Source organism: Triturus cristatus, chromosome 12 (genome assembly GCF_964204655.1).
Source record: "Triturus cristatus chromosome 12, aTriCri1.1, whole genome shotgun sequence".
Lineage (NCBI taxonomy): Eukaryota > Metazoa > Chordata > Amphibia > Caudata > Salamandridae > Triturus > Triturus cristatus.
The window spans coordinates 679,170,653-679,242,741 of record NC_140595.1 but is presented as its reverse complement, the minus strand read 5'-3'; the positions used below and the strand labels follow the sequence as shown (position 1 = coordinate 679,242,741).

Sequence of the window (72,089 nt, the reverse complement as noted above, 5' to 3'; positions counted from 1 at the left end):
CTACTTTTCCTGCCGCTATGCTTCATAGCGTGGGGCTTGATGATAGGAAAATGTCACTTAGCAACATTTCTCCTGTCATGTCAGGTCAGGAACGCCCACTTTGCATCTCATTAGAGATGCAAAGCTGGGCGTTAAGATTTCGTACGCTAAAGCAAGGTTTCACGCGTTAGCGTGACCTTGCTAATTAGGTGATAAAAGTATCGCCGCTTTTCGGCCGAAAACGGCCGCAAAAGCGGCAATAATTTTCTATCGACTCGTTTTTGATATGCCCCAAACTGTGTTCATGGAGCCCCAAGTTTGCCATGTCAAATTGAATCCTGGTAAGCTCTAACCCGAGAAACATAGGGAACACCAAATATTACAGCCCTTATAAAGCATTATATTTAACATCCCCAGAAGGACCCTGATGTGAAAGCGTGTGGAATGAAATCACAAATATGAAAAGATACAGCAATCTGGTATAAAAAAAGGCAACTTGAGTTGAAAAGTAGGGGAAATCAGATTTTACAGAAATGCATGAGCTGTAATATGTGGTATCACTTTAGGAAAAGATGTTTGAAAACTCAAGCAAGGATTCTATCTGGTAGAAAAAGTAATGTGTTCATACAGCCAACATAAGGCCATGTCAAATTGTATCCTGGCAAGTTCAATCTTCAGAAAAATGGGGGCTACCAAATATTATAGGCTGTACAGGCCATTATATTTGGTATACTCCGAAGGAAGCAGATGTGAAAGCTGTGAAATTAAATGCAAAACAAGACTGTATGCGTCTACAAAATAAAAGGCCATTTAAACTGGTCAGTGGCTCAAAGGAAACTTTGAAAAGTGGGGACAAAGATATATTAATGCATGAGCAATTTTGTTTGCTACCCCCATACAAAAAGATTTTGGAAAACAGAAAGATTGGTACACATTGTTAGAAAACAATATTGTGTTCACTTAACCATTATGGAAATGTCTTGTTACTTACCCATTTCAAATGTTTTCTAAATGTGAAATACAAAATGCTATTGAGCAAAGGAAGAATGTGCTGTAACCAGTAGCACCCAAGATTGGCTGCTAGTCACTAACCAGACCAAGTAGAGGGAGTATCCACCACCTAAAACCAAATAACATATTGAGACTAAGGATATTTTTTAGCTTTCAATTTTTTTTTTAATTTGCAATGTTTCCCCTTGAATTTGGCATGCCCTTCACTTTGCACCTGAAGCAACCGCCTAGTACACCTTATAAACTCTGACCGTAACTTTTATTTGTTAAAGTGAAGCTTGCGCTGCAGGTATTTGAATGTCTGGATCCTCCTTGGGTTGTTGACCATTACACTGTTCATTTTCACACAGCACTTTTAGTGTTCCCAAGCCAGTAAGTCTCCTCCATACTGGCAATCTTAAAAGAGTAACTAAAAGTCCCAGAATGCTCAATGTAGACTAAAAAGTGAAGATTTACATCTCTCATAATAAAGAGAGACCTGACACTGGGGCTGCACCAGAAACAAATATCATTTGGTTATGTTTACTATTCTGAAACAGCCAAGTGTTGGCACATGAAAAGGTTTTTGTGTAAAATGCCCTATATTCATTTGTAACAATTATGCTTCCTTTTAATAATCATTGTAGGAAATGACCATATTTTGTGTGGCGTCCCTCCAGATTTTTCCCATATCTGCTTTGCTGGCTTTAACAACTCTGTGCAATTTACCCCTGCTAGTAGGGTGCCTGTGTGCCCTCTTAGATATGGTTAATTTGGCTTATTTCTCATTGGAATATTTAACTTGCTTGGATGTCCTTACTATATGATGAAGAAAGTGAACACAGGGTCCGGAAATGTAATGGCAATAGAGGACTGCAGTGCCTATAGTGCCATCAATTACAGCAGCAGGGCAAACATGGCTTCAGGCCTACCCTGTGTATTCCTGACTGCAGCACTGTAAACATTTACTGTGCATTCATTCAACAAAAAGTTTTTGTTAGGTAAAATTATTTCTTTTGAATATCAAAAAGTCACTCCTGTTTAGGCTGCATAGCCCACAAGGCAGTGTGCAGGGCTTATGAAAGTAGAACAGTAGTAATATACAGTTAACAGTAGAAATATACAGTTAACATGCCCTTATAGTGACTTGCACCCAAAACCTATTTGTACTGTGAGAAGGCTCTTGCTATCCCAAAGGGAAACACTGGGAAGCGATTGTAAAAATAAATGTTGGTCTCTCCAGTTAGGGTCCAGCTACAAAAATTATGAAAAGACTATTTTCTATTAGTTATTAAAATCCCAATTCAATGGTGTGAAGTCGCATTTTTAATGAATATTAGGGAACGGTATATTTTAGAAAGTAAACTTTTCCCTGCTTGAAGCTGCTAAGGCTAATTTGCATTCTCTCATAAGCAGTGGCACAGCCAGGAATAAGCCATGATGAATGGTATGAAAAATTATCATAGGGCAGGTACAATGGCTTGGGAATCAGGAGTTGTTTTTCCCTTCTCCTGGCAGAAAGACCAGTGGGGTTGGCCCAGGAACTTAATTTACTTCGAAGGGGTGTCCCCTGTAACATGCAAATGTTTGGTAACATCTGGAGAGGTCCGGGCTTATGTCCTTCTTATTAGGCTGGCCCCAAATGCTACCTCCAGAACTGGTGTAGGGTGACCTCAGAGAAGGAGAGTGCTGATTTCTCTGGTCATACATCTGGGAAGGCAGTGCACACAGACTCTGCATAAAGAGAAAAGGATTTCTCCATCTTGGAATTTGAGAGTGAGGGGGCACTGTGGGATTGTTTACAGAAGGGCAAACAGGAACAGTTTCAAAAGCGGGTAGAGTTAACCCTAGGAACTTTTACCCATTCGCTTTGAGCGCCATTAGGAGCAATACACTCGTTGGTACCAAGCGTGAATATGGAACCTCAAGACACACTTTTTAATCACACTTTATGGACCTGTGGAATAAGAGAAGAGGACCAGACCTGATTTCTGTAACTAGAGCAGAGCCTTGAAGGATTGGGCTTGCTTTCCCTTGTAACCGGGACAAAAAAGTAGACGCCTATTGACCTGTATAGCTATAGGGCCACAACAAGATGCAAGAGGACTTTTCCATGAAGTGCCCAGCTGACCAATAACAACTGGACCTGACTTGATACCTGCTGATGGCCTCTCCTGGAGTGAGTCTTGACTTCCAACTGTTGTTTCTCAGGTCCTGGAAACCTGAGCTGTGTCTAACTGCACTTGTCATATCACCTCTGAAAAGTTGGTACCTACAAGGTTTTAGATTTCCAGTTCTCAAGAGGACCGGAACACACAAACCCATTTTATCCACCCACGGCATAGCCACGCTGGTTTGAAGAAAGTGGTTTCTCCCACTTGGAGCTTCGCCGCAGCAGCAAATCAGTGTGCCCTGATCGATAAGGTACCAGGCCTCATGGAGCTGACCGTCGGATACAGCCTGGGGGCTTGACCCACTGAAGGATTTTGACTTCAATTTCAGAGACTGAGTCCCAAGGAAAAACTCTACTGTGGCCATTGACTATCAATGGTGTGTATTCCTTTTCAGTGCTATTATCACTTTAATCTTTAAAATTCAGATCTGATGTATCCCTTAATGGATTAGTCTTGTTTTGGTGTCCTTTGGCTTATTACATTTTACTCTATTTTTATAATTCGGTTTGGTATTTTTATTGCTTGGTGTTTTTTACTTTATTACTGTTCTGACAGTGGATAAATAAGTCACACGTTGCCCTAAATTAAGCCTGTCTTATCTACACCATTCCTATCAGTGGGTGGAGCTTAGGTTAATTAGTGACTATGAAGGTCCACGCTGTCTCGAGTTGTGAATATTTCTTGAGATGCATAGTTGACCACCCCAAATATGAATCCAATTTCTTGCAATCATAGAAGAAATGCATATTTTTAAAGGACTGCTTTGTGTGCTTCTTGTTGTAGGTGTAAATGTCAAAAGGAAAAAAAATACATAGTTGTATTGCTTTTTAGGTTGAGCCTAGGGAACACACATGTGCTGTCTGGAAGACCTGTTATATTGATAAAGGAGTCTGCTGCTTAACATTGGTTCAGTCCAGTGTCGCTCTTCTTTGTTGCCTCCTAAGTGGTTCATGCAGTGATACCTCACTTCAGTTTTTCACAGAGGAGCATCGCCTAAATACAGTTTCTTTCCGCTTGCATCCTTCATCTGTTGTTGGGTAGAACTATTTTTTCTTATTGTGGCAGCGCGGCATGCCATGCTTTATCACTGTGCAACAAATGTAAAGCCCAGTTCATATGTACAGCCGCCCACCCCTGCATTTCTCTCATTACCGGCCCACAACCCCCCATTTCTCTCATCAGTCAGTGGTGAGAATAAAATAGTGGTGGCTCGCCTGGATGCTGTGAACTTAAATGCATGAAGTCTGCCCTCCGTGTGACAGTGCCTCTGCTAAGAGCCGTCTCGCTTCTTTCGCTAGTACTTGTTTTGTGTTGCTGCCGCTGAATTAGGTTCACGAGCCCTCAACCATGATTACACAGTTTGCGAACCCTTAACCAAGATGGCGCATCCTAAACAGATTATCTTCAGCGTTGAAAGTACCGTAACTAATATGGCGCCCTTAGGGTGACAAAGTAAGGGTGCTGCGCTGGTCAAAATAATCCAGTTTTTGCCTTCCTTCTGCCTCCGGTGCTGGCTGAACTGCTGGAGGCCCTGGAAGACAGCAACGAGACCATGGGGTCCACGCTGCTGCAGCAGAAGCAGGTGAAACTGGGCCTGGCAAAGCTGGAGCAGGCAACGCGCATGGCCTTGGAGCTCCATTTGTTCAGGTAGGGCAGGGGTGGTGGGCTGTCCGGGCAGGTACAGCATCACAAGTTCGGCAGGAGTGCTGTTTAATATAATACATGCTGAACACCTGAAACTGTTATCTGCAACTTTGCAAGGCATACAAAATGTTTCTGGAGCGTGCTTTGGGTATAGTTATACTTCTGATTTGTGAGGCTAGACTATTGTTTTTTCAGAGCGCAGTGCAGCCTTATTTCTTCTTCGTAGTGCTTCAATGAATGTATGGGTCAGGTGTTTGGTGAGAGAATAAGGACTTTCACCTAGACCCATCAACTAAAGCAGTATCTTAAACATTCTGGGGCCGTACTGCAGACGAGTGCGCCAGCGCTAATTGTCGCTGTGCACCAGAGTATGTCTGTGATTATGTGCATTTGCGTCTGTGCGCTAATACAATATGCACACAGACGCAAACGCTTATAAGCACAAAGTTCAAAGTCTTCACCAACATCACGGTGCATTACAGACTGATCCTCTGTAATGCCGTTTGGCGCACAGTGACAATTAGCGCTGGCGCAGTCATCTGTAATACGGCCTCAGAATATGATATCATCTGTTTGTTCTTCCAATCAAGTAAGCAACAGAGATACTGGGAAGCTGCTGCTGTGAAGGCTCACTGGGAAATGTTGCAGTCCTCAGAACAAAGACGGTAATGCTGCCCCTGCTGTGCCAGTCATGTCATCCCTTCCTTGCCCTCACACGGTTACAAGTTGCAAGTCTCCAGAAACATGTAGCATGCCCTTTGTGTGCATGTCATGCACCAGAGAGTTTACAAATAGACCTATATTTGGCAGTCTCAATGCCACAGAGTGGCATAATTGTGTTCTTCAACAGGGCATTGTCAACGTGTCCTTGCAACGTGCAGAACACCACATGCAAGTGCTATAAATGGGACCAGTCATCAGGCTTTTCCTTCATCAGTCATAATTAGTAACTGTCTCTTGTAAGGTTTGATGGAACACAGCATTTAAGATTTGAATGGGTTAAACCAGCGTCCAAGTGTAATATTGTGTTGGAAAACTGCAGATTAGGCAGGCATCCAAGCAGCTGACAATGAAGCTTAGTTTCAGGGTAAGGGCACACAACCACCACCAACTTCTGAATTGTAAATGGGATTTTATGGTTATTGAGATCTGGGCCACCATGTAGCCTGATATATCATCCAGTCTCGACCAAAGGTCCAATAAAGTACAACACTTTCCTTTTTATAAATATTTTCCCTATGTGTCCATCTTTTTCTTTCCCATACCAACCATCTGTAACTTTCCTACCCATGCATCACCTATCATCTTTTCATTCAACTGATCACCCAGACATCAATGCATGTACAGCCATCCATCCATTCAAGCATTCATACAAATAGCTATCATTCCACCAACCCATCCATCCTAACTGCACCTCTGCTTCTTAAATGCTCACATTATCTGGATGGTAGCCACATAATTCCACTACACACCACATACACCGACTCTACTCTATAACACATAAATATTTACATTTACGATGCCAATAGCTTTAACTCTCTTTTTCTAACTGATCACTCCACTGCAAACAAAAACAAGCATTAGCAATGCAATAGGTCTCGCATTTGCTAGAGTTTAAGCTATCGGCATTGTAAATGACAATGCCTTTTATTTATCTGTTTTGTAATTAACACATAAATAAAAAACATTGTCATTTACAATGCTAATATCTCAAAGTCTTGTAAATACGAGACCTATTTCCTTGCAAAGAAGCAGCTGCCATTGTCCCGGGCTGCTTGGAAATTGAAAGCACGAATGGAGCGCTGAATGTTGCAGGAAGCGATACCAAAGGGGATGATGGATGGAGCGTTTGAGCAAATCAAACACTCACCCCCAGTCAACTGATCTGGGTTTAATCCATCATCATTCTTTAGCTCACTCCACCACCCCAGTTCAGACATGGCCATATGCAAATCAGTCTGACCCTGTGCCTCATGGGAACAGTCCTATATAAGCCCTACCTACCCTCTAATCCTTTGGGCTAAACCCCTCCTTTTTTGACAATCATGGGAACAGTCCAGCACAAACTGCCAAGCCATGTCTTCCCTGGACCGGAAACAAGCATCCTGGGACTGGTTTCGGGTTCATAACCCTCATCAGCCAGCTATCTTGAATCCAGTGGCAAAGTGAGCAAGGGACCCACGTCTGGGCATACCCTGCCAACTTAGGACGAACAAAGCGATACCAAAGGGGATGATGGACGGAGCGTTTGAGCAAATCAAACACTCACCCCCAGTCAACTGATCTGGGTTTAATCCATCATCATTCTTTAGTTCACACCACCGCCCCAGTTCAGAATGTTGCTGGAAAGCCTGTCTGCCTGCAGTAGGAGAAACTCATTTGAAAACCTTTTTTTTTTAAGTTTATTTTATTGATTTTAAAACAAGCTGGACAATCAAAGTACACGCCATAGTAAACAATAGAATCTTTGCAAACCCACAGCTCCCCCCACCCCCTGCCACACCCACACCCAGGCAGAACAATAGCAGAATTACAGTACATTTCGGACAACAAGACATCCATTTATGCAAAATTATACCAAGAACAAATCCAAAGAAAGCTCTTCCCCCTATTCAACCCAGAGCCTAGTACTAAGACCAACTCCAGGACCAACCTCAATCGACAATCACCCATTGAGCAGGCCAGCCCCTCCCTATAGCCTAAACACTAAGGAGAACCGGAGCCTAAAGAAGTCACACCGCATAACGCTCACAGTAGGTCCGGGTGGGACCCCAGATACTCCGTCAAGGGGGCCCAAAAATCTTTAGGTCGAGATGATTCCGGCAGTTCCTCCTCATATATCTGAAGCTGGTTCTTACAGTACACCAAATCATGGAGCCACTTTTTTATAGTAGGCGACGTTTTTGCTCCCCAGCACTGCGCCACTGCCCTTTTTGCGAGAAGAGTGGAGACTGCAACAATGTGCCTATTGCAGGGCTTAAGGCGCTTAACATACCCCAGCATAACTCAGGGGTACAGCACACAGGTTCCAGCACCACTTCTGATAGAATAGTCACCACCGCAGTCCAAAAAGCATACACCCTCGCACATAGCCAGGCAACATGGAAAAAATCTGCGTCTGCCGCCCCACTCCTCACACAGTCTGCGGTATCTCTGAGACCATATCTATATAACTGTAGGGGGGAGTAATATACCTGATGCAGGAACTTAAAATGGATAATTCGAAGATTGCAATTGGCAGTGAGGCGGCGCGTAAGCTGGCAGCACGCTTTCCAGACCTCAGGTGAAATAGGAGTGCCCAGTACCAGCCGCCAACGCACGCAAGAGGGACGTTCCTCCAGATCGCGTTCACGCAAGGAGGCATTATAGAGTCTTGTGATTAGCTTTTTTCAACTCTCTCCTGTCAGCAGCACCTGCAGTGCTAGTAGAATGGTGGGCTCAGCAGGATAAGCCGGATACGCCGCACGGACAGCTTGACAAACCCGGACGTATGTGAAGTTGAACATAAAACCACGCTCTGCACCATTCTATGCCTCTTGTAGCGTTTGCAAGCATCCCCCCGCGTATAAGTCACCCAGCCGAGAGATGCCAGCTGCAGCCAACTCCCATAGGTCAGGCCCCGCCCTTGCCGCAGAGATTTCTGGGTGTGATGCTAGAGGCAGCAGCGGCGCATACAGGTAGCGTAATGCGCCCTCATAGCCAGCATGCGACAGGCCCACGCCGTGCACTGTGTGGGGTTGATCTCAGACCGTGGACCACCCGACCCCCCCCGAGGGAGTCACTGCCAGCAATGGAACAGGAAGTACAGCATCTGCCTCAATAGCCACATGGGGCTGAAACCGCAGTGGGAAATTCCAATAGTGCGCAAATTGCGCTTGAGCGCACAGATAATAGAGGCGAAGGTCAGGAGCCTCGAAACCTCCCCGATCAAAAGGCTGCACTAACAGATCCCATCTACACCTGGGCTTCTTACCTCCGCACACATTCAATTTTATAGGGATATTGACAAATAAATACAACAATTTAGGCAAGAACACCATCTTTACAACCGCAATCCTATCCGCCAGGGAGAGGGGCATGTGCACCCATCTCATAGCCTGTTCAGAAATACGGGTAACCGTGCGGCCGTAATTCTCAGTGACAACCATATCCGGGTCCCTGTGGACCCAGACCCCCAGATATTTCACAGGGTCAGATGTCCATGACAAGGGAAAGTCCAGCTCCACTTCTTTAGCACCTGCAGTTAGCGGAAACACCACAGATTTGGACCAGTGGATCCCTAGGCCAGAGAAGCGCTCAAACTGTACGTACTCCCTGAGGAGTGCACATAGGTGGACAGCAGGTTTGCGAACATAAAGCAGCATGTCATCCGCATAAAGGGAGACTATCAATGGTCGTTGCCGGAACTGTAGTGCAGCTGCAGCGTGTTTTTGATGCAGCTTGCAGGCAAGGGGTTTCACTGCTAAGGCAAATAGCATAGGCGACAATGGGCACCCCTGCCTTGTGCCTCTCCTGATGGGAAACAATGATGACACCCACCCGTTAACCCGCACTCGGGCAACCGGGTCACTGTACAGAACCCTTAGCCACTGCAAGAAGAAAGGGGGAAAGCCCATTCTAATCAATACTGTGAACATAAAAGGCCACAGTAGAGAGTCAAAGGCCTTAGCTGCGTCTAGCAGCACAGCCACCACTTGGAAGTCTGACTCAAAGTAATGCAGAGTAGAAAAAAGCGTGCGCTAATTATGCATGGTGGAGCGCTCCATGACAAACCCAGACTGATCTGGCAATACCAATTGTGGAACCAGTGGTTGTATTCTAAAAGCTATGGGCCCGATTCACAGAACTAACTTAAGACAAAATCCTAAACTTACTACCATTTTGGTATTCACAGAAAGCACTTACTCATTTTGGTATTCACAGAAGGCACTTACTCATTTCGGTATTCACAGAAGTTAGGAGTCCTAACTTTAGGACTCCTAAATGCCTTCTGTGAATACCGAAAGTCTTAAAATTAGGATTTTTCGCAGTTTAGTAGTAGTATAGTTAGGACTCCTAACTTTAGGACTCCTAAATGCCTTCTGTGAATTCCGAAATTCTTAAAATTAGGATTTTTCTCAATTTAGTAGTCCTAAGTTTAGGACTCCTAACTTTAGGACTCCTAAATGCCTACTGTGAATACCGAAAGTCTTAAAATTAGGATTTTTCGAAGTTTAGTAGTAGTATAGTTAGGACTCCTAACTTTAGGACTCCTAAATGTGAATACCGAAATTCTTAAAATTAGGATTTTTCTCAATTTTGTAGTCCTAAGTTTAGATTTAGAACTACTAAATTGAGAAAAATCCTAATTTTAAGACTTTCGGTATTCACAGAAGGCATTTAGGAGTCCTAAAGTTAGGAGTCCTAACTATACTACTACTAAACTGAGAAAAATCATAATTTTAAGACTTTCGGTATTCACAAAAGGCATTTAGGAGTCCTAAAGTTAGGACTCCTAACTTCTGTGAATACCGAAATGAGTAAGTGCCTTCTGTGAATACCAAAATGAGTAAGTGCCTTCTGTGAATACCAAAATGGTAGTAAGTTTAGGATTTTGTCTTAAGTTAGTTCTGTGAATCGGGCCCTATCATTTTTGCCAAAATCTTTGCATCTATATTGATAATAGAAAGTGGTCGATACGATCCGCATTGATTTGCCGGTTTATCCGGTTTCAGTAGCGTGACCAGTAGGGCCTCCCGGAGCGAAGTCACAGAGATCAGTGGTCGAGTGCCGGGCCTCCCCCGCCTCATTCAGGAGCTCAGTTATGGTTTCCTGGCTACTCGGTTCAGACACCTTCTGCGCCAGCGAATGGCCAGGGCGGCCACCCTCACCATAGTAACGCGCTGTGCGGCGCCGGGAACAATGTAACAGCTCTTGGTCAACAGTCTAATTATGGTCTGTAACCAGTTCCCGTATGGGGGCCAGTTTGGCAGTGGTTGGGTCAGAGTCATAGTCCCGCTCCAACTTGGAGATGTCAGATTCTAGCTTCTTTATCCGATGCCGAATATCCCACAATACCCCGGACTGGACACTTATGCAAGCCCCCCGTACAGTAACTTTAAAGGCTTCCCAAAGCGTTCCCACACTTTCTACAGTCCCCTCATTTTCTCTAAAATAATGTTTGATGGCGTCTGCTATAATGTGCTTGAATACTGGGTCCTTGAGCTCCGAAGGCTGCAGCCACCAAGCAAAAGGTGGCGTCTGATACATAGGAATCTGTAACGCTAGAAATACCGGGGAGTGGTCCGATAAAGTGCGAGCCCCATGTGATACCTCTGTCGTCCAGGTGCAAACCGTCTCCGATACCAACCAAAAATCAATGCGGGACCATGACCCATGCACTGAGGAAGCGAACGTGCTCTCCCAACTTGAAGGATGACATCTACGCCAGACGTCATGTAAGTGACCAGTATCTAGAAGCCCCAGCAAAACATCTGCCGCACATTTGGGTCGGGCCACACTACTGTCAGTTCGGTCCAAGGTAGCATCTAAACACAGATTAAAATCCCCTCCCATATGACCAATGCCGGGGGGAACGACGATATCTGACGCCACACATCAGAGTAAAACGAAGGGTCATCCACGTTCGGTCAGTAAACATTCACAATCAACACACTCTCTCCAGACAAACGGCCATGCACAATCGCAACCCGACCACAAGCATCAGTTTCAGATCTAATCACAGTGAAGGATATACCTTTCTTCACCAGGGTCAGCACGCCCCTAGAATAGGATGAAAAAAAGGAGAAGAGCCGAACCCCCGCCCAACGAGAGCCCACTTTGATAGCTGATTCCCCAGTCAGGTGAGTTTCTTGTAGGAGGGCAACCTGCACTCCCATACGATCTAAGTATGCAAACTCCGCCCTGATTTTTTTAGGCGTATTTAGGCCACGAACATTCCAAGTAAGGAACTGGATCCCACTAGTCATCATGAAGGACCTGACATATATGGACCCATATATATATATATATATATATATATATATATATATATATATATATATATATATATATATATATATATATATATATATATATATATATATATATATATATATATATATATATATATATATATATATATATATATATATATATATATATATATCTAATAGATGGCATCCAAGCTTCATGTGCAACCACTTATGAAGTTTAAAAATGCTAACTACATTCTGCCTTCCCAAAAAAGAACCACCCCCACGCCCCACCCACTTCAGCTGCCCCAACATGCCAAAGCCATCCCAATACCCTACCCCATTCCTCCCCCCACAACCCAACAACTAAAGAGTACATTTGGGGTACACCCATCATCAGGGGGCACAGAGTGCTGCTAGCCTCCCATAGGTGGGAGGTGGCCAAGCTTGTACAATACATTGAACTGCATGCATAGAACAAGTGTGGCAAACAGTCTTAAACAGAATTCCAAGGCATCTGGATGGTAGTGATTCTAAAGATGAGCCTGCCACCATGCCCATGACTAAATGCCGATGGCCATGAACCCTTATGGGACCCACGCTCCAACCACACATAAGGTAGCCACAGGACAAGGAAAAGGGCCAACTGGCAATAAGAGTCTGTGAACAGCCACGTGGAAGTTACAAAGGCGCATCAGTGCTTGCACAGAAGAATATGTTACATAAAAATGATCAACATTAGAAATTAGAGCAAAAGGAAAGCGACAGCAGACATAAAAGGGAGTCGCAGAAAAACAAGAAGCCCCAAGCTTGTCGATACATCCCACCCCTACTCCTCTGCCGCAGGAGCAGTAGTAGAGTCCCATCTCCTGCGCTTCAGCTGCTTGGCGTGGTCCATCGCGGCCCTTGGGGATGAGAATATCTTGCTGTCGCCATCCACCCCGATGCGGAGTCGGGCCGGGTACAACATCGCATAAGAGACCCCCTCAGCCTGCAAAACATTTTTCACACCACCAAATTCTCGGCGGGCCGCCTGGACAGCCACCGTGAAATCAGGAAAAATGGCCAATGTGTTACCCTGATGGACGATAGCGCCTTTCTCTCTGGCCATTTGGAGGATAGTGTCACGATCCATGTAATTCAACATTCTAGCGATAAGGGGGCGAGGAGGCGCACCTGGGACCGTGTGAGCAGCTAAGGAACAATGGGCACGCTCCACTATAAACATGCTGGATAATTGATCCGAACCAAAGATATCTACGATGAGGCGTTCAATATAAGTCTCCATTTTACCCACATTTGTGTACTCTGGCAGCCCAGTAATACGGATATTGTTGCACCGGGACCGCGCTTCTAAGTCCTCGTTCTTTGCCTGAATGAGGGAGGAACTTTCTCCATGCTGGAGGTTTTGCCTGCTACAGAACTAAGGTCGTCCTCCGTCGCTGACACCCTCTGTTCCACCTCATTCACCTGGGCATTCTGTTTTTCAAGTTGGAAGGAGACGTGATCAAGACGGGTATTTACCGCAGCCGTCATGCATTCAATAGACTGCAGTGAGCGCTGCATATCCATCAACGTGGATTCCAGCGTGGGTGGGCCCTTCGCTAAGGAGTCAGCCTCAGAGTCCGACGCAGCCTTCTGCATGGTCTTGGTAGTCTTCCACGATTCGAGTCAGGCGTGGCTGCGACTTGTCAGTTCTCCCCATGGCCCCAGACCTAGCTCGCCCGGTCGTATACACCTGAGCCAAGGATAGAAGCACAGGTGGTCGTGCAATGGTTCACGAGGGCCGAGAAATAACTTAACTGGGGGGGATAGTCGTAAACTCCAAACAATGCAGAATCAGCCCCCGCCAGGGACACTCCCCCCCACAGCAGGTCCGCAAGTGGTAGCAGTGGAAGCCCTTACCAGCAGGTAAGTGCCATACACAGTCAAGAGAGATAGGAGGCCAGAAGGAGTACCTTTGCGGGCCCACAGAAGCAGTGATCAGCAGGAGGCCTCCAATCCAGGCCACTGTTAACCCCCAAGATCTAGGTCGACAGCGCTGCGCTCCGCAGTCACCTCAGCACACCAGCCAAGGTCCCAGAGCTGAGAAGTTATGCCCCCAGGCCCCCGTCCTTCAATGGTGGTATCTGAGAAGCTGTCATGTGACTAGGGCTGAAGCGTCGGTGCAGCACTGTCCACAGGCTCGGGGGCCGCTCAAGAGTCCCAAGGGAAGCGGCACCTGAAAGGCCGAGGGGATCTCCAAATAAGCCGAAGGCGACACGCGGGAGCCTAACCGCAACATCGCGCCCCGTGCCAGCTGCAGCAATCAGGGCAAGGTCCTGGATTAAGGCCCGATCCCGCTGCCGCAGCCCATGCCTCTACCCGACCCCAGCCCCACTCACCGCTGCCGGCGCCGACGGGCGTCCGGAATTTAGAGTCACCGCACACCAGCAGAAGACGTGGGGAGGATGATGACTGCAGCCCCGGGTGCCTGCTCCTCACGATCCGAGCAGCCCCCGGCACCCGCACCAGCAAACGGGCAATGGCTCACTTCTCCGGCACCCGGCCCTCAGGATCGGAGCAAGGCAGGCAGCGTCAGCAGGTAGTCGTTCTGCCTCAACAGAGCAGGAGACACCGCACATAGATCCAGGTCAAGCACCAGACTCCGCCTCTAAGTACGGCCTAAAGCAGCATGGCGGCCGCCATTTGCAGAGTCACGGTAGCGAGACAGCACAGGTACGTCGAGCCGCAAGCAGTGAATCGTCAGAGGCAAATCCACCACCGAGGGACACCGCAGAATACCAGGAATTCGCACAGGTAATTGTCAGCTATCAAACGTACGAGATGCAGCAGATAATTGGGGGTTTGTGGCTCGGCCGTGCAGAGCCTCACAGCAGTGTGGCCATTTTGCCAGACGCCCTCTAACGCCCCCATTTGAAAACCTTTAGATTAGATTGTGCTGTGCAGCATGAGGCATAAGCGTGCACCAGGTTCTGTGAGTGAAAACCAGCCATGTGGGAAACCGGCATTAAAGTGTGCTGTGCAGTGTGAGACACAAGTGTGCACAAGGACCTGTGCCTTAAAAACAGTATTATGGAAAACCAGCATTAGAGTGTGCTGTGCCACATGAGACACGAGCGTGCACCAGGGTCCATATATGAAAACTATCATTAGTGTGTGCTTTACAGCGTGAGGCATGAGAGTGCACCAGGATCCGTGTGCGAAAACCAGCTGTGTGGGAAACCTGCATTAGAGTGTGCTGTGCAGCGTGAGGCATGAGTTTGCACCAGGGTCCATGCACGAAAACCATCTGTTTGGGAAACCAGCATTAGAGTTTGCTGTGCAGCGTGAGGCATGAGCGTGCACCAGTATCGGTGTGCGAAAAACAGCCATGTGGGAAACTAGCATTAGAGTTAGCTGTGCAGCACGAGACATGCGCATTCAGCAGGACCTGTGCATTAAAACCAGCCCTGTGAAAAACCAGCATTAGTGTGTGCTGTGCAAAGTGAGACAAGAGCGTGCACCAGGATCTGTGCGCGAAAGCCAGCCATGTGGGAAACCAGCATTAGAATGTGCTGTGATGCGTGAGACACAAGGATGCACCAGGATCCATGTGTGAGAACCAGCATCAAAATGTGTGCAGTGCTATGTGAGACACGAGCGTGCACCAGGATAAGTGCATGAAAAATACCCCTGTTGAAAACCAGCATTAGTGTGTACTGTGCAGCATGAGACATGAGCGTGCACCAGAATCTGTGCATAAAAAACAGACATGTGGAAAAGTAGCATTAGAGTGTGCTGTGCAGCATGCGACACAAGCACGCACCAGCATTTATGAGGAAAACCTGCCCTGCTATGTGGAAAACCAGCATTAGGGTGTGTTGTGCAGTGAGTGACATGAGCGTGAACCAGAATTCCTGTACAAAAACCTACCACGTAAGAAGCTGGCACCAGAATGTATGCCGTGAGCCCCCAGCATGCACCAGGATCTGTGTACGAACAAAGGCAGTAAGGGAACTAGTTCCAGAATGTGTGCTGTGTAGCCTGAGACACGAGCGTGCACCAGTATCTGCGTACGAAAACCAGCAATGTGAGAAACAAACAACAGAATGTGTCCCACCAGTGTGCACCAGGAGCCATGTATTACAAGCATTTGCAATGCAATAGGTGTCGCATTTGCCAGAGTTTAAGCTATTGGGATTGTAAATGACAATGACTTTTATTTATCTGTTTTGCTAATCAACACATAAATAAAAGGCATTGTCATTTACAATGCCAATAGTTCAAACTCTTGTAAATGCGAGACCTATTCAAAGAAGCGGCCGCCGTTATCCCAGGCTGCTCGGAAAGTGAAAGCACGCATGGCGCACTGAATGTTGCAGGAAAGCATGTTGTGCCTGCAGTAGAAGAAACTCAATAAAGAAAATAGTGCTTACAGACTAAAAAAGACGTACCGTGTAACAACTGAAGTAAAAGAGCCAGTCCTCATGGGAGGTTACAAATGAAGACAAGGCGGTACTAAGGAAGAACTTACAAGCCTATTAACGAATCAGAAGCCAGCATTTACGAAGGACAATGACACAAGCCAATGGCAAATATGAGAGGAGAGTGTACAGGGCTTCTATTCCATGCTTCAATACATCATGCCACAGAGTAGCGCCTGCGCTGCCCAGGCACGACCTAGAAAATAAGTAAAAAACATTGTCATTTACATCGCCAATATGCTCTAACTTTCACAAAAGTAGGAGACAGATTGCGTTGCCAATGCTTGTTTAATTAGCATGGGCACAAAAAGATAGGGCAGCTGGTAAAATGACAAGTATGTTATATGAGTCAAACTAAACATGCACTGTTATTCAACTTATTGTGCAAGTTATGTTTGTCATTAACAACTTGTAACATATTCATTATATGAAAATCAAAACTCTTTCCCCATTTTAATACTTTGCCTTTTTCATTGCCTTTTTTTTTACCTTTACCCTTTAATCTTTCGCTCGTTTTGATATTTTTTTGCTCTTATTTGAACCCCCTGTTGTTTATATTCTCTTCCCCTCATTTTATTTCGTTACGATTCGATATGCTTCAGCAATAGTTTCTTTGCTTTCACAATGTTTATTCACTTAATTGCTATTTCTATTACGATTCATTTTCTCCATTTATTTCTGTCTGTCTCTCTTCGTGCAAAAGTTTCAGGTGATTTATCGTCCTGAGCCGAGTTTGGCATCCTGTTGAATCGTGTATACCCTAACTCAGCCCGAGCAGTGATCAGCTGCTTCTGTCTGATCCTGCCCGGGCTGAGTTTCGTTTCCGAAAAGTCCCGAAGTGCAGGGGATACACGATACCGTGGGGATACCAGATATTACACAACACCGGCACTGTTAGAGGCAGAGACGCGACAGGCGTGCACGTGGACACAGCAGCCCCCTTCGAGGATCGTTTTAAAGTAAGTTCCTTCATTTCCACCCATTCTTTAAAGGCTAACATTTCGGCTGGAAATCTGGTGATATTTGCAGAGGTAAGGAAAAATTGCCAGTTTTGTGGTTGCAAGGAGAGATAAGGCGTGGCAGCCTCCTATCTCCGGTGTGTATACCTCAAGGAGGGAAGCAGGATTCCTGAAAAGCAGAAATACCAGGGGGTTCCACGTCACCGGGAAGTACCTGCTTCGCTATTGGGTTTAATACAGACAACCATTCTAATTGGGTGCTTTAGTATAAACTCCTTAATTTGAAGTCAAAACAAACAACAATTCCAAAATCTAAAATGAGAGCTAGTAGTGTAACAAGGCATCCTCGGGTGACGTGTCACCATCTGGTGACCCTAGTCACTGAAGAGCCTCGCGATTGTCACTTTAAGCACCGCGCTTCTTCGGTGTGGCCTCACCTGGATACGCCTTCGGTGTGTTAGGGGCTGCCATCTATTCGAGGTCAAATTAAACTCACTTCAGCGTTTCCTATCCAATAGTGCTTTTCTACTCTGCCAGATTGTGTATAAATCATAATCTTCACGGGTGTGAATTTATAGCTGGACAGGGCTGATTAAGACTTTCATCTTTAAGATGTTAAATCCTGTGAATTAGGGCAATATCGACCATGACTTAAAGCGCCAAAGGTCAGTCTAGTTTGGGGCGTGTGTTACATAAAACGGAAAAACATTATATTATGAACCGTCTGTGTGCATTAAAAGGTGAATGAAACACCAAACATTGTAATCAAAATGAAAATAGCTTAACATTTCGTAAGAATGGAATGCCGCAGGACCAGCAATACCTGCCTGTCAGCTCTGCCTTTTGTCCATGTGGTGTGGTGGGGCCGAGTCTTTCCCCTGAAAAGTGTTATTTGGAAACTGACCCAGGTCGTGGCGAAGCCACAGAGCCTGGAGGACTACAGAGACGAGGGACGCACAGTGCTGTAGATTTTGATTCTCACATTAAAGAACGATATCTACTGTTAAAGTACATCTTAATTCAATATTTACTTCGAATTTGCAGTTTAACTTCATGTATTCTTGTACAGAGGTAGAAACACGCTGAGATAATTTATGAGCACCATCAGCCAAATTAGTCCTTTGGATAGAAGTATACAATAATTGTCCTGTTCCCATTAGGCCAATGCGTGGTTAACCTGATGATTTATTATGTACTTGGAAGGAGGCATTTTGTAAATAAAAACATTTTTCCGCAGTAAAATGTAATGCATAGGACCAGGGGTTGTAAATATGACTCACGTAAAATGGGGAAAATACAGTATGCATACAAAATTTTGTGTGTGTGTGTATATATATATATATATATATATATATATATATATACACATCTACTGGCGGTCGCCAGTAGATAGTTATAGTTACAACCTAGTTTCCATAGGCAAACTCAAAATTCTATTTTGAATAACATTGGCACCGGTTGACAAATCCTCGCGAAATTTTCAAAACTAATGGGGCGCTCCGTGCAGCTCCTATCCTGAAAGTCTCGGGGTGATTCGTCAAGCGGGGGCCGAGAAAAGGGGGGTCCCAAAACGCGTTTTCCCCATGCATTTTTCCATAGGACCTTTAGTCGAAGGTACAGCCCGAACGGCTGAACAGAATTACGTGAAATTTGGCAAGGAGGTAGCCATAAGGTCAAGGAAGTGTTTCCTGAGAAAATAGCATTTAAAACCATATCAATATCTATACGCGCGCACCGTGCGCGAGCGCAATTCTGATTGGTTGTTAGATGTCGGTAAACATTCGAATCGGTCGAAACCAGGAAGTGTCGGCCGTCATTTTGTCTCTCGCAGTCTGAGGGGGTGAAAAACAAAGGTGGAGAACGTGAAAAAGGGGCAGGGTGGAGAGTTCCTGACCCCCTAGCCTTTGTCAGGGGGTCCCAGAAGAACCCCCAAGGGCCAAAAAAAGATATATTTTTTTTTCGAAAAATCGCGGAGTGCGCACGCTGAAAAACACACGCAAAAAAATGTTTAAAAATTTTTAACGGAAAAACCCGCGAGGTTCGCGCTCCATGCGCACACGCAAAAAAACCCATAAAAAATAAATAAAAAATACATACATAAATTAGCATTTAAAAAACCTTTGAAATTCACTGAAAAAACCATAGGTTTCACAAACGTATTAGTTACGAATTAGCATTTTAAAAACCTTGCAAATTCACTTTAAAAACCATAGGTTTCACACATGTTATAGTTAGCTGGACATTTCACTCGTAAAAAACCAATGAAATTCCCCCGTTATAGTTAGTGCAGGCAACTATAACTCACGCGACCGCAATCCTCTGCTGATGACGTCAGATATTACATCACTGATGACATATGTGTCTTTCTGAAAAATAAATATTTGTAATATATGTATAGCTAAAGATTAATGGAAGAAGACTTGGGTAAATAGGTGTCTAAATACAGTGATGTAATATCTGACGTCATCAGCAGAGGATTGCGGTCGCGTGAGTTATAGTTGTATATGTTATATATATATATATATATATATATATATATATATATATTCACAAAAGCCACTTGATTCCTGTTGAACACTTTGCAGGACGGGTGCCTCCTTCGTGATAAGTGGCCATCACGTAAAATTATTTTTCAACAAACCTCCACCAGGGACATAGGAGCACTCCGCGGGTTCCAAATTTCTTTATTATAACAAAGTAGACATGTTTCAGCGAAATTGCCTTTCTCAATACTGGTTAACAAGATTGGTATCAGTTGCAAACCTTTTTAATTGAATCTGTTCTCATTCCCATTGGTTGATGTCTCCTAGCAAGAGAAAGTGGAGTAACGTTATTCAAGTTGGTAACATTAACATCCGCCATCACAGTGTGTTGAATTTTATATTTGTTCATTTTATTAATGGCATTACACGCGCCCCTTTGAATTATCTAGTGATGTTTTAACCATAATGGATCTCATATATGGGACATCTCTTTGACACACTGTCATTTTGAGTCATTACAGTTCTCCTTTAGCCACTTCAACATTCACAGGCTCAAGCAATATCGATTTGCATCCCTCGTCCAGCTGCTTTTCTAACACAATAGGGCACGTACCTGTAAGAGCCAGTTTTAGTAACCGACACTAAACATTTAGTAATGTTCCAGCCTTGTGTCTGCAGGTATACCTTTCATTTAGTTGGCAGCGGTTCTAACAGTCTTTAAAGTAATTGTTCCACAATAGCCACTTGATTCCAGTTGAACACTTTGCAGGATGGGTGCCTCTTTCGTGATAAGTGGCCATCACTTAAAAAAAAAATCAACAAACATCCACCAGTAGACGCGTTTCGGCGACATTGCCTTTCTCAATACTGGTTAACAAGATTGGTATCAGTTGCGTGCCTTTTTAATTGAATCTGTTCTCATCCCCATTGCTTGATGTCTCCTAGATAGAGAAAGTGGAGTGACGTCATTCAAGTTGGTAACATTCACATCTGCCATCACTGTGTGTTGAAATTTCTATTTGTTCATTTTATTAATGGCATTAGGCCTGCCCCTTTGCATTTTTTAGTGATGTTTAAACCATAAAATATATATGTGTGTGTATATATATATATATATATATATATATATATATATTCACTGAAAAAACCATAGGTTTCACACACGTTATAGTTAGGAATTAGCATTTAAAAAACCTTGCAAATTCGCTTAAAAAACCATAGGTTTCACACATGTTATAGTTAGCTGGACATTTCACTCGTACAAGACCAATGAAATTCCCCCGTTATAGTTAGTAAAGGGAACTATAACTCACGCGACCGCGATTCCAGTGCTGATGACATCAGATATTACATCACTGTATTTAGACACTTATTTACCCATTTTTCCTTCCTTTAACCTTTAGCTATACATATTTAATAAATATTTATTTTACAGAAAGACACATATGTCATCAGTGATGTAATATCTGATGTCATCAGCACTGGATTGCGGTCGCGTGAGTTATAGTTCCCTTTACTAACTATATCGGGGGAATTTCATTGGTTTTGTACGAGTGAAATGTCCAGCTAACTATAACATGTGTGAAACCTATGGTTTTTTAAGTGAATTTGTATGGTTTTTTAAATGCTAGGTTATGTATTTATAATTTTAAATTTTTTTTTTAAGGTTTTTCACCGTGCGCGCACTTCGTGCACCGCGCGCCCACATAACGCAGTTTGTGCCGTGCGCGCACGGTGCGCGCACTCCGCGATTTAAAAAAAAAAATTTAAAACTTTTTTTGGGCCCTTTGGGGTCCTCCTGTGACCCCCTGACCAAGGCTAGGGGGTCAGGAACTGTCAACCCTGCCCCCTTTTCACGTTCGCCACCTTCCTTTTCCACTCTCGCACTGAAAACAAACAAAATGGCGGCCGACACTTCCTGATTTCGACCGATACGAACGTTGACTGACATGTAACAACCAATCAGAATTACGCTCGCGCACGTTAGCGTGCGCGCCTATAGATATGTATATGCTTTTAAATGCTATTTTCTCAAGAAATACTGAACAGATTTACACCAGACCTGCAAAAGGCACATCCCTGACCTGAGGACTACCTCTCTGCCAAATTTCAAGTAATTCTGTTCAGCCGTTCGGGCTGTAGCTTGGACTGCAGGTCCCTATGGAAAAATGCATGGTGAAAACGCGTTTTGGGACCCCCCCTTTTTCTCAGCCCCCGCTTGACGAATCCCCCCCGAGACTTTCAGGGAAGGAGCAGAGCGCCCCACCTATTTTGAAAATTTCGCGAGGATTCGTCAATCAACGCAAAAGTTATTCCAAATAGAATGTTGCGGATTTCCTATGGAAACACGGTCCTAACTATAACTATCTACTGGCGACCGCCAGTAGATAATATCTATATATATCTCAAAACAATACCCTTGCAGGCATAGTGTGACGCATAATTATGCAAAAAAGAAGAGTTTTGGTGCTGTTGAGGGTGCTCTCTACAGGAGCTGCCTTCCACCTAAACTTGGGAAGTACCCAGAGTTCTCTGCTTCTTTTTTACACATATATATATATATATATATATATATTTATATATATATATATATATATATATATATATATATATATATAGTCACTGAAAAAACCATAGGTTTCACACATGTTATAGTTAGCGGAAATTTTACTGATAAAAAACCAGTGAAATTCCCCCGTTATAGTTAGTGTAGGCAACTATAACTCACGCGACCGCAATCCTCTGCTGATGCTAATACTGTATTTAGACACTTATTTGCCCATGTCTTCTTCCATACATTTTTAGCTATACATATATTTCAAATATTTTTTTTTCATAAAGACACATATGTCATCAGCAGAAGATTGCGGTCGCGTGAGTTATAGTTGCCTACACTAACTATAACGGGGGAATTTCACTGTTTTTTTATCAGTAAAATTTCCGCTAACTATAACATGTGTGAAACCTATGGTTTTTTCAGTGAATTTGCAAGGTTTTTTAAATGCTAATTCCTAACTATAACGTGTGTGAAACCTATGGTTTTTTCAGTGAATATATAACTTGCGTTATGACATGCAAGACATTTATAGAGGAGATGGTGTGCACTTCAATGATGAAGGGAACAGAGTCTTCCTCTTGAACCTTAGACTCTGCATCGGTACTTACTTGTAGGTACCACTAAAAAAATGACTTCATAAACACAACAGCTCTTTTTAGAGCTCCCTAATTTCTAAACTCTTAAATCTGCTTTTCATTTATTTATTTTTATTTTTTTTACCGTACGCTTACCGTAAGCTTACCGTACGCGTACCCCGTGATTTTTTTTAAAATCAATAAATGTTTTTTTTGTACTTTTCTGTCCTTCTTTGACCCCCTTACAAATGTTAGGGGGTCTGTAACTCTCCTCATTGCCCCCTTTCCTTGTTTTCACTCTTTTTTTTCTGAGTGAAACTCACGAAATGGCGGCCGCTGCTTCCTGGTTTCGGCCGATTCGAATGTTTACTAAGATCTAAGAGCCAATCAGAATCGCGCTCGCGCATGCCACCGTACGCTTACCGTAAGCGTACGGTAAGCGTACCGTAAGCGGGCTCAGATATATATATTGATTTAAAGGCTATTTTCTCAGAATCTACTGAACAGATTTACACCAAACCTACAAAAGGCACTTCCTTGACATAGGGACTACCTCTCTGCCAAATTTTGAGTAATTCTGTTCAGCCGTTCGGGCTGTAGCTCGTTCTAAAGGTCCTATGGAAAAATGCATGGGAAAAACGCGTTTTGGGACCCCCCTTTTATCTCAGCCCCCGCTTGACGGATCCCCCCGAGACTTTCAGGGTAGGAGCGGAGCGTAGCGCCCCACCTATTTTGAGAAATTCGCGAGGATTCGTCGACCGGCGCCAAAGTTATTCAAAATAGAATGTTGAGGTTTTCCTATGGAAACGTGGTCCTAACTATAACTATCTACTGGCGACCGCCAGTAGATAATATATATATTATCTACTGGCGGTCGCCAGTAGATAGTTATAGTTAGGACCTAATTTCCATAGGAAACACGTTTTTTGTTTTCCCAATAACCTTGGTGCCGGATGACGAATCTTTGCGAACTTTTAAAACTTGTGGTGTGCTCCGGTCAGCTCCTATCTTGAAAGTTTTGGGGTGATTTGGCAAGCGGGGGCCGAGAAAAAAGGGGAGTCCCAAAACGTGTTTTCTCCATGTTAATTTCCATAGGAAACTTTAGACACGGCTACAGCTCGAACTGAGGAGCAGAATTACACCAAATTTGGCAAAAAGGTAGCCCTTGGTTCAGAAAGAGACCTTTGTTTTAAATGGTGTAAATCCGTTCAGTAGTTGCTGAGAAAATCAAAAAATAAAAGTTTCATTATCTAGAGGCGCGATGGATCCGCGGATCCTCCCGACCACGAGTTTGATTCTAATTGGCTGTCAACACTCCAAACCAGGAAGTGTTGGCAGCCATTTTGTGACTCGGTAAACAGAAAAACAAACGCAAAAAACAAGAAAAAGGGGCAGGGTAGAAACACCCTGACCCCCTAGGCCTGCTTAGGGGGTCCCACAAGGACCCCCAGGGCAAAAAAAAAGCATTAAAAAAATAAAATAAAAACATTGCGAGATTTGCGCACCCAGCACGAATTTTGTCCAAAAATTTTAAAAAATGAAGCGCGGGCTCCCGCACTTCGTTATTATTTATCCCCCGGGTGGGCCAAGTCCCGGGGGCATGCAATATTGTAATTACCCACGGGGCTTCCTTAAATATTTGCGGGGGGCATTCGCCCCCTCCCCGCAGCCCCAGGGACCGCCACCCCCCAGGTCTTGTTAATGTGTAGGGGGGCCACCAAGGCCCCCCCAAGCCCCAGCCGGGGACCACCACCCCCTGGGGCTTTTTAAAAAATATTTGCGGGGGCACATGGCCCCCCACAGCCCCGGGAACCGCCACCCCTCTGGGCTTGTTTTTTTTATTAAAAAGAACTTGTGTGGGGGGACTCGAGCCCCCACACAGGCCCGGGGGACCGCCACCTCCCCGGGGGCACTAAGTATTTAAATGCTGGGGTCGGTAACGGACCCCCGGGTGTTAAATGGTAGCGGCAGTTTCAGTCGATAACCTTTCAAGTATTTGCCCGGCGGTAATCGCCTCTCATACCACTCGATAATTTACCAATGAAAGAGGCAGGCGCCGGAGACTGGAAGGCAGGAAACAAAGTTTTATTCCGTCGGAGCAGAACACATCAGATCAGACAGCAAGGTATCGTCACGAGGTGCTCTAACCGCATCTCCGAGACCTGGTCTCTTATACACCGGTTTATTGCTTTATTACATATAGTACATTCTTGAGATTCTCTTGATGCATGAAAGAACATCCCCTGAAGCCCCGGCTCAGATCCGATCCCACACATAGTTACAGTAGAGGTTCCCACCCTACCCGCAGTGGGAGATGGCTATCGCGCAGCAGGGAATTCCGCTAATTCCCGGGGGTGTGTGCAACCGGCCGGGTCTCAGGGGGTAGGGGCTTTGATCTACTGTAATCCCTTTGATGCGGGGTGTTTCCCTTACAGTAGGGGCAATAAACTGCATCCGCAGGGCTAGGTGATGGCCTGGGACCAGTTCGGACAATGGGGCGCAGAGGAAGGGGGTTATCAAAGGAGAGGCATGACCATGTATGGGATGTCGGTCGGATGTGGTTCCGTAGCAGGGTCGCGCAGAAGGAGAGGGTTTATGGCCTGTATGAGAGAGCGGGGGTGGCCGGCGCGCGGGGGATGCTCGCAGCGCCAGGGGAAAGCGCTGGCGATCGAGAGTGAGCGGGGAGAGAGTGGGGTGCCTAAAATGGCGGCCGTGCATTCGCTGTGCGTGGCGCTGGGGAGAGGCAAGATGGCGCAGATAATGTTCAGTTTGCAGGCTAAATTTCCACAGTCCTCCCTTTTAACATATCTCGCCAGCTTGTCTAGTTCGGATTTATCCCCATAATACTGCGGACTTCCACCTCATAGAGGGCTTTCATCCGCTCTGTTTCAAAGTTCAAAGTCTTAGGGCAGATGCAGTTCATAAAAAGCGAACATAAAGGTGGCAGACACTGAATCCCCAAACAACATCCACATAGTATCACAATCGGTATTAGGATAAATGAAAACAGCCTCCATCCCCAACTTTTAATAGTGTCCCAAAACCAACTCCCCAGCGACCATTCTTCTTGCTCTTGATGGACCTCTGTGGACAGTCTGTGGAGGTGTTCAATTGCTTTGTAGACTGAGGGTGAGTTATCTGGTACGTAGGTACAACAGCTGGACCCAATGATGCGGCATGCTCCTCCACGATCAGCCAGAACCACATCTAGAACAAGGCGGTTCTGAAGAGCCACCAGGCGGACGGCCTGAAGCTCAGCGGTGTTGTTGGCGAGGGCGCCAGCTGTAATGTTCATTGCTGTTTCGACTGCCTGGGTTAAGTGGCGGATGGCACGGCTGTTTGCCATCGGACCCCAGAGCGGAACAAGACCCTTTACTGCGTCCATGAACTGTGCTCCGGTGGAGTCGGCTTGTACAATGTCTTTGGCACGTTTCTGTTGGTGATGGTTTGCTGGAGCCACATATGTCGGGGGAAGGACGAAGGCGATGTAGCAGGTGCCTCCCCAACCTTTCGGGAGCCAGGTGTAGGCCTTAGTACCACAGACGAAGTACATATTCGGGGAGGCAACAAAGGAGGGTGGGTCAACTGAGTCCAATGTTCGGGTGATGAGGCAGGAGCTGTGGCCCACCAGCTGTGCCCCCAGGCCTTCGAGGCATACAGATCCAGTGATGTTGATGACGGACAGGGCCACTGTTAGGGTGGCGGCCGTCCGTTTTCGGAGGTAAGAGAAGGTGGGTCTGGCTGGATTGTTGAACACTTGCATTTCAACTCGTTCTTTGGCGGGGATGTCCATGTGAAAGGAAGTGTTCGATCTCAGAGGGCAGAAGAGGGCGGAAGTTCTACCAGTTTTGTTCAGCCAGAACCCATGGTAGAAGTGTGACATGGTTCTGCCGGAAGTGGCATTGTCCTTGTAGCTCTCCTGCAGGAGGATCAGCCAGGCGAGGCAGGAACCATGGACAGAAAAAGGTGAAGGGATGAAAGGGATTGAGTGCCCAGTGGCATGGGGTAGCAATCCACAGATCCAGCAGTTAGTGGCGTTGGTGGCAAGATTGTGTTGGTGGAGCAACTGCACAAAAGAGTTATTCCAGAACTCCTTACGCCTTTCTCGGAGTTGGGGTGAAAGTGAGATCAGATGGTGTTCTTTCGTGGTGGTAGGTTGAACGGTGGTCAGCAATGTCTTATGAGCGGGTGTGCTCTCCTCCATGATCCAGAAGGTGACCACGAGGAGAAGGCAAAAGAGAAGGGAAATGAAAAGTGCTATTGTCTTAAAGCTGTGCATTCGGTCAGTCTTTGGGTTTTTGTAGTGGATCTTCGGACGTCCGGTTGCTTCCATCATCTTCATGTCGGGCGCTTCCATCACCTTCAAGAGACTCGGTAGCGGGCAGAACCACAGACTTTGTTTTAGTTTCTCTCCTGGTGGCCTTTGAGGTGACTAGGCTACCGTTCTGAGATTTCCACTTAGCCTGTGGTCTGCTTAGCCGAAGTTCTCTCCTTTCGTCGCAAGTTATACCCTTCTTTGGATGGCACAGTGGGATCGGGATATTCAATCAATTCAAGTGTCTCTGTATCCGGGCAGCGGCTCAGGGATGGTCGGTCTTTGTCCAGAAGTTCCTCTTGGGCGGTGATGTTGTCCGTGGTTGTCAGGGTCGGTGATACCTTCTTGCAGTGGTGTGCATGCAGCCAATTGCGTTTCCCCTCCACTCGAAGAGCTGTTCGGGTGGTGATCAGGACTTGCAGGGGGCCCGTCCACCGGGGCTCCAGACTCTTGGTGCGCTGGAAGTTACGCACTAAGACGAAGTCACCGGGTTGGATGTCGTGCCCGGGGCCCCTGGAAACATCGGGAATGGCGTGCAGCACCTGCTGATGGATAACAGACAACGTCTTAGTTAGGTTATACAAATAGTCAGACATGAGGACGTCCGGGACGTCGTGGATAGATGTTGGTTTTGGTGCAGTCCAAAGGTTCATGGGCCGCCCAAAGACGACCTCGTAGGGGGTTAAGTGGTGTTTGGTGGGGGTGGAACGCATTGATAGCAATGCTAGTGGGAGAGCGTCTGGCCATCTTAGTCCTGTGGTGGCGACTATTTTTGCTATCTTAAGCTTCAATGTGGCATTGTGTCGCTCAACCAGGCCTGCAGATTGGGGGTGGAAGACCGCATGGAATTTCTGTTTTATACCCAACCCTTTTAAGATGAGTTGGATAACTTCGGCTACGAAGTGGGGGCCGTTGTCGCTCCACAAAATTCGACAAAGGCCGTATCGGGGGAAGAATTCCTTCAGTAGTACTTTTGCGGTCGTCATAGCGGTGTTGTCATGGGTTGGGTAGGCTTCCACCCACTTGCTGAAGGCACACACAACGACAAGTACATACTTTAAACCTTGGCACCTTTCTAGCTGGACATAGTCCATTTGTAGGACTTCAAAGGGGTGATTGGGGACCCCAAACCCTCCCCGGGGTACAGCAGTTCCTTTCCCAGGGTTGTGTTGGAGGCATACTAGGCAATGTTGGACCAGACGTTTGGCTGAGTCTGGTATTCTGTCGTTGTGCCAGACTTTGGAGATGAGTTCAATCATGGGGGCAGACCCTATGTGTGCGGGGGAGTGTGCCATGGTCAGCATGGGGATCAAGTATGAGTCGGGTAGCAACCATTTGTTCGAGTCTTTAGTCCGCCAACAACCGTCATCGTCCTTCAACCCCACCCGGGCCCATTCAGTTAATTCGTGTGGTGTGCTGGCTAGTTGGATATCCCTAATCGTTTCCCTAGCATCCTTCCATTTCTCAGTTTGTGACCTGGTCACATACATGCGGGTCGTGGACCTGTTCTCGGCTGTGGTTCGGGCAGTAATGTCAGCTAGTGCATTTCCCTGTCCTATAATGTCTGTCACCTTCTTGTGTGCCTGGCATTTGATCACAGCTAACCGTGTGGGGAGGAGGACTGCTTCGGTCAGGCCAGAGACTAGATCTCCATGCAGGGTGGGTGTGCCATGAGAAGTCAAGAATCCCCTCTCTTTCCATAAGAGCCCAAAGTGGTGAACTACCCCAAAGGCATACTGACTGTCTGTGTAAATGTTTGCGGTTGTCCCTGCTGCCAGGATGCAGGCTCGTGTGAGGGCAATTAGTTCCGCCGCCTGTGCGGATCGCTGTGTGATGCGGGCTGTCTCAACAACTGTTCGAGCTGTGGTGACTGCATAGGCAGCTGAGGTGGTGCCATCGGGGAGCTTGATGCATGAGCCATCCACCCACAGTTCTCCGTCAGGGTCCGGGAAGGCAGTATCCCGGAGGTCAACCCTACTCTTGGTTTGTTCGTCGGTGAGGGTCACGCAATCATGTATAGGGGATGCATTGGGGTCAGCGTCAGGGAGAGGTAGTAGAGTAGCTGGATTCAGAGTGGTGCATCGTTTCAATGTGATGTGGGGTGCAAGCAGAGTCAGTTCATAACCAGTCAGTCGTGCGCTAGTCAGGTGTTGAGTCTTGGTTTGGTTCAGGAGGGTATCAACAGCATGGGGTACCAATACTGTGAGGGGGTTCGAGAGCACGATCCCCTCACTTTGCCGGATAGAGACAGCAGCGGCGGCTACTGCTCGAAGGCAGGCGGGCAAAGCTCTGGCTACGGGGTCAAGAGTGGCAGAGAAGTAGGCACAAGGGCGTTGCTTAGGGCCTATGGACTGGGTTAGGACAGACAACGCACATCCCTCCCTTTCGTGGGTGTAGAGGGAGAAAGGTTTAGTGTAGTCTGGGGTTCCTAGGACTGGGGCCGAGCAGAGGGCGTCTCGTAATTCTTTGAAGGAGGATTGACATTCGGGTGTCCAGGGGAGGGGGGGGAAGGGGGTATCTTTAGCCAGCAGGGAAAGCAGAGGTTTTACGATAAGACTGAAATTTGGCAACCACTGTCGACAAAAGGAGGTGAGGCCCACTAGGGACCGCACTTGCTTCTGAGTTTTGGGAACAGGGGTTTCTAGAATGGTTTGAATTCGGTCAGGGGTAAGTTTCCTCCCGTCTTTGGATAGTAGGTGGCCTAGATACGTTACTTGGGGCTGGCAGAATTGCAATTTCTTTCTGGAGACCTTGTGACCGTTCTCCGCAAGGAAGCGGAGGAGGTGAATGGTGGCTGTGACGGCAAGTGGAGTGGTGTCGGCCGCCAAAAGAATGTCATCGACGTACTGTATCAACACCACTCCATCGGGTAGTTGGACTGCATCCAGTTGCCTCTTGAGGGCTTGGCTGTAAATACTGGGACTCTCAGTGTAGCCTTGGGGTGCCCTGCAGAATCTGTATGAACGGGCTTTTAAAGTGAATCCGAACAGGTAGCGGCTGTCTGGGTGGATGGGGATGGAAAAGAATGCGTTCTTGAGATCAATAACAGTAAAGATGGTGGCAGTGGATGGAATCAGGGTAAGGATGGTGGTGATGTCTGAGACCACGGGGTACTGGGGTATGACTACTTTGTTAACCTCTCGCAAGTCAACAATGAAACGGTAGGCTTTCTCATCCCCCTCGCCTTGCTTCTTTACAATGGGTAGGATAGGGCTGTTGCAAACATTACTCACTACTTCTTCTACCACTCCTGCCTCGACTAGGGACTCGATGATTTCCACCAATGCCTTCTCGCCTTCGGGTGATATCCGATACTGTGGAAGCTTTGGGAGCACTGCGTCCGGTCGGACAGTTATGTGTACCGGGTCGATCACCATGCGCCCTACATCTGAGTCGGTTTTAGCCCATAGATGTGAAGGTAATGTGTCGAGTAGGGACATGTCAGCATCGGTTATAGAGAGCATACGCCGTGTGTGACAGGGTCTGGACAGATCTGGGTTATCATGTAGGATGACTCGAACTCCGTCTGGGGAGCATCTGATGGTAGCTCGAAAATGTTTTAGCAAATCAAGTCCCATAATAGCATCGGGGGTGTTGGAGGAGAGCAGAAAGGTCGTGTCAGTGGTGTTATCTTCTAAGTCAAAGGAGATTGGTGCTGATAAGGGGTTAGTGGAGGGCGTTCCATCGAAGCCTATTGAGGTTACATGTGAGCCAGACAAGGGTGCCCTAGGGATCAGTCGTTTGGATAACGCACTACGTGTCGCCCCAGTGTCTACCAGGAATGGGGATTTTGTGCCCAAGACCTTAGCAGTGACGTAAGGGCCTTGCTGGTCAACACGGAGTTCGACTGGATCCCTCCCTTGCCCCTGGCGGTCCTATGCGAAGTCATGGGTGCTTTCATAGTCGGACTGCTGACACTGGTTTTGTCGGGGGCGGTCAAAGGTGTTTGGTTTGCCTGGCCTGACGTTGGTTGCGTCGTTCGTGTGCCCTCGTCCCTGTCCTCTGTTTCTGGGGTCATATGCTGTGTCTCTGGGATCCCTATTTTTGTTTAGTTCCAGAAGGACCGGGCACTGGGATTTCCAGTGTCCGAACCCTCTACAGAACGCACATTGGTTCCCATCTAAGTCTCTCTGTCCGTTGTAGGGTGCAGGTGTATGGTCTCTAGGGGGTAGCTTTCTAGGGGCGGTTGGGTGGTAATTCTCTTTCGGGGGTTCCCTTCCTATGGTCACCCCTTGCAACTGTGCTATCATTACCCTCTCCTTCAGTTCCTTTTTCTTCTTCTCTGATGCCCTATCGTTCTCGTTTTTCTGATTTTCGTAGTATTGGGCCATCTGGAGAATCGCTGCGGGTTTGGAGGCTGCCCAGCTACTCTCGCTGGTCTGTAGTTTCTGGGAAATTTCTTGTGTCAGACCCTTCACATAATTCTGGACAAAGAGGTGATGTCCGGTTGCGGTGGTCATGTCTTGGCCACTGTAATCGGAAAACACAGTCTCGAATCGGGAGAAGTATTCAGACACATCCTCCTGGGGTTTCTGGCGGCAAGCCGTTACTATCGACCAGTCTACCTTTCTTTCTGGGATTAGAGTCTTCAGTTTTAGTACAATCTTGTCTGGGAGCTCTAATATGGCTTTTGGGGGTTTCTGTCCTGGTTCTCGCTGCTTATCTATGGTATCGAGTTGTACCCAGGTATATCCGAACGGCTCAGCGTGGTCAACTTTCCGGATTTGTTTCCACACATCAGCCGGCAGACATAGCCCAAAGAACAAGTCGATATCTGCTAAAGTCATAATCGTAGAACCTAAGGCTGTACCCAGTTCAGTGTAGAAGGCAGTCGGGTTCTTTCTTAAGTCGGGTAGAGTTTTTCTAAAGGTCAAAATGTCTTGCCGGTCCCACGGCTGGTAGACCCAGTTATATACAACCCTTCCCTTCGCATCTTGGTGGTTGATGTCGTCATGTGTTCCCAGACCTCGTGGGGGGACCCAGTAGGGGGCAGCTTCTTTAATGGGCATCATGGCATCAGCCCTTCCTTCCTGGGGCTTAGTCGCTATGGGGGTTTCTGCTTTGGTGGTCTGTCCATGTTCTTTAAGGTGTCGGTAGACCTCGAGTGTACGAGTGAAGAGGTTCGTAACGTCGCCCTCTCTTTCCTCTCCGATGTCTACCTTCCTATATAGGGCTGCTAAGCCTTCGGGACCTTTATCGTGGTATCTTTCCTCATACGCATTCAGGGCGTGATAACAGAGCCGTACGACGAAGTGTCGTCTGCGGCTGTCGGCATACGAGTTATACACGTCTGTTATATACTCCTCACTTTCTTTTCGCTCCACCAGTGTCCCTACTATCTTATCAATTCCTGCTCGTTCATCCTTTGTTAATCGATTCATTCTGGTGGACTCTTTCTTTCCCATCTCATGGTCATCTAGCGTTGTAACCGACATTGGGTTCAGTACAAGAGGCTCAGCCGGCGCGGAGGCCGTGAGGACCGAGGCCCCTGTACTGCTTTCGCTCGTGTTCGGGGGTTGTAGGTGTTGCACTACTGACTGGGAGGGTGCATATGGAGGGGGCATGTAAATGATCGGGGGACCTAACAGTAATTCATCATTCGTTCGCTGCTTGGAGGACAACTCAGGGTAGAGCAAAGAAGGGGTCCTAACAGCATACTGGCCTGAGGTTTCGGGCTCCTGTCTTAGTTTAGTTTCCCTTCTCTCCTTTATGTCTTCTTCTAACCTTCTAGCGGCAAGGTGAGCTGCCTTTCGTAATTCCTTTTCTGCTTTTACTTCTTCCCTCTTTTTCCGTTGCGTTGCTTCTTTGCGCCACATGCCGATACTGTCAAGCATAGTAGGCGTCGTCTTATTGCTACGCAGAGCTACTTCTAGCGCTTCTATCTTATGGTCGTCGAAGGATCCCATCAGTGGCCACTGACTCTCGGGGTCCTTCTTTGTATATTTATGTCATAGCTTGGTATAAGCTACGGCGACTAGTCCATATTTAGTGAACATGTCCTTATTAGGGGTGCCCTCCAGTGGAGCCGGATGGTTCACCTCTAATAAGCGGTCCGGGCAGAACCAACTACCAATCAGTGGGGAGAAGATAGGCATGACGGGTTTCAACGGGGACAAAAGTCAGCACTACCTATCTTTTCACTGCTTGCAAAGACTAGACAGAATATCTCTATTCCTCGTTATTTGTAAGCAGAGACTACCTCCAAAGAACCAATATCGAACAACTAGTGTTCGGACAATCAATCAATCAATCAATGGGAGATAAAGATAGGCATGACGGGTTTCAACGGGGACAAAAGTCAGCATTACCTACCCTTCACTATTTGCAAAGACTAGACAGAATATTCCTATTCTACGTTATTTGCAAACAGAGAATATCTCAAAAAGCACTATTCTCCAAAACAATCAATGTTCGGACAATCAATCAATGGGGAGATAAAGATAGGCACGACGGGTTTCAACGGGGACAAAAGTCTGCGTTACCTACCCTTCACTATCTGCAAAGGGAGAGAGAGAGAGAGTATTTCTACTCCTCCCCGTTTGTAGACAGCGAATATCTCAAAGAGAACAATCAATGAGCACAATCAATGAGCAATACTAGTATTTCCAAAGCTTTAAACAATCAATCAATTATTTCGCATTTTGTCGTGTATCACGACCTTACCCGGACCGCGTGGACAGTTTCTCGTCTTCCGCCTCCAGCGCCCGATCGTCCTCTACTCTCCGTATTTGCCGCGGCACTCCTGATGGTTCCCAGTCAGGACCGTAGATCACTCGAGAGAGGTCTGCTCGGAACCAGTGAAGTTCGGATGATCGGCTGCCAGACGAGGGTCTATTGGGCAGGAGCTCTCCCGATCGTTGCAGTCGTTCACTCTGTCGTCGGGACCTCTCCCACTGGATCCACGTGTCGCTGATGGGCCCCACGTTTGGGACGCCAATTGTTAAATGGTAGCGGCAGTTTCAGTCGATAACCTTTCAAGTATTTGCCCGGCGGTAATCGCCTCTCATACCACTCGATAATTTACCAATGAAAGAGGCAGGCGCCGGAGACTGGAAGGCAGGAAACAAAGTTTTATTCCGTCGGAGCAGAACACATCAGATCAGACAGCAAGGTATCGTCACGAGGTGCTCTAACCGCATCTCTGAGACCTGGTCTCTTATACACCGGTTTATTGCTTTATTACATATAGTACATTCTTGAGATTCTCTTGATGCATGAAAGAACATCCCCTGAAGCCCCGGCTCAGATCCGATCCCACACATAGTTACAGTAGAGGTTCCCACCCTACCCGCAGTGGGAGATGGCTATCGCGCAGCAGGGAATTCCGCTAATTCCCGGGGGTGTGTGCAACCGGCCGGGTCTCAGGGGGTAGGGGCTTTGATCTACTGTAATCCCTTTGATGCGGGGTGTTTCCCTTACAGTAGGGGCAATAAACTGCATCCACAGGGCTAGGTGATGGCCTGGGACCAGTTCGGACAATGGGGCGCAGAGGAAGGGGGTTATCAAAGGAGAGGCATGACCATGTATGGGATGTCGGTCGGATGTGGTTCCGTAGCAGGGTCGCGCAGAAGGAGAGGGTTTATGGCCTGTATGAGAGAGCGGGGGTGGCCGGCGCGCGGGGGATGCTCGCAGCGCCAGGGGAAAGCGCTGGCGATCGAGAGTGAGCGGGGAGAGAGTGGGGTGCCTAAAATGGCGGCCGTGCATTCGCTGTGCGTGGCGCTGGGGAGAGGCAAGATGGCGCAGATAATGTTCAGTTTGCAGGCTAAATTTCCACACGGGGACCACCACCTCCCCAGGGCTTTGCTAATGTTTGGAGGGGGGCCTCGTGGCATCCCTCCAGGAGCCCTTGATGACCCTGGGGACCGCCACTCCCAAGGCCAGCTCCTGCAGTGTCCCGGGGTGCCCACCCCCGGAACACTGATGTTTGCAATGACAGGGTGGGAGCCACGCGACTCCCGCCCTGTCATTGCAAACTGCTTTGTTTCATTGAAGCGAGAGCAGGGAAACCTGCTCTCGCTTCAGTGAAGCAAAGCAGAATTGCTTTTCCACAAGGGGAGCTGCATGTCAGCAGCTCCCCATGTGGAAAAGCAATGCCGGCTCCGGCGGGGAGCCGGCGGAACCATGGGGGCATTGGGGCTCCCCCAATGGATAGGGCCTGCCCCGGGGGATGGGGTCCCCGGGGCTAGAAATGGCCCTGGAGGGGGGGGGGGGCACGCGGACCCCCTTCATAAAAAAAAAAACAAAAAAAAATGTGGCCAGGCCCCGGGGGATGGGGTCCCTGGGGCCTGAATTGGCCATGGGAGGGTGGCCCACACGGCCCCCTTCCCGTTCATATTTAAAAAAAATTTTTAAAAAGGGGTCAGGCCCTGGGGGATGGGGTCCCCAGGGCCCAAAAAAAGGAAAAATAAGGGAGTCCACACAGCCCCCCTTCTAAAAAAAAAAAACACTGTGATCGTGCCGGAGGCCCTGCCCCCTCCCAGCAACACTCTGCAAACGTGCCCTGTGGTGTGTTTTAAATTGGGAAATTCATTCCCCTTCAATACTGGGGTCCCTGGGGGCCAACTAGCCCACCAGGTACCTCCAGTAAGCACCACAGGGCTGCGTTGCAGAGAGGTGGTCCAGGCCACGCCCCTTTTTACACCTCTCTGCAATGCAGCTCTGTGGCGCTTTCTGGAGGTACCTGGTGGGCTAGTTGGACCCCAGGGACCATCAGGATTCAAGGGGACTTAATCCTCCAACTTAAAACGTGCCACGGGGCATGTTTGCACAGTGGTGAAGGGAGGGGGCGGGGCCTGAGGTGACATGTGTACAAATACACCCTGTGGCATGTTTTAGGTTGGGGAATTAATTCCCCTTCAATCCTGAGGGCCCCTGGGGGCCAACTAGCCCACCAGGTACCTCCAGTAAGCACCACAGGCCTGCGTTGCAGAGTGGTGGAGAAAGGGGGCATGGCCTTTGTTTAGCTCTCACCAATCCCACTGTGTGGGGCTTACTGGAGGTTAAAGGTAGGCTAGTTGGCCCCTAAAGGACCCCCAGCAGTGAAGGGGACTTCAATCCCCATCCAATAGCGTGCCAGGGAGCGCGTTTGTAGAGTGGTGAGCGAAGAGGGCATGGCCTGGTACGAGTACTTACCAATGCTGCTGTGTGGGACTGACTGGAGGTAATAGTTTGGGAAGTTGGCCCCCAAGGATGTCCTTGGGGGGCCAACTACCCCTCTTGTTACCTCCAGTAAGTCCCACACAGTGGGATTGCTAAGAAATCTCTACCACTCTGCAAACGTGCCTCGTGGCAGACTACAGGATGGGGGATTAAGTCCAATTTAGTCCTGAGGGAGTTTGGTGGCCAAGAATCCCTCCTGGTACCTCTTGTCAGTCCTACGCAGCAGAATTCCTGAGCGATGGTTGGACGCCCAGCACCCTTTCTCCACCACTCTGCAAATGCGACTACTAGTTAAAGTATCATATTTCTGCACCTCTGACTTAGAGGTAGTTTTAATCCCCCTGCCCTATTATGTCCTAGGGCCTTGCAGAGGAGGTCATGCTAATCTCAGGGGTACCCCAACACATGGTGTTCCCTAGTGTACGTAGGTGTTTTCACTGTATTCTTAGTGTCTTTTAGCATAGCACTGGCTCTAGGCCTGGTTAGTCCGAGTCAGTTACCACCAGTACCCGTCTGAAAAAGTTGTGGGCATAGGATGATTTTGCAACAAGGCCCCTTTCTGCTCCTCTGTTGGTTCTTTCTGCACATCTCTTCTTCTTCCTGCACTTTTCTTTGTCTTTCTGGACTTCTGTTGCCTCTTTCTGCATTTGTCTTGCTTCTTTTTGCACTTTTCTTCCTCTTTCTTCACATGTCCTACCTTTGTAGGCATAGTTAGAAATTAGCATTTAAAAAACCTTTGAAATTCACTGAAAAAACCATCCATAGGTTTCAGACACGTTATAGTTAGAAATTAGCATTTAAAAAACCTTAGAAATTCACTGAAAAAACAATAGGTTTCAGGGACGTTATAGTTAGTTGGAGATTTCACTCGTGTAAAACCATAGAAATTCGGCCGTTATAATTAGTAGACCTAACTATAACTCGCTCCCCCGCATTGCTGATGACGTCACATATTACATCACTTATGACATGCTCAGTGACATCACTGATGACATCTCAAATGACATCACTGATGACATCATCCAGTGAATGTGTGTTTCTATAAAGTATAAAAATATGCCAGTGAACAAGGGTGATTAACCCGAAACGCGTATGGCCATGAACTTTGCTAACAAGGTGGTGCTGTTATTTCCCGGCCATCCTGCCAATAAAAAGGTGAACCAACATACCGTGTGTGGCGCCTCAATTGTGGTGTGCTTGCATGTGGATATATAGCGGTCGGGTCCAGATCGCGAGATGCCCCGCTGCGGAAGTGCGGCTCCAGCGCGTTGATTACAACAAGCTACAGAGGAACGGTGTGACCATGTTGGTGGGATCAACATAGGCGGGGACCCAGCCCCACCTGGGACAGTAACCTACTATAGGTTCAAAGCTATTTTGGGGCTATAGCGGCAAACCACTATGGATCAAGAACAACAAAGACCATAATGCAATTCTGGGCACGCCCATTGGGGCGGACTTACTTTAAATTGCTGCAAGTGCGGCGGAAGAACTTTTGCTGCTTTCTCCCCATCGGATGCCAGTGAACAAGGGTGATTAACCCGAAACGCGTATGGCCATGAACTTTGCTGACAAGGTGGTGCTGTTATTTCCCGGCCATCCTGCCAATAAAAAGGTGAACCAACATACCGTGTGTGGCGCCTCAATTGTGGTGTGCTTGCATGTGGATATATATATATATATATATATATATATATATATATATATATATACGCCAAGGGGTATTGAAGTATAAGTGGGTGTATGAGTGTCTGAATGGATGATTTAGTAGTTGTGTGACTGACTGCATAAGTGAGTGATTAAATGTGTCTTACTGAATGCATGGGTTAGAGACTAGATAACATATTTTTCTATGGTTTTATACAAGTGAAATCTCCAGCTAACTATAACGTCCCTGAAACCTATGGTTTTTCAGTGAAAATATATAGTTTGGACCAAAGTTTGCATAGGAAAAATGTTTTTTATTTTGCCCATAATATTGGCGCCGCTTGACAAATCTTTATTACATTTTCACAAAGCTTCCCTTTGTTGGTTCAGCTGCTGTGTTGAAAGTTTCGGGGTTGATTTGTCATGCAAGGGCCAAGAAATAAGGGGTCCCAAAATGATTTTTCCCCATATTATGTTTGTGGGGATTTTTTGTTTTTTGCACACAACTACAGCCCGAACCACTGAACAGAATTACACCACATTTGGCAGAAAGCTAGATGTTGGTTCAGAAAGTGTGCTTTTTGTATTTTGGTGTAAAACCGTTCAGTAGTTTCATGGATATTAAGGTTTAAAAAATATAGACATCTGGGAGCCCAAAATCTTACTGAAATTCTATTGAAATTTGATAGGCTGCCAACACTTCAACCAGGAAGTGTTGGCAGCCATCTTGAGACCAATGTACATGACAGCAACCTATTTAACTGCTTTGTAGTGAATGGCAGGTTTTGAGGGTCACAAAAAGGAGAACGTATAAAGGGTGATAACAGATTTTAGTTAATATATAAATCATTTGTTGATGGTACCATACTCATTTTAGGAGTTGTGGTGTGTTCTAAGGTGAATTTACCCCGTGGAAAAGCCTTCTTTCAGGATTTCAAGAAAATGGTCTTCTCATGATTTCCCCATAGAGGTTATGGGAGGTGCTCCAGAAGTTAAAATGAGGGCATATTTTCTGTAAATTCACACTATTTTTCTCGGCCATTTGAAAATGAAGTCTTAAAGTTGATTCCCTTGTGTTCTAGTGCAGCCTTTCAGATCGTTCTAAAGAACAACAAGAAAGCTAACAGTTTTTTTTTCATGACAAAAGTATGGCACACCTGAAACCATGTTGATTGAATCAAACTGGTAAAACTTAAACATTTAATTTAGAAAGGAACAAAATGAGGGGGTTCAGTTTGTCATAGTAATTATAATTAGTGCTGTAGAAAGAAAAATTAGGGCACACTTTAAGTGAGTTCTCAAATATCTTCCTCTTCTATTTCATTAAAACATTCTGAGATGCAGACTGAAACATGCACTTTCAACACCAGCAGCAGCTGCCATTTAACTCCCTGGTGATCATCAGTTTTACTACAGTGTTCTAATGAGCAATTAGAGTGCTAACATTCTGAATTTATGCTGAAGGTGTGGCAAATATGAACGCCATCTTGATGCAATCAAAGTAGAAAACTGAAAGCATTTTCTACTGAGGGTACTGCAGTAAATGATGAAATTAGGGAGCTTCATAATAAATAAGTCTTCCAAGATGGCCCGATAAATCTTGCACAAATATCACCCAAATGTAGCCCAATGACAGAAGTATGGAAAACACTTAATTATTTAGTTTTTTGCACTTTTACATAGCGCAGACTCGACGCAAAGGTATAGGAATACTTTACATGAGCATCAAATACATTACACAAGGACACATTCTTTTTTCGTTTTAGGCATGGGGAGAATAAGTGATTTGCCCTGAATCCCAGGATGTCGAGATGATGCCGAAACTCGAACCTGGTTCCCCAGTTACAAAGTCTGCAGCTCTGGCTGTAATGCCACACATCCTCTCCTTTAAGTGTAACATATAATCAAGTGATCAACTGGATAAAATAAACAAAGATAGCAAATTATTTGAAAGTGCTTTGTTGCTATTTGAGGACTCAGAAAATATGTCCTTGTTATAGTTGTTTAGAGCACTAACCTTAATTTCTATGGGAATAAGACCCTCTAATGGAGGAGGGTCATTCACCACATGTTTAAATTTATCGTGGTTGATGGACAACAGAGAGCAGAGAGGAAAGAGGTAAGAGCAGCAAGCGGACCATAGCAGACAGACAGGAGGGACAGTTGCAGCATAATGGACCATGAAGGGAAGGAGGGAAGGTACAGTGAAACAACAGCAGACCAAACAAAGCTAAAAGAAGGCGATAGGGGTCTGCACATGGAAAACAGAGGGCAGGGGGAAAGGGGGCAGGAGCAGCAAGCTGACCATGTAGGGCAAGTGGGATCAGCACTGGAAGCACAACACACCAAAGAGGGCAACTGTGAGACTATGATGACATACACAGAGACAACAGAGAGAAGGTGGGAGGGGGTCAGGTGCCACAAGCTGACCACATAGGGTAGGTGGGAGGTGTTGTGGCAGCACAGAAGACCATGCATGGCAAAGAGGAGGGTTAGTTGCAGCACAAAAGCAATGGTGGGCAAGACAGAAGGGGCAGGGCATGCACAAAAGACCATTGAGGACAGAAGGACACAGCACCTTGAGACCCTCACGGGTAAGTAACTGTGCTTTACAAACCCCTGATTGATTGACACAGATAAACTGGGAAAGGCACTTCACAACAGTCCATGCAGGGCAGACAGGAGGAGCAGTTGCAGCACAACAGAGCATGGAGAGCAGAAGGGATTGGCAGCAAAATGGCCCAAAGAGAACAGGTGGGAGGTGGTAGGGGAATGGAACTTGGACAGACAGGTTGGAGGTGGCAGGGACAGGCATCAGCCATCTCACCATGCTAGGCAGTTGGGAAGGGCAGTGGCAGCTCAACAGAACACTCAGAGTAGATAGGAGGGTGGCAGGTCCAAGGAATATGGTGGGCAGAAAGGAGGGACCAGGGGCATGGACACACACATCGAAGGCTGGGGGAAGGAGAGTAGGGACAGCAAGATAGGCATAGAGGCTAAGCAGGAGGGCAATGATGCTGCATGGAATTAGGGAACAAAGGGTAGGAGTAGTAGGCAGGGACATCGAGCTAAATGGAAGGCATTTGCAGCACAACGGACCATGCAGGACAGGAGGGAGGGGCTGGTGCATGGACTCTGACAACAGAGAGCAGGTAGAAGGTGGATGGGGCAGCAAGCTATCTGTTTAGGGCAGGCAGGAAGTGCAGTGGCAGAACAATGGCCACGCATCACATGGCTGTGATGAGGGAGCATGGTCATGGACAATAGATGGCAAGAGGGAGGGGGGCAGGAGCAGCAAGCTTGGGTGGGGTAGCACAATGCCAGGCCGGACCCCACATTCAACCCCACCCCCACTGCCTACTGTGATGGACATCTTCCTTCACGTTAAAAAGACCGTAGAAATGTATAACCTTATATAACAAATTTATGAGTATCCTAGTGCGTAAATAAAATGTTATTATTACCAAGTCAGTAATAATAAATGTACCATTTCGGATGGATGGAAGACGAGTCGAAAAAGGAACTAAACATACAACCTGCAGGCAACATCATGTTTCACCAAGGAGTGGTCAACTCACTTAGCTATAATGGCAGGTAAATAAAGCATAATAAATACATGCAGTATAATACTTGGTTAGCTGAGCTGAGGAGCTCGTCAAGTAAATTGGTATCCAAGGAAGACAAAGTGGATTTTTAAGGTAATTATTGAATATGAGAAACGAGAGATCAGGTCAGAGTTTACCAACAGGGGTCTGAGATGCTTGGGGGACCTGAAAAGGAATTGGACCTAGGGTGCTTTTGGTAAGTATAGACAGTTCTTCCATTTAAAAATATATGTATTTTGTATCTTAGACCTCACAGCCTTAGGGCGGTCTTACCCCAACTTTTTGCCTAACTCCTCCATTTTGTCTGATCTTTTTTTGCTGACTTGAGGACTAACCAGTTCTAAGGTGCCTGTGCTCTCTCCCCCCTAAACATGGTAGTATTGGTTCATCCCCAATTGCCATATTTTATTTACTTCTAAGTCACTAGAAAAGTGCTCTACATGGGCCCAGGGCCTGTAAATTAAATGCTACTTGTGGGCTTGCAACACTGATTGTGCCAACCACATAAGTAGCCCCATTACCATGTATAGGCCTGCCACTGCAGAGCCTGTATGTGCAACTTCACACTGCCATGTTGACCTGGCACATAAACCCTCTTATCTGGCCTAACCCCTCCCTTTTCATACATATGTCACCCCTAAGGTAGGCCATACACAACCCAGAGGACAGGGTGCAATGTACTTGGAAGGTAGGACATGTACCTTTTAAGTTTAACATGTCCTGGTAGTGAAAAACTCTCCAATTCATTGTTCACTACTGCAGGGCCTATCTCTCCCATAGGTCAACATTGGGATTACCTTATTACATTTTATAAATGTAATTTCCAACTGGGAAAAGATAAATAGATTGAGTCTGGTGTCTCTGGACTCACAATTTGAAATCACAACAACGGGCAGCTCTAGCGCTGGTGATGCCCAGTGCGACCATGTTTGGTGGCACCCCCAATGACTTCCTTCTGCATGAAATTTCTCACTATCACTTTTTATTACCCTCAAGTCTCATAACCACTCTCTCTCACATGCATTTCTTTTGTTTTATAGTGCTACTCATACAAGTGTAGGGTGTCTGAGCACTTTACATCACACTCACATTACACAGAGACCTTTAACAGATGTGTAAATCATTGTTTATTAAATATTGCATAAGAAGGACAACTACAGGATATAGGAGTCACATGTCATCCATACTGGTAGACAGTATAGTTTAAGAGTGTTTGGTCCGGAGAAGCACAAACTCAGAATTTACTATGTGCCACAGTGGTTGTGGGTTGTCTTTTCTAATAAGAATGGATTTCTACCCAAATGAACCCTGTTTGCAACATTAGGATAATATTAGACTGCGGAAAAAAATCACAACGCTCTCATCAATACCACTCAGTTTCCACGGAGGTCTTTGTTCACACTTCTTAGCTCACTGTTCTATACTTGGATTTTAACTTAGAAGCTGCACGTAACGAAATGATCTCTCTGACAAAATCAGTAACACACTGAACTATTTACATGATATGCACTTTGTGATCTGCATGGTACACGTGCTTTGCAGCAGGCATATTAACCCTCTGCACTACTGTATGAGGACTCAAAACTGCCACTAGACTCGATCTCTCTCCTGCAGGTCACTTAATCACCAGTATTTTCCTGCCATTTTTATTGTTGCCTGAAAATGTCCGGAGTCTAGGAATGCTGCAGCAAGTGCTTTTAAATCCATAATCTATTTGACAACACAGCTCCCCCTGAAAGTCAGAGCCTGGTGCGGTGGCACCGATCGCACCACCTTAGAACCAGCTCTGATCACACCGTATTGTGAAGTTGGGTTTTAAGTTACAAGTCTAAAAATGCCACATTTAGAAAGTGGATATTTTCCTTACCTAAACAATTCTGTGCCATCTGCCTGCCTCCAATACACATCTGGGATGGGTGACAGCTGGGCTTTCTGAATTCCCTCTAGACAGCTACATACACAGGGAGCTTAGATGTGCCTGATTGGTCATTCACTTCCTGTTGGCCCATCACCTGGCTGAAAGGTCTTTCTGGGCTGGATGTGAGGGAGGAGCTCACACTTGCACCTAAAAGGACTATGCCTGTGCCTACACAAAGAGTTGCATACCCCCCTTTAGAGAGTCTGGAGTCGGGACACGGACTGTGTGCACTTCAAAGCTTTTCTTTGAAGTCTCCCCCACTTCAAGGGCACACTTGGTTTAAAGTACTGGACCCCTGACACCATCAACTCAGTACACCTCTGGACCTATGACTACACTGCCAGGAAGAAGGACTGCTGTGCTGCTGAAGGAACTGCCACTCTGCTGGACTGCTGCTTTGCTGAATTCTGCCTTGCTGTTCCCCTGCTGAGCTGCCCTGCTGCCTGCTGTTCCCCCTGCTTGGGGAGGACTGGACGTGGACCACTTGAACCCAGAGTGACCCCAAGGGCTTGCTGGCTTGCCTCCTGCTGCCTAAGTGTCAGGCACACAAAAAACTTAGAACCCTCCTGTTCCAACCCTTGTGCTCACCTGCTTGTGACTCTGTCCTGCCAAATGGTGCCACCCCAGTCCTGGACCACTGGAAGTAAACCTAGGTGGAACTAATGCATTCTCTGTTGCGAGAGCAGAATCGTTGCATCGCCACTGTTGAGGGAACAGGACTGGTGCAGCACGCTCAGAACAGCTGCATCACCCCCATTGTGTGAATAAGATAGATGCATCGTCTCTACAACATGGAAACCCTGTGAATCACATTCAGAACTGCGGCACTTAAGAATTAATGCTTTGCTCACAGACCCGATGCATTGCTGCAGTTGTATGCATCGCGATCAACAAAAGATTTAGCTTTTACGACCAGGATCAAGGTACTTTTGCTCTGGGGCTACCCAGAGCAACCCTTTATGACAGTTGTTTAAGCTACAATCAACCAAAATACCCCAGGTCGCTTTATCTCAATGCCGCTTGGATGGAAAACTAACTTTTAACTTCCAAATTCCATCTCCTCTTCCTCAATTTACTTTTGTATGCGCATTTGGCATAATTACTTTCAGGCCTGTTCACCAATATACCTCGATTTGAGTTATATTTGCTACATCTCTAATTTTGAATGTTGAGTTGACCAGAAGTTAAAGAATTTACTCAACTCTACGACATCTATAAAGAATGGGACTGCTATTAATTCTGGGATGCTTTATTGGATTACATCAAACTTCACAAACAATCTACCATGACCATCTGTCACTAATCTACCTTCTTCATCTTCATCTGCAGGCACCCATTTTGGAGACAAACACCTAACCAACAGGCATTGACAAAGCCAATAGGTCTTGCCTATGCAAGAGCTATTGGCTTTGCCAATGTGTTTAGCCATATTGTACACCAACGTGGCTAAACTTTAGTGGTGTGGAGTGTCATAGAGTGAAAAGGTGAAGAGTGAAGCATAGTGTCAGATTGGAGTGGCATTGAGTATAATGTCTTAGAGTGGCATAGAATTGAGTCTCTTAGAGTGGCGTACAGTGAAGTGGCATAGAGTAAAGTGGGCTGGTGTAGAGTGCATTGGCTTAGTTTTGCAGAGTAGAGTGGGGTTGAGTGCAGTGAATTAAAGTGTAGCAGCATAGAATTCAGTGTTGTACAATGCAGCGTCCTAGAGTGCACTGGTGTAGATTAGTGTTGCATAGTAGAGTGCAGTGGTGTAGAGTGCAGTGGTGCAGAGTGGAGTGGTGCAGGGTAGAGTACAGCGGCATAGTGTGCAGTTGTGTAGAGTGGTGTAGAGTATAGTGCCAAAGAGTGTAGTGTCATAGAGTGCAGTGGCATAGAATGGAGTGCTGCAGAGTGTAGTGGCATAGAGTGCAGAATAGAATGTCATAAAGCACAGTAGTGTAGAGTGGCGCAGAGTGCTCTGGCAAAGAGTGGTGTAGAAATGGGTGGTATAGAGTGCAGTGGTGCAGAGTAGAGTACAGTTGCGTAGAGTGGAGGAGTGTAGATGCACTAGTGTAGAGGGCATTGGTGTAGGGTAGAGTGCAGTGGCATAAAGTGTTGCAGAGTATAGTGGCATAGAGTGCAGTGGCATAGAGTGCAGAACCACGGAATTCAGTAGCGTACAATGCAGCATTGTACAATGCAGTGGCTTAGATTAGAGTGATGCATAGTACTGTGAGTGGAGTGGTGCAGAATAGAGTGGCATCAAGTGCAGTGACATAGAGTACAGTGGCGTAGAGTGCAGTGGTGTAGAGTGGCATAGAGTAGCATGGCATAGAATGCAGTGGCAAAGAGTGGTGTAGAGTATAGTTGAGTAGTGTGCAGTGGCATAGCATGGAGTGCTGCAAAGTGCAGTGGCGGAGAGTGCAGGAATGCAGAGTAGAGTGGCATAAAGTGCATTGGCGTAGAGTGCAGAAGTGTAGAGTAGAGTGGCTTAGAGTTTAGTGTCGGGGAGTGCATTATTGCAGTGGAGTGTGTTGTAGAGTGCAGTGGTGTAGCATGGCATAGAGTGGCATGGCATAGAGTGCAGTGGCAAAGTGTAGTGTAGATTTGTGTAGTGTGCAGTGACATAGCATGGAGTGCTGCAGAGTGCAGGGGCGTAGAGTGCAGGGATGCAGAGTAGAGTGGCATAAAGTGCATTGGCTTAGAGTGCAGTAGTGTAGAGTAGAGTGGCTTAGAGTTTAGTGGCGGAGAGTGCATTATTGCAGTGGAGTGTGTTGTAGAGTGCAGTGGTGTAGCATGGCATAGAGTGGCATGGCATAAAGTGCAGTGGCAAAGTGTAGTGTAGATTTGTGTAGTGCGCAGTGACATAGCATGGAGTGCTGCAGAGTGCAGTGGTGTAGAGTGCAGGGATGCAGAGAAGAGTGTATTGGCTTAGAGTGCAGGAGTGCAGAGTAGAGTTAATTGGCAGAGAGTGCATTGTTTCAGAGGAGAGTGTTGTAGAGTGCAGTGGTGTAGCGTGGCATGGAGTAGCGTGGCATGGAGTAGCGTGGCATAGAGTAGCGTGGCATAGAGTAGAGTGGCATAGAGTAGAGTGGCATAGAGTAGAGTGGCATAGATAGCAGTTGCATATATAGCAGTTGCATAGATTACAGTTATGCAGAATAGATTGTAGTGGCATAGAGTGCAGTGATGTAGAGTAGATTGGCATAGATTACAGTGGTATAGAGTGCAGTGGTTTAGAGGTGAGTAGCGTAAAGTGCAGTGGCATACAGTGAAGTTTCAGAAAGTGGAGTGCAGTGGTATAGAGTACATTGTTTCAGAGTAGAGTGAAGTGGCATAAAGTGAAGTGGCATAGAGTGGAATTATGCTTTGCAGAGGCGGCTGCCACATAGAAACAGTGGTGTGATGGGGAGGAGGGGGACCGCGGGGGAGCACGGGAAGGGGCATGGGTAATAAAAATGTTTTTAAAAACCTAAACATACCTGCTGCCGGCCACCTCCAGTTTAGTGCCTCTGTGCTGGGTCTTCTGTGTCCCAGGAGACACTGAGACATCACAAACTCCCTAAACAAGTTACGCAATGCAGAGCAGTGCAGGGATCGGCATGAGTGGGCTGAAAGACTCTCCACTCAGGTCAGGGAATCTGTGAGGTATCTCTAACCCGGTTGTTCAATACAGCTGGGTTAGAGAAACCGAAGTGCGTATGTGTGTTTTAATCGGCCTGAGACAGCTTTCCAAACACACATCGCACTTAGAGAGTGCACAATGCACTCCTCCTCCCACTCCCATGCCCTGGCCCTGCCCCTTTGCGCCATTGCGGAGGAGCCACCTCTGGTGCAGTGTAGAGTGCATTGACTTAGAATAGAGTGGCGTAGAGTGTAATGGAGTTGAGTAAAGTTGTGTAGAGTGCAGTGGCATAAGGTGCAGTGGTGCAGATTAGAATGGATTGGCGTACAGTGGATTGGCATAGAGTGCAGGAGTGTAGAGTGGAGTTGTACAGAGTAGAGTGCATTGTTGTACAGTGTATTGGCATAGAGTGCAGTGTTGCAGAGTGGTGTAGAGTAGAGTTGTACAGAGTAGGTTGAAGTGGATGGAGTGGTGTAGAGAGGAGTGGTGTAGAGTCCAGTGGCAAACAGTGCAGTGGTGTGGTGTAGAGTAGAGTGGCCTAGAGTGCATTGGGATAATGTAGAGTGGTGTAAAGAGGTGTAGAGTGATGTGGTGTAGAGTGGAGTGGGGCAAAGTCGAGTAGAGTGCAGTGGCATGGAGTGATGTAAAGAGGAGTTGTGCAGAGTAGAGTGCAGTGGTGTGGAGTGATGTATGGTAGAGTGGAGTATGCATGGTGTGGTAGCACACAGCCATTACAGACAACACATTTCCAATTGGAATGTACATTACATTTGCACAGACATACAGTTTTACTAATAAAGCTATACAGCACACAAACGATAATGTGTGGAATGACACCACCTAGTATATTGAATTTTTTTTATTATATTCATTTTTTTATGATCATATTAAAGTATTTCTTCCAATACAATGTCAGAATCACAAAAAAAATGCTTCATTTGTGCTTTCCTAATTCTGATATATTCAAAAAAACTTGCACAGTTCACTTACATGTTGTTGTGTGCTAGGAAAAAAACACTTTCCTACCGTCCGTATCCAGTAACATTGTCACACAAAGCCTCACATTTTGAAGTCGGAGAAAGAAAAGTAAACACCAGGCTCCATTGGAAGACAAATCCTGACATAGGACCTCTGTCTTTGAATGCACAGCAAATGTGACAAGATGAGACCAGGACTCTTGTCACAAAATTTGAGAAGGTAAACCTTTAGAGGGACAAATCTCGGACTGTATCTGACCCGCATGGTTGGCCAAATTTTATAATTTGACCCAGTCTAGCGCAAACAGATAGTTGGCGCTTTCTGTTTCAAGATGCTATTTTACAGTCTATTCTTTAAAAATGTCATCACTTCGGATCTACTGATTGGATCTTTGTTCTTTTATTTATTAATTTAAGCTCCATTTTACTAACCTGGTGTGTATATTGTTGTGTGGTGTTTTTCATAGTTTGAAGTGTTGCATAAATACTTTACACATTGCCTCTAAATTAAACCTAACTGCTCTGTGCCAAGCTACCAGTGGGTGGAGCACAGGATAATTTGGGGTTTGTTTGTGCCTTACCCTGACTTGGATTGTGGTTGTTGCTTCACCAAGGCTCACACCCCAGTCAACCAAAAATACAATTTATGACACTAAGGTATTGTTTCTTTCCCCTCAGCACATCCTGAAGTGGGTCAGACGAGATCTATCACCTGGGCCCCAATTCTTTACAGTTGTGGGGGGTGGTTCTTAATTATCTCATATTTTACTAAAGCAACACCTCATCCCTCTGTTTCGTGGACTGGGGTTTTCTTCTAAGTGTATGCAGACGGTATGAAGATTTTATCGAATATCTTGGGTGAAGAGGATATGCTTCCCTCAACCTCTCCAAGCGTTGTGGGTGATATGCTTGTGGGTGAATAGCAAGAGGCTTAATTTGAACTCTAAACAATTTAAGATAAACCTGGCAGTAAATTCTACAAGTTTATGGAATATTATCCCAGTCTTCTTGGTCTCGTAGTTTATTTCAGATGTGTTCAGAAATCTTGGACTTCAAATTAACACTGAACTCTCTCTATCCCTCTCTCTTTGAGCCTATATTAGCCTGAATTAACAGTGTCAAGAGGCTTTCTTTGAGGGTGTTAGTACACACCTCATAAATAGCCTCTTAATTAGAATGGTCCTTGGAGTCTGGCATGATTTTGTATGTATGTTGTGGTGGAATCTTCTCCATTGGCAATATGCTGTTCCTTACTTATGTCATTTAACATAATACCTCAGGACCCTAGGAATCTGGGTATATATGCGCAAAGAAAACAAAGATTGCATTGGGAATCTTTGTTTTCTTTTCAGAAATATGTTCCTAATGCATTCTGAGGAAAAATAAATTTGATTGCCTGCGAAAAGCCAACTAGTTGAATTGGGCTCTATAGAAGCAGGCATCAAATTCCTTGGACACGCCCCCTCAGTTGTAAAGATGAAACCTCCTGTGAGAGTTTTGTCAAAGTAGCTAGAATTGGCTAAGTTCTCTTTAGTGACAAGTTGATGAGGAGGTAAAAATCAAGTTAGCCTAGAGGCAGTTTAAGGTGGAACACTGCCATGAATGGTCTTGTTTGGTACTTGTTAGACCTGTCATCCTTAGGGTGGTCTGTCCCCAGAGTTATTGCATTTTACCTCCATGTTTTGCTGATTCTTCTTGTTGGCCATGGGACTCTGAGCACTTTAGCGCCGCTAACCAGTGCTAAATTCCACGTCCTTCTTCCAAAACACGATGACAGGGGTGTATACCTGATTGGCATATTTGATGTACTGGTAAGTCGCTTTTAAAGTGGTATGCCATATACTCAGGGCCTGTACTTCAAGTGCTACTTGTGCGCCTGCAGAACTAATTGTGACAACCACATAAATAGCCTTTCAAACCGGTCTGTGTGTGTGCTGTTTACTGCCACCTCGACCTGGCATTTAAAACTAGCTGCCAAGTCTAAATCTTCCCTTTTATTACATATGTCACCCCTAAGGGAGGCCCTAAGTAACATTAAGGGCAGGGTGCTATGTAAGTAAAAGGTAGGACATGGACCTTTATAGTTTACATGTCCTGAGTGATAAACAGCCTATTCCTTTTTCACTACTGTGCTGCTTACTCCTCTCGTAGTCTAGCATTGGGAATTCCTTAATGTTCTTTTAAGCTGTAAATCCTGATCAGAGAGAAGTATCTTTTTTCATGTTTTACATGTTTAGAATGGTAATTATAAATTCCCCTTACTGTTTACGTTTGATGTAACATTACTGTTCTAGTAATGCAACTTTTAGAAAATGGACATTTCTCTGTATTTACTGTTCTGTGTGCCTGACAGCCTGTCTCCAATACATGTCCGGGGTGGGTGACAGCTACACTTTGTGCATTCTCCCAGACAGCCACAACACAGGAAGGATAGGTGTGTCTGAGTATCCATCTACATACATCTTCATTCTGATGGCCTTGCCTGGGCAGTATGGAAGGGAGGGGGTAATGCTTAATGTGAATACCCTGTCCTCACACAAAGGACTGATTACTCCCCACAGATTGCCTGACTGGCAGGACTGGGTTGAAAGGGATACTTGTGCACTGCATAGAGCTGCTTTGAAGTCACCCCCCACATCAAAGGCAGTTTGGGGGATATGTCAACTACTGGACTTGTTACTGTAGCTTTGCTTAAGGGATTCAACTGGGCTTCTGATCTGGAAAGCCTTATTTTTTGTTTGTTAACCTGCTGCTCTCTGACTCTGCTGAAGGAGTGCTACACTCTTCCTTCACTTCAAGTGATCTCCAAGTGTTTGGTGGCTTGCCTTCTGTTGCTTGACACTCAGGTCAAAGTCTCTACACCTGCTCCTATGCCTGGCTCACAGGAAGTAGCCCAGATACTTGCAACACAGATTTCGACATATCTCCTGTCTGCATGTAGCAGAACCGGCGCATAAACCTGGTTGCAGGAGTAAAATGGTTGCATGGCAATGGGAACCAGTGCTGTGCCTCCAGAAATCGTTGCATCGGACAGCTTATCACCACCACTGCAGCTTGGTGAGATCGATGCATCCCCTTGACTGCATGGCAGAATCAGGCACATTGCTCAGTGTCTTTTGACTCGCGCACCTGTCTATGGAACTGTCACCCCACCATCACTGGGTGGAGAAGATAGACGCACCGCACTGTTTACGACCAGGAAAGGTACTTTGTTTACCGAGGCCTGCGAAGGCCCTGTAGTCGGCCGCACTCCATTGCGTCGGCCCGAACGTTGACTTTGCCTTGGTCCAGCGCGACCTAAAGTAACCTTTTTAGCGCTACTTGCTTATAAGCACTTTACTGCATTTATTCATTTAGAATTCAGTATCTCAACCTCAATAAATTGGATTTTTGTCTTTTTGGTCCTGTTTTGCTTATAATATAATAACCTATTTTTCTAAACAAGTGTGGAGTCTTTTTGTGGTGTAGTCATTGTGTTACTGTGTGTGTGTTGCACAAATACTTTACACATTTCCTCTTAAGATAAGCCTGACTGCTCTGTGCCAAGCTACCAGAGGGTGAGCACAGTGTATCATTTAGTGTGTATCTAGCTTTCCCTGACTAGAGTGGTGGTCCCTGCTTGGCCTGTGTGCATACCTCAACCAACCAGGAATTCCATTTCTAACAGTACTCAAAGGTCATTAAACAGAATGTGGTAGTACATTGCAAGCCTATGCAATTGTAGAAGTGGTGGAGTCATACGTGAGAGACAGTGTGTTCTCATGACCAGAACAGCTGCCACATTTTGCATGCACTAGAATTTAGTAATTAAAGAAAAGAGGCCTAAATATAGCTCATCATAATAGCCAACCCTAGTTAACACAATGGCAAACTGTTTCTACATTGGTAGGCAGTAGAGGGACACCTTTCCTAATAATTTGTAGCTGCAAAATGACAAGATTTAACTAGCGTAAGGATTCAGAGACCATAGCTAAGGCTCCCATATGAGTAGACATCCAGTTCTCAGACCGCGTTGTAGGTTAGATATGGTCTGTAGTTACTGAGTTAGTGATTAATTACAGTATTGCTAGCAGTGGGATAGCAGTGGCTTGCTTGAAATTTGAATGGGCACATACTGTTAACAATGAGCTTAAAAAGGAGCAACTAATGTTGACATTGTTTTAAGAAATGTATAGGGCAGGCATCCTATGTAGAGCAGGCTGAATATTTCCCATCAATCAAGACAATCATGTGTTGCAGGGCAACTGGCCGAAATAGACAGATGAATGTGGACTCTGCCTCTGGCTTATCTGTTTTTGCATTTATTGGCTCACAAGGGAGTTCCTCAGAGAATGGCTTCACAGCCTGCCACATTTTATTTGTAAAACCATGTATTGAAGCAACTGCACATCATCTATAGAGATGACATAGAAGAGGTGGCGATTCAGGAGTCAGGACTGAAAATGTCTGAGAATATCAAAAATACTCCATTCATATTATTTAAGAGATATTTATGAGGGCAGAATCAGACAAAATCAAAGAGCCACAATACTGGTTAATTTATACTGATTGTCTTAGAACTTTAGTTGATACTCTAGTGCACTTAGTAACATTTGGGTTCTAAAGTTTTTTGATTCTCTTACTGTAAGAAACAAGGCTTTCCTGACCCATATAATTGGAGTGTTACTTAAATAAGAATTAATCAATTGTAAATTCCCCGGCAGGTCCCATTATGTTCTGTTTGAAGTAATTAATATGTTTGCTTTAGGATACATTTGCAGTTACTATTTCTGATTTGTACCAGATCTACGTTAAACTGGGACAGGTTTGTATTGTGGTACACAGATGGGCAATCTCGATGACCCTTGCCATTTTCTGTAGATAATTGCTGTCAACCATAGTTGATTATAGCACTTAATAAATTACCTCTCAACCTTGTTTTTTTAATCAAAATCGTATACTACTGTAAAATATCCTATTTTTGCATAATTGCAAAATGCAATTATAGTTTCCTCTACAAGTCTTAACTTCTTCAGTTGTGTTGACCTAACGAAGGAACATATGTTGACTTGATAGCTCTCAACCAAGCATTACCATTTATCTATAGAAAGTTTGTTTGTTTGTAGTTTTAAAAAAAAGCATTAAAAAAACAAATGTACGATAACCAGCAGGCACTAAAACATATTTGCTTGTGACTGGATATTTATTTTCTTCATTACACACAACTGATCATTCTATGTTTATTATAGTATCAAGAATGAATTTGGAAGAATATTTCTCAAGAATCCAGTACAAAGGAGCAGTTGAAAACTGTGACTATCAAACATTGAAAGAGATCTTCAAGCAACATATTAAGACAGTTCCATTTGAAAGCTTGAGTATCCAGTGTGGTGAAGCCATCGACTTGGCCCTTGATGTGATATACAACAAAATTGTAAGAAAGCGACGTGGAGGGTGGTGCTGCGAACAGAATCACCTTTTGTTTTGGGTACTAAAGACAATGGGATATGAGGTCACAATGCATGGAGGAAGTGTTTACCTTCCATTGCAGAAAATATACAGTACTTATATGGCTCATCTCGTGCTCAAAGTGGTTGTTGATGGCCAAGCGTATATCGTCGATGGTAGTTTTGGTGCCTATTATCAAATATGGGAACCCTTGGAGCTGATATCGGGAAAAGATCAGCCTCAGGTTCCTGCCACATTTTACTTAGCAGACATTGATGGGGTTTGGCACTTTGATCAAATAAGAAGAAAACAATATGTTGTTGATCAAAGTTTTTCTAATGCTGATCTGTTGCATAAGGATGAATACAAGAAAGTATATCGCTTCACTCTTCAGGAGAGAACGATAGAAGATTTCCTGGACATAAACAATCTTCTCCAAACATCTCCAGATTCGCTATTTAGAAAGAAGTCCCTCTGCACCCTACAACTCGCTGATGGCGTTCGATGTCTGTGTGGCTGGAACTATACAGAAGTAACATACAACCACAAAGATAATATGGACCTGGTGGAGTTCAGAACCATTAAAGATGAAGAAGTGGAAACGGTTCTAAGAGAGAAATTTAATTTGATCTTAGAAAAGAAATTTGTGCCAGTGTACACAAGTGGTGTTTACTTACTATAGGTGATAGGAAACCACTTGTGAAAAGGTGGGAGAACATGAATATATGACGTTACAATACAAACCATTACAACGCATGCTTTCACAATGCGGTTTTTGCATCACAACTACCGTTGCATCACATGATTTTACAACGCCTACCATTACAACACATTTTTTAAAACTACCATCACAACGCAATCCATCACAACGCATTCCATCACAACGCATAATATTTTTAGTGCAACAGTAGGGTAAGTGTTGGATAGCGTAGGGGTAAAAGTCACTATTCCCACTCCAGTGAGTGCAACAGTAGGAAAAGTGTAGTATAGCATAGGAGTAAAAATTACTATTCTCCCTCCAGTGAGTGCAACAGTAGGGAAAGTGTTAGATAGTGTAGGGGTAAAAATTACTATTGTCAACTACCCCTAAACCCATACCCTCCCTAAAACTTAAAATTCTCCATTACTTACCTTATAATGCATTGTGATGGCATGCGTTGTAATGTCTTGTGTTGTAATGCCTTGTGAGGTAAAGGCACTTGTGTTGGAAAAGTTGCATTGGAAAGGCATTGTGATGTAATGACTGCTTTGTAACAGTTGTTTCCCGGAGAACATTGGCAAAAAAAGTAGCACAGGAGGGTTTTTCAGAATTGATGCCAGACAGTGCCTTTTAAGCATTTTCATTTAGGACTCTAACATATATTTTCGACGATGATAACTGGGCTCCACTTTGATTATACTTTTGGAGCCGATTTACCACACCTATGTCTGGATGAACCTTTCTCAGTTTTACTCATTCATCATTAGTCATGTTTTTCTGGGTAATAAATGTATACAATGCACAGCTCAATTTACAGGTCTATCCCTTGGTGGCTGAGAGGTTAAGTATGCTCTCATATATGTCCAGGTAAACCTTTGGACTACCTTTGATTTCTCTTCCCCCAAATCAACATTTCAAGAGAATCAATCTCAAAGTTTACAGCTTCCAACATGCCCTCAATTTAACATGGAGACATTTGATCTTTCTTCAAGTGAGGCATTTTGTAGCAATAACAGGAATGATTCTCACTGGGACATGATCTGTACTCAAGGGGTCTTCAGCAGAGATCACTATAGGCCATATCTACGCCTGACAGTCTGGATATTCACAAGCAGATTTTAATACAAAGAATCTAATGGAGCTCCTCTACATCGTGGTTACTTTGAAAATCTGGAATGAATTTGAACCTCTATAGTGTTTTTTGTACACTCACGTTGTGGTGCAATCCATTTTGTCCTCATGAGGCAGTTAGTCACAGTTGTTATTTAATGAGTCACACAGTCACAGCCCTTTCATTAAGATGTGTTTGTTTGTCCATGATCAGGTTGCCTGATGCTCAGCATTGTCCTTCCCCATGACCATTTTTTGTAATGTCTCCTCTGAGGCCACGTTAGAGTTGTTCATCGTATATCCATTCTTTGTCTACATGTTTGTGTGCAGACTGGTGTAGTGTACAACTACTCACACTAGCTACAGGGCAGGCCCATACTGCATAACAGCCAATAAAACTCTCTATTTCTTAAGAAATCCTCTTGCCACTCAACATTCAATTAAATCCCTAAAGCGGGAAGGGGTAGTACAAGGAGCATGCTCATTTGCCTGGGGTCTTTCTGGATACCTTGGTGGGCCAAAGTATCTTAAGGATGGAACTACTCTTGAAAGAATTGTCAAAGGATCTGAATTCAATTTCAATGCCATATATCAGATGTTTTGTAATCTGCATCCCAGTTCTAGGTGGTTAATAGTGGCAGACCCTGCTTTTAATTTCAACATTTTAATCTACTGTTACCTGATACTCCAGCCCAAGCTAAAACCACAGTATCGTACCGGGAAGGCAGAAACTGGACTAAACTGGCAAAAATGGGTGTTCTTCTAACTCCTCCCACAGTTAGTCTTTTTCAGGCCTCCAGTATGGTGGAGGTGAATTATAACGCCTACCACGAGTTCATCACTACCGATCTAGACCATCTAATTCCGATAAAAAAGGTAAGAATTAGGAATAAACCATCTGCTCCTTGGTACGATGAAGAGCTGAGAATGCAAAGACCACACTGCAGACGGGCCGAAAGAAAATGGAGGAAGGGATACTTGGACATGGATAAGCTGACGTTAAAATCAGCACAGAGCAGGTATAAGCAGCTCATTATGGAGCGTAAAGCCAATTTTTATGCTGACTCCATAGAGCAGCTCCAAATGGGGCTAAGAAACTGTTCAAAATTGTTAGATCCATCTCGGCCCCGCGCTGCCTAGAGAACAAAGTAGTACCATCACAAAGGCTGTGTGATGAGATCGCTACCCATTTTAAGGACAAGGTGGCTAAGATAACTGATCTCTTTAAGGGCAATGATGCAGCTGGTCAGGGCTCAGATAAGGAGATGGCCATTGAGAGACCGGGCCGCCACTGCTCCCTGACCACTTTCCCCTCTTTTACGGAAGTGTCATTTGCTACAACGGCTCACAGTATCTCTTCTGGTTCATCTCTTGACCCCCTGCCCCAGAGGGCATGGAAGCTCTATGGTCACCTGACCTTCCCCTGGCTGTGCCAGATTTGCAACCAGTCTCTGGAAGCGGGTCTGGTTCCAGAGAGTTGGAAACAGGCAGTAGTCTCCCCCCTTATCAAAAAACCAACCTTGGATCCAACTGTTCCAGCTAGCTTCCGGCCTATCTCTCTCCTTCCTTTTCCTATTAAAATCTTAGAAAAGGTTGTGAGTAGGTGCCTTTCGGACTACTTAAAGGAAAACCATCTGCTGGATAAGGACCAGTTTGGCTTCCGCCCCAGTCACGGAACGGAGTCAGCTCTGGCCACCATGCTGGACATTATGCAAATGCGGGCTGACAACGGGAGCACCGCTGTTTTGGTGCTCCTGGATCTGTCAGCCGCATTCGATACAGTGAGTCATACAATCTTGCTGGAGCGTCTGGAGGACTTTGGGGTGAGGGGCCAGGCACTACAGTGGCTCCGCTCCTATTTAGCGTGAAGACATCAAATGGTGACTTTGGGACCTTTCTCTTCAGATAAGACCCCCGTAGATTTTGGAGTACCACAGGGTTCCAGCATCAGCCCCATCCTATTTAATATATATCTGCAGCCGCTATTTCCAATCATCAAGGCGTTCGGGGTGGAGCTAATCAATTATGCAGATGATACGCAACTGGCCTTCTCACTGGAAGGAAAACAGGCAGTTCCCCTGGAGCAATTCCAAAGCTGCATGAGGCTGACTATCGACTGGCTACAGAGAAATTGCCTGCAGTTTAATGGAGATAAAACCGAGCTATTGTGCTATGCGCCGATAAGGTAGATTCAACACCTACCAGTGGACCTCAGGCTTGTTCCGGATGCGGCTCCACTGGTCCCAGTCAGCACAGTACGGAATCTTGGTGTCTTATTTGACAGTAATCTCCAGTTGGACTCGCAGGCTAATAAGACAGCCAGCATATGCTTTGGATTACTACGGCTTTTACGCCGTATTCTTCCACTGCTGCCCGAAGACTCTCGTAGCACGGCCGTTAGGAGTACGGTGCTAAGCAGAATGGATTATTGCAACTCCCTGTATCTAGTAGCCCCCCAATACATTCTGCAGGGGCTACAGAGAGTTCAGTCAGCTGCAGCGAAGTTGGCGCTAAATCGCAAGTACGACTCTTCCTCTATTCAGGCGCTACGTGAACTTCATTGGCTGCCAGTTAGAGAAAGGGTTCTTTTTAAGTCCCTCTGCTTAGTTCATAAAGCAATTCATGGGAGTGGACCGGTCCCTCTCCAGGAAAGATTTATACGTTATTCTCCCGCAAGGCAGCTGTGATCTTCTAATGCCAGTTTGTTGGCACAACCCAGGTTTAAACGCTCAAGGTTGGGTGGGAGGGCTTTTAGTGTGGCGGGAGCTCGGATATGGAATGAGCTCCCACAGGGGCTTAGACAGACGAAGTCGCTAATGGAATTCAGAAAGCGCCTTAAAACCTGGCTCTTTCCAGCAGCCTGATGTCCCCTGACCTTCCCCCTCAGCATAAGTGATCCTGTTCTGTCAGAGCGCCTGGATACCCGTAGGGTCGCAGCTGCGCTTTATAAATATTAATACAATACAATACAATACAACATAATAAATGGAGCATTGCAAGAATATCTATCTAACTTCTTAGAAGGCTGCTTTACAGTAATGGCCACAGATGCTGTTTCATTAGAACCACCATTCAGCCCTTTGCCATTAAGATGGCAGATGTTCGTATGCTTCAGGAAGGCACTCGTTCTCGTTGTCCAAAAAAGGGCTTAGTTATTGAGAAGGGAAATGATAAGAGCCTGGAATTGCTTAAGATTTTTGAAATGCTGGGAAACGCCACCTCTCTTTTATGAACAGCCTTGTTCAATATACATAAAAATTCAAAACTATTCAATGTTACAGATCTTCAAAACTATTCAATGTTACAGATCATAAAATAAGGGAACTATGGGATGTACATGGAACATACATAATCGGAAGATTGATACTGTGATAATTCAAAAGTCGTAATGATTTATGAAGAGCACTGTCCTTTTAAAAATAAATAAATAAGACAAGGACTATAGTAATAGCTCTAGCAACTTTGTTGAGAATGTCTAGCTCATGAAAACATAATGTGAATACCTCTTTCTTGCAACATCATATCATTAGGCTTTTCTGTATTGGCCCAAGTTTGTTTTCTACTCCTGGGCACTTACATTTGGTAAATGTGGTGGTTACAGCTGAATCCCTTCAACCACACTGTTGCTACTGATCCTGCTTCTAAATATGACCTCAACTGCACCTCCATTGTAGTGCATGAACTGACGAACAAGTATAAACATTCAACCTTTTACTTTATGGGCCCACTGAAAAGGCATCTCCATTGGATAAATTTCTCTCATCCTTGAGAAGGGAATCAATCTGGGCTTTGACCCAGAGACCACCGAGTAGGATTTTTTGATGATGTGGTTCAAACCAAACCACTAAATGGGCATAAGTGATCCCAATATCCTCCTGGAAGTTCAGTGGAACAGTGGAACTCTTCACTGATAAGAGACTATAAAGATGTGACAAGAATGTGTATGTTAGAATAAAATCTATATATAATTGGTTAAAACCTATATGTTCGAAAGAGATGCTCATGAAATAATGTAATACTTTCATTGGGTGTCAAGCAAGCCTGAATCTTCCCAGGACTGCTGAGGTGTTATCGTCCCTAGGGAAACTGATTTTGAGCGCAATTTTCCTAGTTATCGACCATTGTCAGAAAAGGAGTTGTGAATTTCGGAAGGGGTAGCCCTACCAACTCAAAAATCTGCTCATTCCCTGGCATCTAAAGTGCAAGCTGCAGGCAATGCTTGGAGAACTGTGCGTTAAGTTTATTAAATACCAACACTTTTTAAGTAAAAAACACGCAATACAATAACCAAACTAATTTAGAAAAAATAATTAAATATTATTTTTAGAAATTTTAAGGCAAAAAGTGCCTTGAAAACTTCAGTCACGACGGAAAAACAACAATTTGCAGTGGACAAGGACCAGATTTACCCTATGTACTAGATAGTGATTGGAAACATACTACCACCTAATCTTAACTATATTCTCATAGTTTTTTAAACAAAACTTTCTTTATTGCTTCATTTAAAAGCATACAGAAGCAGTGAAATATGGTTATGTAAAAGGAAAACCAGAAAAAAACGATAGTCCAGCATTTTCAAATCAAATAAAACATATCATGTCCAGTACAATATATATCGCCGCACCCACAATTATGATAGTATCTAGTTATTGGTACATATCTGCTTGCCCCCCAATGAGTAATACATAGAGATTGCAGAAGACATTTGGTTCTCTGCCCGTCCCCAACAATCAGTTTACCACATTCTCTGAAACAGTTCCCAAATGTGCTAATTTCCTGACGCTGTGTACTGCCCCCTTTCAATGGCTTGTGTATCTTGCTCCGCCTGCTGCAAGAGATAATCTCTTAAAGGTTGCAAAACGTCCTTGGGGCAGGATGTTGGCAGCTGTAAGCTAGCGTATAAGTCACCAGTAGTGTCACAGTAGGACACGCTCTTGAGCCATAGTTTAACTGTGCCCCGGCGAAGTACTAGTGCCCGCTCCTACAGTAGCATTGCAATTGCTACAAATCTGCGCATGCCTTTGGGTAATGTATCTGTGTAGCCCATCAGTGCTAGTAAGGGTGAAGGCATCAGTTGCATCCCAGTCATGCGCTGGACCAGTTCATGTACCTCCTGCCAGTGAGCGCTAATCACACCATAGGTCCACACCATGTGTATGAACGTAGCTGCCTGTGTGTTGCATTTGTGGCAATGCGTAAAGTAGGTGCTATTGATTCTAACCATCTGATGAGGTGTAACATAGGCCCGTCGGAGCATCTTGAAATGTAGGAGTTTGTGTCTGTGGTTGCAGGACACCAGTTTGATTTGTTTGCAACACCCCTTCCACTCCTTATCAGTGATAGGATGTCCCATATCTGTTGCCCATGCATCTCTGATTTTGGCGTCATGTTGTGGCAGAAGTAACTATTTTCTCAGAGTTAAACCACCTCCTTTTGCTGCTCTTCCTTATTGATTTACTGTAAAATTACCCACGATCCACAGTTTCAACATGGCAGGACCCAGCTGCCACTAGGGCTGCCTTAAGCTTCTTGGCTAGAGCCTGACTGCCTGGGAGGTCCTAGGAGTAAATGTCTCACAGTGTCACAATATGAAGTAGCATGTAGTGAGAGAACAGAGGAAGGTATGAGCCTAGGATAATGTAAATACGTGTAATATAAATCATTCCCCATTAATGTGTGGTGGGGAATGATTCTGGCTCTGGGACAAGGTTGTGTTGAGGATCTGATGCAATCTGTAAGTACTGAGTGATGTATATTATGTTGCAACTTATGGGGCTAGTGAGCGGAGAAGATATAATATAAGATGTGGGACTGAGGAAGCATGAAGTTATAATACAGGGTGTGAGATCAAGGTGTGATAGCGGTATTACCGAGTGTGATACATGAGAAATATAATAGATTGTGTGGGATCAGTGTGAGATGAGAGAATGGAAGTATAAAGCAGTGACGGTTTGGTACAGGTTGATCAGCCAGGATGTTATATTGTGATGGTATATGTCTATGCTTTGTGAAGGCGTGATAAACTATAGCGTGGGGCCATCTTGTGTAGTATTCTGCTCTAATGAATGGGCAAGAGATTTATTATTCTAGTTAATAGGAGATAAAGTGAAATATGTATTTATTACATTACCTAAGGCGGATGGAAGAACTTATAAAATGCCTAATGACATATTTGACCCACAACAGAATATATATTTTGATAGGTACACTCTCATACTGCATGTCAAACAGAGGATAAATAAATTAACAATTCTGTTACAAGATTATGTAAATTAGGTACATTCTGTGAATTTGACAAGTTCGATAATGAAGAAGCTATAAGATTGAAAAAGGGAGTATGAACAATGTAAAGATCAAAAAGGATAAAGAAAGCAGTGTTACAGATGTTGCATACAATAATCACACACAGACAATTGTCCAGCTATGGGACAAATATGTTGAAAGTGTGGAAGAAGACAACATTTTGCGACTATGTGCAAAGCAAAATGAAAACTATAACAAAAAGAGATTTGAAAGGATGAAAGAAACCAAGATAATAAAAGTGGTGACAAATACATGAGACAAGTTAAATTATTATTGAGTTAGTCAAGAATTCTCCTAAAAAAATAATTCGAGGGAACAGCTCTGCACATAGTGCAAGAAGCATGTGATAGAAGTTCAGAACAAATTTGTTTAATGCACAGGGATCATGTAAAGAAAACAGGCACCATTGATATTCTTGTTGGTTCCCACAACGCACCATTTGTTTTGGATCGTGGAACAACATGTATCTGAGTATGTGAAAATGGCTAAAAAACCTCCTTCAATCCTGTCTAATGTAATATTTTTTAGTGGGTGCCAGACAACCTGTCAATAATAAAGTAAAAATCATGGAAACTCACTTATTGGAGCACATCAATTGAGGAAGAATTTCATGTCTTGCAGGGAGAAGTCAAAGGTCCTTGTTTATTGAGCAATGTAACTGAACAACTTATGGGTCGAATTGCAATAATGTTTCCCATTACAATGCAACATCCAGTCCTATGAAAATTTCAAAGTTAATTTAAAAATGTAGGTAAATTTGAAGGAAAGGTCATTATTTTACATATAAATGAGTCAATAAAACCCGTAGTACACATGTAGCTCCCAGTATATCTACAAAACAATGTCAAAGAGATACAATTTTGCAGATTTTATAATACAGCAAGATATTATTGAGCCAGAAACTTGTTCAGCATCTTGGAAAAACACATAAAAAAATCAGGTAACGCGTTGAAATGAGAATTGCCAATACGCCGATTGAAAGGGAAAGGCATCCAGGACCACATTTGGATGACATAAGTAATCTCAACAGTGCAGCAGTATTTTCAAGGATAGATCTGTGCATAGGTTATCATCAGTTGGAAATTGATGAACATTTGTGATACATAACAACATTTTCCTCTCATTTCGGTTTGTTCAGATACGAATGATTGAACTTTGGAATTTTTTCGGCTGCTGAAATATACAATAAAGAATGTAATCAGATCTGTAGAAAATTGCATGAATTATAATGGCAATGTTCTATTTTTTGGAAAAACTCAAGAAGAACATGATTATGCTTTGACAAAAGTATGTCAGTGTTTGAATGAAGCTGGTCTCACCTTAAATGCTGAAAAATGTGAAAAGGATAAACCGTAATTGACATTCCATGGTCATATTTTTTCAAAGGGAGGAATGCGTTCAGATCCTGCCAAAATATCTTCTTTGGTGAATAAATTGCATTAGGAGCTGTCGGAACTGCGATTCAATGTATGGCTAGTTCTTGTTCATGGTATATTAAAGATTTTGCTACTATAAGTGTGCTATTGCATGAACTAATAAAGTAAGGAAACAAGTTTGAAGGGAAGGGAAAATGTGAAGTATCATATTTGGAAATTAAAAAGACATCTCATCTGCTGCGCAACTATCATATTTTGATCCCACACTTTGCATGGAGTAAGTAGTGGAAGAACTTGGAATAGCTTTATCTGGAATTCTTGGTGGAACAAAGATAGTAATTTGATTGATTGCTGTCGCTCACGAAAGTCACAGAAGAATGACCCCAACAACATTTTTTCTACAAGACTAAATGTGATTTTCTGGATTAGATGCTTGTGTTGAAGAAGTTATTCAAGCCTGCCAATGCACTGCAAAGAAAACATTCACAGAAGAGCTTAAGATGTCAAAACTTCCAGATGCAGTCTGAAAAACATTTGCAGCAGACTTCTATGGGCTCTTGGACTCAGGACATTATCAGTTTGTTGTTATGGATGAATACTCTAGTTTTCCACATCAACCTCATAATCCTCTGTACTTCCAATTATAGAGGACATATTTTCGACATGGGGAAAGTCGTCTGTGTTACAAACTGACAATGGACAGCCAGTCAGTGGTGAAGAGTTTAAAAACATTTTTAAATTCTTATATTATATGGAAGTAATTCATAGGAAAATAACTCCTCTCTGGCCACAAGCAAATAAAATTATTGAATGATTAATGAGTACTATAGAGAAGACAGTTCAGAGAGCAAAACAGTTACCAGTGGCATTAAATCACACATTATGCTAAATTTTGAGACATTATAGAAACAATGTTCATGGAACCACTAGTATACTCAGTTGGAACTGATGCTTGGTCAAATAAAGCAAAGTGGCTATCACAACTACATGCAAGGCCTCCAGAATGATGGGAAGAAGTTTTCAGACCGGATATGCTGGCAAAAGAATGAAAGAAAAGATATACAGATGAACAAAGATAAGCCGGAATACAAGATTCACATCTAGGTGACGTGGTTTTAATCAGGCAGCCACAGACAAAGAAATCTAAAAGTGTCTATGATTCAAATGCTTAAACTGTGACTAAAGTAAAAGGATCAATGATTTCTGTGCAGAGTAAAGCAACGATTATAACCAACAATGTCTCACATTTCCAAAGTTTTAGACAAACAAAGACTGCATCGAAATTGAAGGTGAAGAACCTGTGAAGACAGTCCGAATTCCAATATATGGACACAAAGGCAGAATAATTTTCTCAAACCTGTCCATCTGCTCAAGCATTTTTTTTTTAATCGAATACTCACACTAATAATGTTACTTCTGGCATCATTAGGAAATCAACAACATATATTAAGAAACCTCAGACTGATTTGAACAATGTTAATTAGTCCAGTCTATTTATTGTTTGTTTTTGTTTGATAAATATTGATGTGTTTTGTATTTTATTTTTAATAAGGGATGGCTTTCTTTTTAAATTTAGAATCTAGAATACAGCTTTTAGCTTGGATAGGAATGTTATATTTTAGTTGTAGTGTTAGTTAGAACTTTGGGTGCAGCTATTTGACAGGATAATGGTGAGCTGTCTGAGACTAAAGTCTTAATTGGAATACTACAAGACTCCCTGCTCACCTCTGCATGTCGCTGCTGCTTACCTTAAAGTCACAATATAATGGGGGTTTCATGCATAGTGATGGATGGTGAAGTGCAAAACACATGATGCTGGATGTGAAGCCTGGATGTTAGGAGTATACAAATCCGGATGTGGACCAAGTTCAGTCCAGAGAATAACCGATGTGTACTTAGGAGTGATGTTGGTAACATACAGTATGTGGGGCCGGAGTACAGTCAGGGCTTGCTGCAGTCTGCACTAGGGATATGTTATAGGATGCAGGTCATATATTTAGTCACGGTGAGGCACAGGATTGAGCCAAAGAGTACCTTGACATGGTGGTAAGTCAAGATTTGGTGAGTATTTCAGCCAAGTAGTGTGGCTGGGTAAGGGTTCAATATGACACGACATGCAATAACTTTATGATGAAAGCAATGTGGTTATTTCTGAGAGTGGGTTTGGTGAAGGATGGTGTAGTGAAAATAAGAAAAATGGTGTTAGGATGACATTATAAAAGTTGATGGTGTGGTAATAACAAAGGGAGATGAAGCTATGGTTACTTGAATATATTATGGAGGATGTCAACTTTGTTATTTTGGATATGGCGATGACACAGCATGTAGAGTCAGTGTGTAGTGTGGTATGTAGAGAATGCATTTTGGTGAATCGTACAGGGTGTGAGAAAGCAGTGTAATTAAATGGTGTAGCAAATTTGGGACAAGGAATGTTCTCTATCAGAAAACTCTGTGAGTGACAAATCGAGACTTCAGGTTGAGCATTCTCACCAACAGCAGACTGAGTCTCACACAAGATGGGGGAGGGTAGAACCAGAAATCAAGATGTAACTTTGTACAGATATGTTAAATCCAGAAATAAGACAACAGGTATAACTTGAGAGAAGACTTTATTCCGTTGCAGCACAGTCCCCTAGAACAGCTCCAACTGCCTAGATAAGAATCAACCTGAGCCTCCCACATTCCATGACAGACCCATATTACATCATACAATGACAAAGGCATAGATAGCTAGAAAGCTGTAGATCTAACACACCTTTCCCTATAAAAATAAACAAATAAAATACAATAAAACTATATACAAAAGAAAGATTAAAAAAACACTTACAGAGAAAAGCATAAGATAAAGAAGAAAATAAAGTTCAGTCATACAAAATCGGCATATCTGGTAGGACAACGTTTTACACACATCCCCAACTTAACTCTGGAAGCTACAGATTCTTCAGCAAGGGAATCAGAAAAGCTTCCCCCATTAGATGCTTTTGTATCCATAAAGCATTCACTTCTCGGCAGTTTAGCACCTTGCAAATCAGAGCAGATCTGTTCTCCCAAGTCCACTCTCAAGAAAGACCCACCATCAAACTTTTCATTGGAATCAGGCTTACACCTAGCCAAACGTTTCACATTCCAGACTTTCCCATCTTGAGTCACTACATAAACTTTCAATCAATCAATCAATCACGGCATTTGTAAAGTGCGCTACTCACCCGGGAGGGTCTCAAGGCGCTGGGGGAGGGGGGTAAGTTACTGCTCGAACAGCCAGGTCTTGAGCTGCTTCCTGAAGGAGAGATGGTCTTGGGTTCGCCGAAGGTGGGTGGGGAGGGAGTTCCAAGTCTTGACTGCCAGGTAGGAGAAGGATCTTCCTCCGGCGGTGGCTCTGCAGATGCGTGGTACGGTGGCAAGGGCGTGGCTGGTCGATCGTAGCTGGCGGGTGGGCGTGTAGAAGGTCATGCGGTCGTTGAGGTACTTGGGGCCCAGGTCGTGGAGAGCCTTGTGTGCGTGGGTGAGGAGTCTGAACGTGATTCTCTTGCTGACGGGGAGCCAGTGCAGGTCTCTCAGGTGTCCGGTGATGTGGTTGTGTCGGGGTTGTCCAGGATGAGTCGTGCGGAGGCTTTCTGGATGCGTTGGAGTCTTTTTTGAAGTTTGGCTGTGGTTCCGGCATAGAGGGTGTTCCCGTAGTCCAGTCGGCTGGTGACGAGTGCCTGGGTAACTGTCTTCCTGGTTTCAGTGGGGATCCATCTGAAGATCTTGCGGAGCATACGCAGGGTGTTGAAGCATGAAGATGAGACGGCGTTGACTTGTCTGGTCATCGACAGGGAGGAGTCCAGGATGAAGCCCAGGTTGCGTGCATGGTCCGTTGGCTTGGGAGTGGTGCCCAGGGCCGGGGGCCACCAGGAGTCGTCCCAGGCGGAGGGTGATGATCCCAGGATGAGGACTGCCGTCTTGTCTGAGTTCAGTTTAAGGCGGCTGTTCTTCATCCAGTCGGCGACATCTTTCATCCCTTCATGTAGGCTGGTTCTGGCGGTGGTGGGGTCGTTGGTGAGGGAGAGGATCAGCTGGGTGTCGTCAGCGTAGGAGATGATGTTGCGGTTGTGTTGGCGTGCGAGGGGGCTCATGTAGACGTTGAAGAGGGTTGGGCTGAGTGAGGATCCTTGTGGTACGCCGCAGATGACTTCGGTGGCCTCGGATCTGAACGGGGGGAGGCGGACTCTCTGGGTTCTTCCGGCGGGGAAAGAGATGATCCGCTTCAGTGCTTTCTCTCGGATTCCGATGTTGCTGAGGCGTTTCACTAGGGTGCGGTGGCAGACAGTGTCGAACGCCGCAGAGAGGTCCAGGAGGATGAGGGCCGCTGTTTCCCCATTGTCGATCAGGGTTCTGATGTCGTCGGTGGCTGCGATTAGGGTGGTCTCGGTGCTGTGGTTGGCCCGAAATCCGGACTGCGAGGGGTCGAGGGATCTGTTCGTCTCGAGGAAGGCGGCGAGCTGTCTGTTGACGGTCTTCTCGATGACCTTGGCCGGAAACGGAAGGAGCGAGATGGGACGGTAGTTCTTGAGGTCGGTGGGGTCCGCCGTTGGTTTCTTCAGGAGGGCGGTAAGCTCGGCGTGCTTCCAGCTCTCCGGGAAGGTGGCGGTGTGGAAGGAGGAGTTGATGATGTCCCGGAGATGGGGTGCGATGACTGAGTCGGCCTTGTTGAAGACGTGGTGGGGGCAGGGGTCGGTTGGTGATCCGGAGTGGATGGAGTTCATCGTGTGGGTGGTGTCTTCGGTGCTGATCGTGGTCCAGTTGCAGAGGGTGGTGGTGGCAGGCGTTGGTTCGGTGGTAGGGTGCGTGGTCTGTGCGTCGAAGCTGTTGTGTATGTCGGAGATCTTGCGGTGGAAGAACGAGTCGAGTGAGTCGCAGAGGTCTTGCGAGGGAGTGATGTCGTTGTTTCCGGCGCTGGGGTTGGAGAACTCTTTGACGATGCTGAAGAGTTCCTTGCTGTCGTGGGCGTTGTTGTCCAGTCGTTCTTTGAGTGCCGACTTCTTGGTGGCGCAGATCAGCTGATGGTGTTTGCGAGTGGCATGGTTGAGGGCGGTCCTGTTGTGTGTGGTCCGGTCAAGCCGCCAGGCTTTCTCGAGGGTGCGGCAGTTCTTCTTGGATTCCTTGAGTTCGTCGGTGAACCAGGGGGTTTTCTTGCTGCCGGGTCTGCTGGGAAGGTTCTTTAGTGGTGCGAGGTCATCGGCGCAGGCGGTCAGCCACTTGGTGAGGTTGCTGGCTGCTTCGTTGGGGTCCGTTGTGCTGGTGGGGGTGTTCTGGCTGAGGGAGGCGGTGAGCTGCTCGGCGGTGATCTTGCTCCAGCTCCGGCGGGGAACCTGTTGGGGGTGGGGGTGGGTCGTAATTCTTCTGAAGCTGAAGTGGACGCAGCTGTGGTCGGTCCAGTGGAGTCCGGTGGAGTGGCGGAAGGAGATGTGCTTGCTGGATGAGAAGACGGGGTCAAGCGTGTGGCTGGCGTAGTGGGTGGGGGTGTTCACCAGTTGCTTGAGTCCGGCTGGCGTAGTGGGTGGGGGTGTTCACCAGTTGCTTGAGTCCGAAGTTGGCGAGGTTGTCCAGCAGGGCAGTGGTGTTTCTGTCATTGTTGTTCTCCAGGTGGAAGTTGAGGTCTCCTAGGAGGATGTAGTCGGTGGAGGGAAGGGCGTGCGGGCCGATGAAGTCTGCGATGTCTTCGCTGAATTGTGCGCGTGGTCCCGGGGGCCTGTAGATGAGGGTGCCTCGGAGGGTGGTCTTGGGGTCGGTGTGTATCTGGAAGTGGAGGTGTTCGGCGGCGGTGAAGGTTTTGTCGGAGTTAGTCGAGATGCGGATGGTGTTCTTGTGTACGATGGCGATGCCTCCCCCCGTCTGGTTGACGTGGTCCTTCCGGGTGATCTTGTATCCGTCCGGGATGGCTATGGCGATGTTGGGCGCTGAGGAGGCGTTCATACTGGTTTCGGTGAGGAAGGCGACGTCCGGTGCGGTCGCGTCGAGCAGGTCCCAGAGTTCCACGGCGTGCCTGTGGACGGAGCGGGTGTTGAGCAGGATGCACTTCAGGTGGTTGCTGCTGGTGCTCGACTTGGCGGGGTGGTGCAGGTCCGGAGGCAGGTGAATCGGCAGGCTTGGCAGGCGAAGGGTCCGTTGGTGCGTCTCGGGGTGGCTCGGTAGCAGGCAGGGTTCCGGCTGGCATTGAGTGCGTTGAGGGTGGCGGTGTCGTAGGTCCGTCGGGTAGTCTTGCGTCGGCGGGGGCCAGGGGTCCTGGTGCTGGGCGCAGTCCAGGCGCAGACGGGTGCAGACGGAATTGCCTTTGGCGCGCCTTCGGCGCACAATCGGCGCGCCCGCTGCGCGTGACCGCTGCGCGTCCGTGCGGTCCCCATTTATGGCTAAGTGGGAGGGAGGAGCAGCTGGGAGGTGGGAGCGGGGATGACGCGGGAAAAGGGGGCGTGGCTGCGAGAACGGCGGCGGCGGGAAGCGGAGAGTGGGGCAGGCGGCAGAGCGGGAACAAGTACAGAATAAACAATATTATACACAATGAAGCACAAAGTACAACAGTTGAACGCAGAAACAGTCGAAATAGCTGGGGGACAGAACGGCAGGCAGACGGCAGAACCAGTCTGCGAGCAGCAGCTACGGCACACGAGGGGAAACGCACACAGCTGGGGGCCGTGCGGCGTGGGGGTGTCCTGAGAACTTTGATGATTCTCATAGCCTTACCAAACTTATGCACATTCTCCGGAAACAGCCCTGGTTTCTTCATCTTCACCCAATCACCCACTACAAATAAATGACACTTGGTTTTCTATTTTTCATCATACGACTTCTTTACCTTATTTTGCTTCAAATGAACTCTGTCCTTAATCTCTTGAACATTCACTTCACCTTTAAATTTTGCCTATTCCCTTCTGAACCACCAAGGACACAACTTGGATATGGGTGGTCTACCTCTCAGCAATCTAAAGGACTGACCTCAGTGGTGATTTGAGAAATAATACAATACCACCACAGTTTCTCTCTCAATTTGGCCTTCCACAAACAACCAAAACCATGTGCCGAAACAATACACTCCTTAAGGACTCTATTAAACCTTTCAACTTGTCCATTACCTTGTGGTTCGTACAAAGCAGTGTTTGCATGTTTAATATTGCTAAAAGAGAAAAAGCTTTGCATTTCTTTAGACACAAATTGCACCGTTATCAGATATTATCACTTCAGGATAACCTTCCTTAGCAAAAGCGTCTTTGAAAAATTCAATAATGGCACTAGAAGTGGCATGAGACACCAGTTTCACCTCAGTCTGTTTCGAATGGTAATCAACTAGCACCATGGCAAAACGACAATCAGACGGAAGTGCCTGAAAAGGTCCAGAAATTTCAAATCCCACCTTCTGCCAAGGAGTGGTAGGCCAGGGTATGGGTTGAAGTGGAGCTGGAACAGGTTTCAGCATTTTTTCACTATTGACACAAATATGACATTCCCTCACCACCTATTCTACCATCCTATCCAAACCAGGCCACCAAAACGTGGTGCGTATGAGCCTCTTCATTGAGGACATACCTGGATGTCCTTCATGAGCCAATCTCAAAATATCACTTCCCACTTTTAAAAACAAGTCAATTTTCTACAACCAACTCCTCAGCTATTCTAAGGAATGGAATAAGTTCTTTCTCCACTTTCCTCATTTCTGGCCATCCCACTTCTACAAACTTTTTAATCTGACACAAAGCTGATCATCTATATCATTTTTCACCCATTTGTCTTTCTGTAACTCCTTTAACTCATCAGAAACATAATCAGACACCGCAAGTACAACGTCCTCGTCAATACCAGTTAAATTGATTGCTATGTCAGATAAGGGCAGACGAGACAAACAGCCATTACATTACTGTGTCCTGGCACATCTTTCACTTCAAACCAATACTCTTGAAGTTTCGAGACAAGTCTCGCAATCAGAGCAGTGGCATTCCAACGCCCACCTGGAGAAAGAATCCCTACAAGAGTTTTGTTTTGAGAATAGAGCGTGACCCCCAGATGAAATTACGGAAATGTTCAATGGCCCTGACACATGCCAAAGCTCCTTCTCAATAACAGCATATCTTCTTTCAGCATCTGACAAGGTGAGCAAAGCAAAGGTAATATTTCACTGTTCCTTACCACACCTTTGTGATAACTCGTCACCAATCCATACATACTTGCGTCCACAGTTACCAATCATTGTGCACCCATTCTAAAATGTTTAAGAGTAGGAGCATGGGCAATCTCTTTCTTAATTTCCTTAAAAGCAAATCTTTGTCTGTCAGTCCATAGATATTCCACATTTTTCCATGTGAGTTCTCTGAGAGGTTCCATTTTAGTAGCAAAATTCCCAATGAACTTGCTGTAATACTAACAAAGTCCTTCAAAAGACAATAATTTCTCCCTAATATCAGGAGTAGAAGCTTTTAGAATGGCATCAACCGGGGATTTCTTGGGAATTACACTCTCCTTGGGTACCGTGTGAACCAGGTACTCAACAGTTTTACAAAAGAAATTACATTTGTTACCTTTTAGGTTTAAACTACTTTTCTTCAAAACACTACACACTTCTCTAAGATGCTTTTCATGTTCCACTTCATCTATTGAAAATATTAAGATATCATCTTGGAAACATTTGACACATTTTTCCATATCCTTGAAAAGATGAAACGTAGATATTTGGAAAACAGACGCCGCAGAGGCTAATCCAAAAGGCATACATCTAAATTGAAATAGCCCCTGTGGTGTAATGAACACTGAAATTACGAGAATCCTCAGTAAGCTCAATCTGGTTGTAGGCTGACCTCAAATCTAGAGGGGAAAATACTTTAGCCCCATCAAGCATCCAAATCACTTCATTAATGTTGGGCAAAGGATGACAGTTCACAATAATGTTGGCATTAACAGCTCTCAAGTCCACACAGAGTCTCAGAGAATTATCTGGATTGCATGCCAAAACTATCGGAGACACCCATTCTGAAGACTCTATCTCTTCATTTACTCCCTCATTTACCATATCCATCAACATGTTTCTTAATTCATCCCTCACATTAATGGGAACATTGTGTAACTTTTGTATGACAGGTTTAGCATTAGAGTTAAGTTTGACATTTTGGGAGTAGCCCTCTAGTTTTCCTAACTCACAATTCC

General features: G+C 45.4%; 1 protein-coding gene across 1 annotated transcript; it reads left to right on the top strand.

Moving 5' to 3' along the window:
- The first annotated feature begins 17,033 nt into the window (after nucleotides 1–17,033).
- On the top strand, nucleotides 17,034–62,759 carry LOC146780073 (arylamine N-acetyltransferase, pineal gland isozyme NAT-10-like). The gene is made up of 2 exons (XM_085637709.1): nucleotides 17,034–17,165; nucleotides 53,234–62,759. Exon 2 carries the CDS (start codon nucleotides 53,242–53,244, stop codon nucleotides 54,112–54,114), a length of 873 nt encoding a protein of 290 aa, XP_085493835.1. The 5' UTR covers nucleotides 17,034–17,165; nucleotides 53,234–53,241; the 3' UTR covers nucleotides 54,115–62,759.
- Nucleotides 62,760–72,089: the final 9,330 nt, after the last annotated feature.

Bases quoted from the DNA above. Each gene is read 5' to 3' on its own strand.
- LOC146780073 (XM_085637709.1), top strand. From the start codon at position 53,242: ATGAATTTGGAAGAATATTTCTCAAGAATCCAGTACAAAGGAGCAGTT.